At 40.1% G+C, this 72,089-nt stretch overlaps 2 protein-coding genes across 2 annotated transcripts in view; one reads left to right on the plus strand and one right to left on the minus strand.

Moving 5' to 3' along the window:
* Positions 1–18,315: 18,315 nt before the first annotated feature.
* Positions 18,316–55,536, plus strand: TNKS2 (tankyrase 2). The gene is made up of 27 exons (XM_049809589.1): positions 18,316–18,532; positions 24,509–24,733; positions 25,723–25,818; positions 26,102–26,138; positions 27,960–28,035; positions 29,376–29,470; positions 30,669–30,735; positions 32,417–32,603; positions 33,532–33,653; positions 34,167–34,258; positions 34,346–34,424; positions 35,460–35,631; positions 36,348–36,427; positions 36,852–36,997; positions 37,412–37,577; positions 37,874–38,093; positions 38,517–38,626; positions 39,322–39,510; positions 40,236–40,488; positions 41,145–41,227; positions 41,797–41,917; positions 44,420–44,517; positions 45,150–45,224; positions 46,283–46,388; positions 47,966–48,152; positions 49,598–49,754; positions 50,045–55,536. Exons 1-27 carry the CDS (start codon positions 18,331–18,333, stop codon positions 50,105–50,107), a joined length of 3,504 nt encoding a protein of 1,167 aa, XP_049665546.1. The 5' UTR covers positions 18,316–18,330; the 3' UTR covers positions 50,108–55,536.
* Positions 55,537–71,307: 15,771 nt separating this feature from the next.
* FGFBP3 (fibroblast growth factor binding protein 3) overlaps positions 71,308–72,089 on the minus strand; it is a 1,128-nt gene continuing 346 nt past the window's right edge. The window contains exon 2 of the mRNA XM_049809628.1: positions 71,308–71,957. Within this exon, the coding sequence (XP_049665585.1) occupies positions 71,339–71,869 (531 nt within the window). The 5' untranslated portion in view covers positions 71,870–71,957 and the 3' untranslated portion in view covers positions 71,308–71,338. The remainder of the gene's footprint in view (positions 71,958–72,089) is intronic.

Genomic DNA, 72,089 nt, shown 5'->3' on the forward strand with positions numbered 1-72,089 from the left:
AGTGCATTGCTTTCTGAAACAACTGACATAGAAAAAGCAAGAAAATGTATTTCAGGCTGCTTCAATATTTTGTGTAATGTGATCGTATTAAATTCAGGATATTTCGAGCAAGATTCCCTTAAACAGCTTTTATGCAAAATGCAGCCTTTTAAAAGTATAATTGCTTTGGTTGTATGTAGTAAGCAACTGATGAAATAAAGACAATGCCATGTTACTTATAAATTGCTGCTGCTTAAAGTAAAAAGGGAAAGAAAAACTGAAAGACAGAAGAACATGAATGTAGGTATTCATTCTTGGAATAATCTGAACTTCCAGTGAATGATTCACAAGGGTGCAGAAAACAAAACACATGCATATATTTTATACGTGAGTATAAATCTGGCTTATGAATACAGACCAGTTTTTGAGAATGCAAAGGCCCTTCTAGATGTTTGAACGAAATGCGGTATTTCAGTATTTTTTGAAACTACATTTCTTTTCTCATTTTTTGTGGTTTTTTTTTTTTTAACTACACACCCAAGAAGGTTGAACCTTGAGATTCTGTGGCCAAATGTTTCATAAATATAAATCATGATGCTGTGTATAGATAATCAGCGTTTATTCTCCATTCTGTTTCCTAGGCCCAGGTGGAGGAGTTACCTCTGCTGATCAGTAGTCTTTTCCAAAGAAAACAGTAAGTGAAATGCTGCTTTGTGCAATTGGGTTTATGTTTAATTCTGTGTGACCAAGGAAACATTGGTTGAGTAGACACTTCCATCAGCTATGTGGGATGTCTTTGCTATCTTTCAAGCAGAAATGTGATTTCTTTATCCACACATGAACAATTCCTTACAGCCTTGCAGGAGCCACATGATTTTTCAATATGGTTACCATTCCCATAAGACTTATGTTGAATGAAAACCTTCATCCTGAATAAGCATTGCTATATCTGACAGCGGCCCAGCTAACATCTGCAATATGTTCACCCAGAGTGTCTTGAAGATTTTTAACAGTCTGAATAATGCTCCTTTTCTTGTTCTGCCACCCAAGAGACATGATCCATTCCTGTATTTTAGGTTCTCTTACAAGGTTGGTTTTGTCTTGTGTATCACAAGGGAAGAACAGGGCTTGGAAATCAGTACAGTGAAATTCTGTGTCAAGTTTTTCTTGCATTTGCTATGTGGCGGGGAGGGAAGCTCCCCTATGGCATAGGTCTAAGAGACAAATGAACCTTTTTTCTTTCAGATTTAGTCTAATTTCTAATCACTTCAGCTGTAAAATCAGAGTTTCCTAGAATCTGACCTAGTTATCCTTTTTGGATGCACAACATAAATATATATGTATGTATGTATATTTCCCCAGTTTCACAGGGGTCAAATTTCATGCAGAGATTAATCTCATTTTTAGATTTGCTGGAAAGAATGAAGCTCTTAAATCCAAGTGCTGTAACAGCATCAGTCTTGTTTCATCCTGCAATGGGAGGGGAAGTAGTTAGGGGCCTGAGTGTAGAAAGGTCTGTGGGCTAAATAACAGATTTGCAATAAATTGGTTTCTTTGGGTTATTCTTGGATGCTGCTTCCCAGAGCACAGAGAGTTTACTGTCAAAATGTGCTTGCTCCTTATATGCAATAATGCTTACAGTAAGTTTTGCAATCTTTAAAATGGATTTAATCAGTGAGAAAAATCTTGCATGCTTCTCTGGAGAATTACAGTCATAGAATAATGGAGGTTGCAAGAGACTTTCTGAGGTCATCCAATGCAGTCTCCTCCTCAAAACAGGACTAGCTTCAAAGTTAGATCTGACTGCTCATGTTGCTTGTCCAGCTGAGCTTTTAATACCTCCAAGGACAGGGTCCACAGCTTCTCTAGGCAACCTGTGCCAGTGCTTAACCATTCTTATAATTTCTTCCATTTATCTATCTGGAATTCCTTTGCTGCAACACATGACCGCTGACTTTTTTCCTTTTGATGTACATCTCCGGGGGAAAGTCTGGTTCCATCTTCCCTCTACTCCCTCTTTCGGTAGTGGGAGGCTGCACTCTGACCCACTGTTACTTAGCCTTTTCTTCTGCAAGTTAAGCAAACTCAGGTCTCTCAGCCTCACCTTGTGCAGCACGGTCCAGTCCCCTAACTGTCTTCGTGACCCTCCACTGGTTTCACCCCAGTTAGTCCATGAGACTTTCTTATTGAGGGACCCAAAACTGGACACAGTTCTCTAGATGCAAACTCACAAGTGCCCCATGGAGGGGAATAATCACATCCCTTGGCCTTTATTTCAGGATTTTAAACAAGGTCCATGGTGTTCTCTCATACATAGAGCACAAGCAGAACTTCTTTGTTTGCTGTGGCAAAGCCTCTGTACAGGTTGGTACGTAGAGATCTGTGCAATTTCTTCAGGCCTGTTTGGTTTGTTTGGGAAACAGCAGTTATTTCATTGGTATTTTGGCATACATAAGTTACATTTTATTTGTGGGTTGGGGGATGATTTTCATCACTCTTTGTTCCAAATCTGGCAGTTTGGAAATCATTCGCGCTCTCATATATGATTTCAGTCATGTATGGAAGGGATATTGGACTTCTGTAAACAGACTACTGCAATCTTTCTTTCAGGCCTTCAGGCATTTTGATTTAACATCTGCCTCCATTTCCAAATGACACCTGTTCACACTTATCTGTGAAACTCAAAAAAAGTTCTCCTCAAAATGCTGATACAGAAACCATTTGCTTTGCTTGCTGTCATGGATAGGCCAACTTTAAACCTCTTTGGAGGCTTTTTCTTCAACACTACATCTTAAGATCTTCCTCATCTTTATTTCCACACGTGTTGCTGCTTCCATCTTACTATTTCTTCTAATTCATTTTGGTCGTGTGTCTTCTCATGCTGTCAATTTACATTTCACCTTCTCATCCCTTCTGGCTCCAAGTCTACTAAACTGGTTCACCACACTTCCACTTTATCTCCTGTAATCATTTACCCAAGGCTTATTGCCCTGATAGCTTAGCAAAAGCCACTAAGATTTTCATTACTACTTTACCTTATCTCACTTGAGCATTGAGGCTGGCAACCTTTCAGTTTTTCTTTCTGAAGCCCATTAACAAGGCATCTAATGCAAAAAATCACAGCCACTCTTTCACCATGCTGTTCCTACACCACACCAACAAAAATTTGCTTCAGATCACTTAAGGTTCCTCAAATGCTAGTCTAACCCACACACATTCTTCCTGGCTAGTTCTTTTTAGCCACTGTGTTAACCAGGCAAGTGGATGGACTTTGTTCATTGAGGAAAACACAGCTCATGCACTAACTTCATCTAACTTGCATGCTACTATGAAAGCATAGATCTCACCTCGGTGATATTTACTAGTCATAATGTACTATTTAAGGATATGAGGAGTTATCTGAGGACTTCCCTCTGAAGGAGAAAGCACTGAGTGTGTTGGAGAAGAAAATGAATTCTGTTTTTATTCCCACACTAGTAAAAAGGAAAAAGGTTCTCTTAACCAGGGGTAGTTAGAAATTTTTCTTTGTTACAAAATTGGAATGTTTAGAGGAATAAATGTTCATCAGAGTGGTTCTTGGAAACATAACTGGTTTTTTTAAAAAAACCAACCTTCTCTTTGCCTTTAGCAGGGAGTTACCAGGGACCCCTTCCCAGAGAATGAGACAGGACACAAAATAATACATGGCGTGGGTGGCACGGCATTCATGTCCTTCTCCTGGGTTAGGGAAACACCATCCTAAAGTTCCTGATCCTTTTTCATATGCCTGTATATTTCCCTGCTGTATATTTATGTATGCAAAGCTGCATAGCTCTAACAGGAAAGGCTGAGATAAATGGATTCCAGTAAAGGCAGTTTGCAGCCTATTGAGAGGGCAGGAGCAAGCCATCTCCTGAGCCAGTGAATGCCTGGCCATATCAACTGGCTGTTATGGGAGAGGAAGTTGTGATTCTGTCCTTTCGGAATAAGGGAGGAAATGGGAGGAAGTAAAATATTTACAAAATAAATCTTAATAAATCTGTTTCCATCTAACCCAGAATGCTAACTTTTAAACTCTCTGTCTCCCAAGGGAAAGGAAAGTTGCTCCATTTGTAGCTTTTCTTCTCAGGGTAGTCATAAAGACAGTGAGCATGAGAGAAAATAAATTCTAGCCCTGTATAAAAGTGGTAGCATAGAAATGATGTATCAGTTTTATTATTGCCATCATGCATTACACATTGGGCTTCTCCACATAATAGCCATATTCATAATTCATACCATCTGTATTGGAATATCCCATGAAGAAGGTATTTAAGGAGAAACTTCTCAGCTAGTCATAGCACAGCAATGTTGAAAGCGGGATGGGGTGTTGGTCAATGGAATGTCTCTGGTTTAGAAATGACACCTTGTTATCAGGGCTGCTAGCTCCAAAACCATGTTATGAATGCCCTGCAGGTATAATACCAGAAAATAAAATAGTATGCCTGGCCTTTTTATGTAACACAACATAAGAACAGATAGAGGAAGAGAAGTGATGATTCATTATCTGTTCATCCAAAAAACAAGATTGCTGATTCATATGCTACATCCTAAAGCTTCACAAGTCTAAATGTATTCTTGACTATTGTCAAATCTCTACAAAGATTCTATGCACAGGAGAGTGCCCATGCTTTCTGTCATTGATCTTGTTCTAAATCAAAAGTTCTAGATCATCCTTAGACTCATTGGTATGTAATGTCTCTTCTAGCATGCCCTACTTCTAGCATCCATTGTTATAAGTTTTACAGGTAATATAGCATTAGTTTTGTCCTCTGTGTTTTTAAATGGCATGTAGAACTTTAAAAATACATAATATAGTCTATAGCACACTATAGATTTTGTAAATTGCATTTCAGGCTCATGCCTGTGCCCTGGTTTTTTATTACAACCATATATAAAAACAAAAGTAAATCAATCCCCTCTTGCAGGTAAAGGTCATTCTGTCCAAGGTAGCGAGCTTCCTGGACTCAGACATCTTTTTTTTTTTTTTTTTTACTTCAGTTTGTTGAAATTAGCAAAACCTTCTTTCTACCATTTTTATCAAAATAAGGCATTAATCTCTACTTTAACTGTATAAACCTATTAGAATTGGATACAATGTTGATTATAAACAACTGTGCCTAATGAAACAGCAGATTTTCTGAAAAAATGAGAACTACTCCAGTGTAAGCACATCAAACTAGTGTGAAGTGATAACTTGTTACCATGTAAATATAGAAGGTCCCTGCCATGATTCTGCAGCTGACATTTCTAATGACAGGTTCTCAGCTAAGTCAACGGAGAGATTCCTCTTGCTTTTGTGGGTCTTTGAGGTCCTCTGTTCTTGGGATCATTTCCTTTCTTTATCCATATGAATTTGAAAGAGTAATTATACTCCTGAAGATCATTCCCAGAACAATGTTACTACACTCAGTGTGTAATCCTTACAATACAAGTAATAATAAGGGTGGAAACTCCCACTTGAAACTCCTACTACCAGTCTTTACTTGATGGGGCAAGGAGATGCTTAGAAAGCCATTCAGTGAGAGGTGCTCCGAGTTTTAAGACAATTCTACTTTCACTGTGCATCATCAGTCACAATAGTTTGCACAAATTTGATGGAGCACAAGGTTCCTTTGAATATGTGGGTTTCTGTACTTCAGTGCCAGTATCATTCAATCAGCTTGAATGGTGATAACCAACACCAATCTGTTGCAATGCTATAACAGAAACAGTGTAAAAAACCTATGATAGTTTCAAGAAGTGTTGCCTAATATTTATTTCATCTGTCTGTATTTTTTTATTGCAGAAGAAGTGGTTCAGCAGACCAGCTGAGCAAACCTGATACTTTCCCAGCAGATTAATACTGGTATAAATTTCACAGCTGAATGATGATGTTTTCATGCCTTATCAAGAGAGTCATATGGTCAAAGATCATCCTCCTTCTAGCAGGAGGGAAAGGAGACTTACAGATATACCTGTACTATATACACTCCAACAACCTATAGCCAAACTACTGTAGAATTCTTTGAGCCACTGTTATGTTGTACAATATTTTAACTGTTGAGTCAGCATATTTTTAGCAGGATAAGACTACCGAAACATATTATGACTCCATTGCTGATACACAGCATCATATCTAAAGCCAGTTTTCTTCCTTTTTAAGTCTTACGAGTAGATGAGTTCAATTACCCACTGAGACTTCATTCGTGCAGATAATTGACTACTCATCCACCTTAAATTTGTCTTTGGTAGCCTGGCTCAGAAGGCAGGTGATAGGATGGCTGATGCAAAAAGTGTATGCATGGATTTAGAGTGGGTAAGAGAGATACGAGCATGCATTCCAAGAAAATGCTTAGTTTGCTTTTAAAAAAAAAAAAACACCTGAAAAACAGGGCACTGGTTTCCTGCCAGGGGACACTTTTGAATAGGAATGTCTGGAATAATCTATTAAATTGGGTCTAAGTTGGAGTAGGAGGCAGAGAGCAGGAAGAAATAGTGATGGAAAAAATGGATGCCAGGCTAGGAAATAAGTTGAGTTAGAGGCTCCATATCTCAGAGGCTTTGTTCTGTCTCTGAGCAGTGTCCCAGAACGGGTACTGACATGACACTTTGCTATGGAGTCCTATACTTTCCTCAATGGGGAACAAGAAGAGAGCACTGCCAGTGCACGTTGGTCATTTCCTCCCACCACATATGTCATAATTTAAATGTAACATGTGCCAAGAAAGAACTAAGCAAAAAATCTTTTTATTTAGATATATTGCCTAAATGTGAAGGGAAATTTTAAGTCTTCATATATTCTGTATTTTCACTGCAGTTAAGTGTTTTGTAGGCACATTTGATTTTATCTAAACATCACTTCTCTGGCAGAAATTCTGTCTTGAGTTTTATTTAAAAACTTTTCAGTGTCCTTGAGCAGTACTAAGCCCAAGGGCCCTAATTCAGAGGTGATATTGGCCACTGGCCTTCCTTTGCTCTGTTCACTTTGCCTTGTGCTTCAAGCGATGCAACACAAATGTTAGCAAAAGGTGAGAGTTAAAGTGGTGCTTGACATTTTAAGAGGCACTTTTTCCTGCCATTCCATTCCTCCTCCTACTGCTCTTATTTTTTTTGTCCCTGCAGTTAGAGGAGCTGTGCCAGTACCCAGCACGTGTAGCTGCTGTGTGTGCCAGCCTCGGGGCTGGGGTCACACATCCATACAACAAACACTCCACAGTGGAAAACTCATCACCGGACTGAGGCAAGGCAGGTTGATGGAGGGAATATAACAGGGGCCTCAACCTGCCGTTCTTGCCCTGACATGAGGGGAAGGGATCAGATCCATCCTTGCCTCCTCTCACCTGTAGCTAACAGAAGACAGCCAAGAATTGATTCAGTGAGTCTTTCTAATTCATTTTGGGTCATGTCAAAGAGGTTTGCTGAAGCCACAGCAGGATTTCAGATGCTCTTCTTTGCCCTGAAAAATTACTAACAGCAGTCATGTTCTCAGTTACAGCTGAGCAGCAGCTTAAAAAACTAGCAGCCTGTCAGCTCCAAAGTGGTGCCTCACTCTTAAGTGTGCTATTAGACTTACCATATGCTAACATGTCAGATGCAAAAACAAGGTTTGCATGTCACTGGGTCTGCTGCAAACAAGCTCCAATTCAGCAGCTCAAATGCACAACCGTGAATATTTCTTTTAAGGAAAGGGTCTAGATCAAATTCAGAAGCAATTTAAAAATAGGAGTGTGTTAGTTTCATATGGGTAAATGCAGGAGAGTGATAGAAGGTGGTAAAAGGCACATAGCAAAGGAAAAGAATGTACAAGTAAGTCCCTGCAGGTCACTGTGGCCTTGCTTTGAATTCCTTCTGAATTTAGCCTGGAATGTCAATGCCCACATCAAGTTGCTGTTTGAACACAGCACAACACAACATGCCCAAGCTAAGCTGCAAACATAAAAACCAGTTCCCCTATCTCTGTCATATTTTTCCTTGTTAATCACTTGATGATTTAAAACCTTCTGATAGCTGATGGAAAAAATGCTCATTAGTAAGCTGTTTAGAGATCCCTGAATTGAAAGGCAGAATGTAAAATGAACACCAGTCAAGATACCAAGAAATTATGGAAGGTCTTTCTCTTCTCTGTGATCAGTCCCTAGAAAAGGTGTTATTGTTTGGCTTTTTACAAACATACTTTTTCCTGTAAGAGAAGCAAGGTAAATTTTCCTATTAAGCAGCCAGAAAGTGCAGATAATTGTCACACACTGGTGAAAATATTCCCCCCACCTGAAATTCTGAGACTTTTTTTTATATATTCACTGGGTTTTGTTGTTTGGGATTCTTGGTTAGCATTTATGCTAATGTTTCCATCCATTAATTTTAAGTGCCCCAGTGTTTTGCAAAAGATCACGGTAGAAAATAGCCTGTGTGCAGAATTACATGGTAATTTCTTAGCCATATTTCTAAGGCAGGTGTTATCAAAACAAAAGCACCATTTTGGCCTGAAAAATCAAGGTCTTTCACTGATTTTAAATTCTGGTTTGAAACTTTTTGACACTTAACGCACATCGTGTTTGTGTTGGTTTCTCTTCACTCAACTTCTTTTTTCCTGAACACTGGGCAGAAGGCAGGGTTTCTAAATAGTACCGGCTGTGTTCCAAGATATATCAGAGTGCTTGGCATCAGAAGTGAAAAAAGCAGCAGAATTTGCCAGTACTCACAATAACCACATATCTAGCTGCTTTACACAGCTCCTCCCAATATAGATACAGAGGTGCTATATCAAGCTTTTACACAATATAAGTTTGGAAGCTCTGTCCGGGGAATATGAAGTTCACCTAAGCCTTCACATTTGTGCTGGGATCAGCTGCTGCAGAAGCAGAGGTTTAAAAGAGGACACTGGCAGTTTGCCTAAGAAAGAATAACGGCCAATAAATCCTCTGTCTAAAGTATTTGGACAAAGTGTTACTTAGAAATTAAAAAAATCAGTAACCGGGCAATTTCAAAATACAAACATAGACAGTCTTGGATTCCTTGTTTCTTTTTAAAGAAGAAATATATTTCTGAAGTAGTTCAGTAACTAAAGGTCACATCTGGTTCCTTAGTTGTGTCTTTCCTAACAGATGAGTTTCAGTGCTGTCCCAAGCTGACTTCTGTTCATACATACAGATCTCTAGCTTGAAGAACACTACGAGCTTGACCTGTGTGGAAGCATAGCTTGGAGTTCATGCATTTCTAATGCTCAGACCAATAATAATAGCAAGGTTATGACTACTCCATTCTGCCGATACAACTGTTTGGGTGGTTCCAATATCACTTTGCAGCACATCTGCTTTTACTTAACTCCCCTTTCATTCTTGAGTTAACTCTTTTTCCATATCTACAGTGAACTCTTCTACCATCTCTACAGGCGAATTACCTCCATAAAAAAAGACAAAACTGTATATATGCTGCTTTGACCAAGCAGCAATGCTGTACTCCCTGTCCATTTTCCATCCGTCCTGCTGCCTCACAAGTTGCTTGCAGCCTGCAGCCTTGCTGGCCTCAGGTGCTGGACTTTCAGCACTGTGAGGGACCAGCTCACACCATCTCTTAGCCTATGCTTCCAAGCTGGCATCTGACTGACAAGATTGCTACTTTAGAGAGTGGTCTCAGGGCAGCCATTAATGTGTAATTTAGATTTAGCTAGTATAGTTTCCCATAGCTTTTTTCAGCATGAATACTTGTTTAATTTCTTGCTATACTGAAACATAATGTCTCTGATTTTATACAAGAACTGGTTCTTCTCTTCAGGGGCTTATTAAATATTCCTTTTAAGAATTTTATGAGCTCAGCATCAAAGTACATTATAAATCTGTCCATAGATAAATAAAACTGTACTGAGGAATGTTAGCTGAGGGAATCTATAGCAAGATTTATTTCTCTACCCCTTCTGCCCATGCAGAACTTCAGGCCTCCCTCAGCAGAACTGCCTGGCCCAGAAGCAAAGCCTTTGGTTTCCTTTCCTATCCTAAAGGGCCTGGGAGGTTGGCCAGCTTATTTAGCAAAGCACTTAGGTATGTTACTGAACTTCCCCCACGCAGGTCTCTCTATGTAAGCCAACATGACTTCTCAAAATTTTATAATACTTTGCTAGCCAGAGCCAGGCCACTTGGGCAAAAAAATGACTGATTCAGCTCTTAGCTAAGGTGGGCTACACCTACAGGACTCTGTGAGATCTCTACTAAAAGCAAAGCAATTCTCTCCCAGAAGCTGGTGTTGCTGTGCTGTTAGATACAAGGGACAGTTTCTACTTCGTACTCTCTATAAGGTGAATCTAACTTTCCAGAGCTGCCCTCTCTGTGTTACCTGAGCACATACCAAATGAGAATAGGTCAGAAAAAGTATGATTTTATTTGGTTCCAATTTTGTTTTGCTAAAAGCTATTTTGGCTAAATTGGAGGATTCCTAAGACCTTTTGATGTTTCCTTACTGTGATCGTTCCGTCTCGGATAAAATGCTAGTAGCGCGAGGGCAGGCATGTATCTGTTAGTCTGCTAAGAAAAGTCTGCACTTTGGTCACTCAGATCTTTGCTACATCGAATAGACTGCTTTCAGATCACTTGATCTAGCTATAAAATGGGAAACTGATATTCCTAATAAAATTATTAGATACTGTTATAAAGTGTCTAAATAGAGAAGAAAGTCCCTGTGGTGATTGTGTACTCTCCCACATATGCTGTCATAAGTTCTACAGTGCTCTGCTCTGCTCTGAATACCTGGCTGACACTAGGCACTTTGCCGGTTGCATCAAACTAACTCAAATGATAAAAATAATTTGTTTGCCTACAGTTAAAGATCCCTAGTAACTAGCATGCATTTCATATTTTTTTTTTCAAGGAATATCATTTAACTTGGAACAAATACAAACGAGGCCAACTTCTGTCCAGCGTTTATCTGTTGCATAGGATTTTTGTTTACAAGCTAAGAGGGCCACAATAAATGGCTGGGTGCTATGTCCCCATCTACACTGCAGGGGCTATTCTGGTCCACAGTGAAGGGTTTCCATACATGGACAGTATCAACAAAGATAGCAGTAGCTCTGCTGCATGAGCTGTCCAGACAACAAAGAAAGGATCATCAGTGAAATTACTTCTGAAGAAAAACAGTGACTAAACCACCAGGAGAAAGCTATTTCACTGTTACATGCCTATGGGGCATTTATTTTGTATGCACGTATATTGTGTGCAGTGATGGCATTTCAGATGTCTTTCAGGTTTTAAGATCTTAGTCATGCCCACTACCTCCACACCAATCTAATCTTCCATTCCACTGTTCTGTTTCCAGTTTTGAAATTGTTCAGGTTACGAGGTAGATCTGGAAAGTAAAATAGGCTCCCACTGGGCACGTATTGGTGAAGTGAGGTAGGAGACTCCAGCTAAGTACTTTGAGATCCTATCTTGAAGACCAAAGGGCCTGGCCAGATGAGGCGAAGAAGTGAAAAGGAAAGGGAGAAGGATGACCACTAACTCTCCTGGAAGGACTCCAGAGTGATAGAAGCTGAGACATATTTAGTTTTAACCCCAAGTAACCTTGCTCTTGAAATGGCATCCTGTGTAACTTCATCTTAACAGCAATAGTTAGCATTTATGTAACTCTGTAAAGTTAAAAGGGCCTATTTTTTAATTTTATAGAAATGTATTCAGTCACCTCTAAAATACAAAAAGGCTAACTTTTAAATATATTTCCCAGATAGCTAAAAACCCCCATGACATAGGATTACCCCACACACTCAAAAAATGTTGCCATCTAAAGAGGAATTTATCAGGTGTTAGGCACTGGCTGTACTGGCTAAGCACTCAGCGGGTACAAGGCTATGCAAAATAATCACAGTCCCAGGTGAAATACAAGCACTACTCTTTACTATTTTTAGACAGCTGGATTGTATCACTGTGTAACCATGATCTTGAGAGAGACGATAAGGCAACAGTTCAACAATCGAGGTATGTTTGATACAAGAAGAAAAACAGTAATTTTCTGGACTGAATGGAAATATTATTTTCCATGGATCAATAAGGACATAAATTACTGTTATAAGGCTTCCTATAACATGTGCAGAAGAAACACCTCAGTTGCTTATAAAGAATTACAGAAAGAAGTGGATCACAGAAATAATCCTAGAATAAACTGTTTGAATAAAGCACTTAAAATTTTCCCTCTCTTGCTAGAAAATACAAAATCCAGAAAAAGGTTTTGGTATGTACATAAATGAATGGTACATTGCCATTTGTTTACATCACTCAACTGTGATAGAAAGCAACAATACTTAATTTGCTAATATTTTCCCATCCTTTAAATGTATAATATTGGCAATAAACAAAGCCTACCAATATACTAACTCTTCTTTCAGTAAGAAATCAATTTAAAAATTGCTTTACACATGGTTTTTGTGTGACACTGATGTCCAAGACATTTTACTTTTAAAATGTTTTAATAGATGTTTTTAGTAAGCAGTTGAAAAGGAAGCAATTCACTCGCCTATTCAATAATTCTGTGAACCTGCATGTAAAAAGGTAATCCAAGTGAAAATATAAAAATCACAACAGTTACATAGTTTGAACTTTGGTAATGTATCAGCATTTGTAGCTGATAAGGTGTCTTTGAACATAACATTAATAATCTGTCAATGAATGAATGGAAAATAAGGATGAATCTTTTTTGTAGCCTACGTAGAGATAATACAAAAAAAACCCTGCTATAGATAAGGAGTTAAGTCTGCTATTGTGTTTCAGTGCCCATCCTGAATCTTTGTAGCAATATACTCTAGTGTAAAATCCAATAAACCCTTTGTATAGCATCAGTGAAACTGGTGGTATATTTTTTTCTTGCATGCACTTAGCCAGGTAATACGTACAAAAATAGAGACCTACGTGGCAGAGTCTCAAAATCAAGCCAAATTAATGACTTTTAATTCAGTTTTGCAAATTAGTTTTCTCTTAAGACAGTTCAAATATACAATTATTTTAGAACTTTTTGACCACCTAGGGTTTTCCAAGTTTTGTTAGGCCCAATTCTACATTAAATTTAAGGTATAACCAACTGTTGTGTTGCTTTGCTTTGATCTGAGAGGTCTGATAAATAGATTCTGTCTTCAATTTACTCATGGAACAAATAAATGAAATAGAAGATGTGCCTTAAGTTAGGATTAGTCCCTTAAATGCAGTGTGGCTGCCTACTCTGCATTCAGGTAGGAATGCAAATATGTTTACCTGGTAAATGTCCAAGTCTTTTGAGATTTATCCATTACAGGCAAAAATATCTTTGGATGGAGATTTTAAACTTTGCTTGCAGGAACATAAGAATTGTTTTAATGGATCACAAAACTTTTTTTCCCCAAGAATATCCCTCACAAAATGTATAAATACATTATTACTGGTTACAGTGAATTATAAGATGTTGGAAAAATCATCCCAAAAGAAAAGTTTCTAGTTGTCATGTGTTGGTTTAGCTCTGTGGTAACTTATGCTTAGCAGGACATATATATACATAACTGTGTTCACTTCCCACAAGCCTCCTCTTTTAAAAAAAAATATTTATTTTTCTTGGGTTTTACTGACAATTTGTGACCATTAGAGTGTGATCCAAATAACGTTTAGAACCTCCTTCCTACTTTCTGTCACCTAGTTAAAAATCTGCATAAATATATTCTTCACAGCAAGTCTTAGGATTTTTATGTTTTCATACCTGATTTTAATATCACTGTAATGACATTCTTTCTTTTCATCACAATTCTTGTTATGAATCAGTGCCATGGACTACTTTTCAGTAGGAGCCTTCCATTAGAAATATTGAAATTCATTGGATTTGATCATTACTACTTCGTGGTAAAACAATATATACTTCTTGAACCAAGTAACTGTGTTGTTTAGGCTTAAGTCAAGAAAAGCCTCTTTTTTTTTTTTTCGCCCATACTGTGGAACTAGCTGTTCCAAGAAGCCATCACTTGAATTCTTGAGAAATTGCCTCTCAGAGATCTGTCCTGAAATAACATCTTGCCAATATATGTGCAAGTAGTTGGAGTAGTACACTACCACTTTGTAAAAAAACATTGCATTTAGTTGCTGCTCTGCTTTCCTTCACCCTGCATACTCTGTATGGTTGCTACATTACATACTATAGGCAACCAATTTAGGTATCCCAATCAAAAGTATAGGCTTCTTATACCATCAATGGAAAGAGGTAAAGTGCTTCAGAGGGCAATTAAGAGTACAGCAGTGAGAAACCCACCTGCTTTGTTAATTACTTGGGGGACCTGGACACTTCTGTTAAATGCCCAGGATAGATTGTCAAGATGCCTGAACCTCCCCAAAGCCCGTTTTTTTTTTTTTTCAATTGGGACAGAAAACTAATATTGAAATTTGTTAAAATAATATCACTTGAACTGCAATTTAACTGTATGGAGCGTCTCTCACTAGTTCTTGCTCCTCTGAAATTTTCTCCCTCTAAGATGATTTTTCCAAGATAACTACTATTTCCTATCTCTGTCAGTTCTAGGCAAATTATAACATAAGTAGCCCACTGTTTTTGTTCCTTCAGTCAGCTTCAGTAAATTTGAATATGTCATGGTTGAACAGACATTCTAGCTTGCCTTTATCTGCTTTTAGCTTTTTATCATTGTACCTATTTGAGATACAAATGAATCTGTTTTGCTGGCATCCCTAGTCAATGCCCATCTTTGGCCCTACTGCTCCTCTGTTGCTTGTGGCTTTCTTCCTAATAACAAATAACAATTTCCCAGGTCTCTGCCATATTCCCATGCTGGCAGCCCATGTAATGCTGCTTTGCATGTGTGGAGTCTATGCTTTTAAAAAAGCTCTCTGTCCTCTCAGGCATGTTCCAGGCACTACAGAAAAACAAACAAAAGCTCCCTTTAAGCCTTCTAGGCATGTTTCTGTCTAGCAGTCTTTGACAGCAAAACTGGAATCATTTTAAAGAAATCACAAGGGTCCTGGACTAAAGGCTTTTTTTCTCTGTAATCTAGTTTCCATGAACTCTCATGCACTTATCTGTGCTTCTGGTGTCAGGATCACAAGCTTCTCCCTACCACAAAAAGAATCTTCTCTAAATGTATTACGTGAACTGCCATCTCCACAGCTAGTCACGAAGCTGCTGAACAGTTCTCTTGGTTGCTGCACACATGCATGCAGTATTTTGATAACTAGATTGCCTACCATTACAGCTTGCCAACAACTCGGTGTATCCCCATCTCCTAGAGGGACCACTTGGCTCCACGTCTGCTCCTCCCTGCAACGCTCAGTCTCTTAGTTGTTTCACTGCCTCCAAGTCTCCTTTCATCTATTTTTTTTAAATCCCTTTATTATTCCAGAACAACATGTTATATTTATTCCACTTTACCCCCATCTGCTGGTAAAACAAAGCTGGCACATATAATACACCACTAACTACAGATCGAAGGACTGGCAGAGAAAAGGAACTAGCTCCTGCTTGTTTAAGATGATAGCTTGATAGATGGGATGAGAAGGGGAAGGGAGGGAGAAAGTAAGTTCCTTTAAAGATCCAGTTGTACATTCAGTGTTGCACAACCTGTACTGCTTTGATTTTGCAGTGAGCTCTTATTGCTTAATGTGATCAGCCTCTCTTTTCATTTAGAAAAAGTAGCTTGCACTGAGAAAGTTTCTATTTACAGTTTTAAAATTTTAGCAACAAAACAACAGACCACTTCTGTTTCTCTCCAAAATTAACTCTTTCCTTGATAGGCATGTTTTATTATTTCCTGATGTACAGCATTAAGTATTGTTGGTTGGGGGTTTTTTCCCCAAGTCTTATCTGGAAATACTTCAAATGGAATAAATTTTAAATCATTCTCCTTTTGGAATAAGCTAAATTTCTGAACACTTGAAATGTCCTATTAATTCTAGCATTTTACTTTTCTTCCAAGAGCAAGGCAAACCACTGCAGGGACCACTTAGAAAAAGCTGAGAAATCCTCACGAAATGAAGGGCTGACAGCTGAAAATTCACATCTGATGGACTGCCTTGTAGATTGGCATGAATGATACCTCTGCCCATAAGAAAACTTTAATCTCCTATGCAGAAAGAAGAAGGGATTATTTTTAAGGCTGCCTTAGTCTGTCCATATCAAACATTTTCTTTTGAATCCTACTCTTACAGTATAATAATTTTAAAAATTGTTTTCCATTCACAGAGACCTGCCGTAGTTTTACACTCAAGCTACCAGGAAGCCATACCGGAAGTCAGGCTATAGGTAATTAGAATAATAGTATGTTTTCAGTATAATGATGTGGAAAGAATGGGGAGTTTGTTTATTTTAGATCATGCTTTATATAATCCTCCTCTTTCTCTGTTGTTTTTTTTTTTTTCCATTACCATTTGATAGTTGCTTTTGCCAAAGAAAGAAACATAGATAGAGTTTATAGCGAACTAGTGAAAAATTGTTCTAGTTTTAAACTTTAGAAGACCTGGGGACCAGGATGTGTTTGCATTTACACAGGTATTTAGGCTTCCACAGACTTTTAGATACACAGTCCCTTTTTCAGTTTTGAAATGGAAACAGCCAAGTTAATGCACTTGCTACTTCTGCTGTAGGCCTGAAGAAGGGTTTATGAACTCAAAAGCTTGTGTATTTTTTCCAGCTATGCTAATGGGGCTAATAAAAGATACAAATGGCAGCACTGCAGGTCTCGTTTTCAGTCTGTGGAGCCTGCATGTAGAAAGGGCAGTTTTCATCATACATACTTCGGAAAAGTTGGGAAGGTCTGAGATGGCTGCAGGCCTAAGAGCCATATTTGATGTCAGTTGATGCCAGAACATTATGGCCACATGTAAACCAGTGGATGGATTATGTATGTGTGACAAAAGCTGACAGAGGGACTCTGGTCATACCCTGACTCTTCCCTGCCTGCTGAGCGCAGCTTGTAATTTAAGTGCTGATGAGGAGAAAAGCCAGTGGGATTACAGAAAATACACACGACCAAGGCATCGTGTGTTTGTCAAAGCACATGGTTTCTGTCCCTGTGCTGGCTGCATTCTTCTGTCACACTTCTACTGTGGCTATGCGTAAATTAGTAAACTGAACAGTGCCAAGACAAAGACAAAGGCTTGGACCATCACGACCTGCTACTGTAGCATGGTTTTGGCCTGGTACAGCTAGTAGTCTCCCCCCAAAAATTCCTGGGCACAGTTTAGGCATTAGCATGGACCGGGACAGGCAGCTTGGATGTAACTGGCTTGCCTCAGAGATAAGGGTGTTTAACAGAAAGGAAGTGACTAAACTGTACAAATTAGCAGCTGGGTCTCTTTCCTGGTTCTTAGGCTGCTTAATTTACTAGGGTAACAATAGCCTGCAAGTTCAATTGAGTTTGGAGACACTTCTCTTCCCTGCCTTTGGAACAGGAAGCTACTGAACCTATTCAATTAACTTTTCCAAACTCAGTCTTTTATTATGGCAAGAGTGGAAAAATACATTTCAAATTACCACACGAATCCTCTTCTAGTTAGTTCCATCTAGGCTCAAGCTTCCCCATCAAGCTTGTTAGGCTTACAAGAGGGAAAGATGCCTTCTGTGCCATTCCGAAACCTTGAACTGGCAAAGTCAACTAACAGTCTTTTCTAGTGTCTGTTTTCCAGGATTAAGAAAGAAAACGATGTTATTATGCAAGCACTTAGCACTTAACTTCCTTTTGAACAACGTATTTTGCTATATAACTGACTATGCAAGGATCATTTAGCGCCAAAACGCGGTCTTGCACATTTTACAGGGGAAAAAAAAAATAATCCCTCAGTAGTCGTCACCCCCTAATCTACATGTAATTACTGTAAGCAATTACCGCCCCCCCCCCCGGTTCAAGCACACTTTCCGCGGCCCGTTCCCGGTTCTAGGCCCCAGCGATGAGCGTCCGCCCCCGGCAGCGCCTCCCAGAGCGCAATGGCAACGGCAACGCCGGCCGCCCAGCTCAGGGCCGAGCAGGGCCGTGCGACCCTCGGCCCCCAGACCGCGCTCGGAGCCGCCCGCAGGCCGCGGCGCAGCCACCGGAGCGCCGTCGCCCCCCGAGGCAGCGGCCCGCCGCCACGCTGCGCACGCTCGCCGCCACCTCCCACGCGTGCGCGCTTCGCGCGTGCCCAGCCCGGCCGGGGGAGCGCGCCTGCGCAGGGAGGGCAGCCGGCCGTGGCGGTGACTCCGCTGCCGCCGCCTCCGCTCTGCCCGGATCCCTCCGCCGCGATGCGCCGGGCTCACCGCCCCGCCCAGCGGCGCGTGTGGAGGGCTGCCGCCGCCGCCGCCGCCGCCGCGGAGGGCCGCGGCCTGTGAGCGGGGCGGCGGGGGCTGCTCGGCCGCCTCCGGCGGGGCCGGCCCGGCATGGCCGGGCGGCGGTGCGCGGGCGGCGCGGCCGCCTTGGCGGAGGCGCCGGGCTGCGGCGCGGCGGCGGAGCCGGCTCGGGAGCTCTTCGAGGCCTGCAGGAATGGGGACGTGGAGCGGGTCAAGCGGCTGGTGCGGCCCGAGAACGTGAACAGCCGGGACACGGCGGGCAGGAAGTCCAGCCCGCTGCACTTCGCCGCAGGTACCGGCCTGAGGCCGCCGTTGCCGCCTCTGCGGGGACGGCGGAGCGCGGGGGGGGGGGGCAGCCCCGCCGGGCGCCAGGCCCGCTGCCGCGCACCTCCGCTTCCCTCCCGGCGCGGGGCCTGGGCAGGGCCGGCCTGGCCGGGGCGCGGAGGAGCACGGGGCGCCCTGCTTCCCCGCAGGCCCCGCCGCAGGGGGTGGGCCGGGGCGCGGCGGGGCGGGGGGGGGGTCGGAGCCCTTCGGCGGCCCCCGTGTGCATCCGGCGCCCGTGCCGTGGCCGTGGCCGTCTCTAGGTGCCACGCCGGCTCTCGGGTGGCTGGTGAGGTGTCACCACGCGGTGGTGGTGGCTGGGTGGTACAGGTGGCGACTTGTTTCTGGCTTTTCTTTCTTTTTTTCTTAATATAAACCTCAGCTGGCGTTGAGGACATCTGGACTGAGGTTTAGACTGTTCGTGTTGTGGCATGTGAGCTCTGACGGGTGACATGTGTCCCAGGTACTGTTGCCATTGATTTCAGCAGCCCTGCTCGTTTTTTAGAATTTTGCCCAGGAAGGCTGCTTGTCAGGTAATGCTGCTTCTAAGCTTTTTGCATTCTTATCTTCAGCAAGTAGACTTTGTCAATTCGGGACTTGCATACGCAAACAACTGACATCACAGAACGACTGCTTTCGCTGGCAGCGGGCCAGAAGATTCTATCCCACCTTTTCAGACAAAGACCTGACTGTGACTGTTGTTTTCATGTTGTTTGTTTTGATTTGATTACAGTGTTAGATGTAGGACCCAAGGCTGGCAGGCTGCAGAAGAGACAGCAGCTTCTTTTCAGCTAAACAATATGGATAGTAATAAAGATATTTGTGTCTTTGCTGAATTGTTTTGGAAGAGGTTTCTACTTAAGGTGTCCTTTCCTCGTATTCCGTACACAACAGGTCTAAGTTCTTGAAAGCCTTTTCAGGACAGCTGCATTTCACAGATTTAAGAAACTTGATTGACAAGAGATCCCAGGAGACAACTTAAAATATCCAGTTGGGGTAAAACAATTTTGCAGCTATCTCTTCATATGCAGCACTCCTGTCTGTTCACTAATAAACTCTGAACTTCTAAACAAATTAGTATGTTTTACAGCATTTTGGAGAAGTGAGGTTTTTTCCTTTTTCCCCCTTTTCCTCCTAAGGAGTTCCTCATGCAATATAATAATCTAGTTTATCTCTCTGGACAGGAGTGATCCGTCTTGACTTTAAAAAAACAGAACTCCTGATCTATAGAAAGCTTTTTCTTTAAAAAAAAAAAAAAATGCATAGCAATGAGTTCATATAGTTATTAGACCTCTAATGTTAAACAGGTTGGCGTGTAAATGGGAGAGGCCATTGCCACGCTTATGTCTACTTCAGACGTGTAGAGAGAAATCAATTGCTCCTCTCACAAGACTGTAGGAGATGCCAAAAGTTTCTGGTTAACACGTGGCATAAAATACTTGTGTAACTTCTTAATTTAACCCTCTTCTACTGCTTCAGGTAGAACTCTGCTGTTGTCAGCCTATCTGCGAATAGACTCAGTGTGAAAGATGGACATAAGTAACTTCGGGATTTTGGGGTTATTGTTTTTGTTGTGTTTTGCTTTTCCCCTGTTATTCACAGTTGAAGTATTATTAGCTTCTTCTGTCTTCTGTCTCTAAAGGAGTTACATTCCAGGAAGTAAAAGCAAAAGTCAGTTGCATTCTTGCTTTGTTTAGCCTAGGTGTTCTTAGAAAATACATTACAAAACATCTCTGACTATTTTAATTCAGTTTCAAGACTTGTTTTATGGAAGAGGTGGAGCTGAAATATGAAGATAGGTTTTGTATTGCCCTTTTTTCTTTTTTTAGTGTCATTCTGGGTTCTGAACTTGGTTCCGTTTTTAAGATTTTCCCAGATCTTACCTAGCAATTTAAATAAACCAAATTCCTCTTTCTATTTGTCATTTTGTAAAGGTGGATTTTAAAATATATTAAAATGTATTTTAAAAAAAAAAAGACCACAAGCTCTCCCTGGGCATGTGTCATTATTAGAAATAATACATATTGGGATCTTGGCAAAGACCGCTCTTTGGACTTTGTAGTACACAATTGTGTGTGTGGTAGATAAGTTGTACTGAAACTTAAGTCAAGAGCCCACCACCCTTCACAACATAATAGGCTCAGTCCTCTCTCACCATAAGCTGCATATACTTCCTGAAGTCAGTCCTTTTTAATCACAGTGTGTGTCAAAGTTGAAAGATCACAAGGTTTTAGGGACTTGGCAGGAACCAAAATGCCCTTCCTGCAAACTAAAATTCATTGAAAAAATGAACACCTGGGGCAGGGGGGAAGAATCAGAGCTCAGTTGTTTCTGGTAGCTTTTCATCCTGTCAAATCAGGTGAATATAAAATATGACACAACAGTGACAGTAAATAAATACTTTTTTAAAAAATTATATACAGTTACAAGTTTCTGTTGTGATTAATATTCAGGATTTATCAGCTAAAAGTTTGTAACTTTTTGGGGAACAAGTGCAGTGAACTACTCAGCTGTCATAAATGGTAGAAGAGTGTCAGCTGGAGGCCCTGAGTAGCCCTTCTACTTTGCAATAAGAAATAACGTGTTCATGATGATGACACAGTTATCTTGCATAGTTGCAAGCTGTGATACCATTTAGTTGGTCTTCTGATGGAAGCCTAAGAGCCAAAAAAAAAAAACAAACCCCACTCCTTAAAAATGATAATTTATTTATTTTTTTTTTTAAAGTGTTGAAATAGTTTTTGCAGCAGTGGCAAAGAGGAACTGTTACAGTAGGTAGTGGCTCCCTTCCCTGTGTCAGCAAAGGCTGTCCCCTCTTTGCACTCTCAGTGAAAACAAGAGAGAGGACGGAGAGACCATTGTACAGAGTTTGGCTGCCTCCTCTGTACACGTACATCCTTTAGAAAATAATGAAAAAATACTGCTCTTTCCATATATGGTGCCCTCTTGTACAGATGCTTCCATGAGGACGTAAGGAATCCCTGCTGTGCACTCAGTGCTGAAGAGAAGTTACAGAAATTGGTGTGATGCAAATAAGCCTGTCTCAGCATTAAAATAACTACAGGTAGTTTAGGGGTGTTGCTATACTTAGGGCATTTTCCAAATGGATGCAGGCTTTGTGCAGAGAGAAGCTATGGGTTGCTCCTGATCTGTATCTGATTGAACCTATATACTAAATAGAGTTAGGTTAGCATTTTATGTTCAAAAACATGGCTATACATCAAAGCTTTGAGGGACAGGGGACTGTACAAGAAAGAGTGGTTTAGCACCAGATGTAACTTCTGGACAGAGAAGTTGATCAGAGGCTTTTCTAACATAACTAAAGCGGTTCTGGAAAACATGTTTTGGTGCAGAAAGAAGATACCAAGCAGTCTGTCATCAAATAACAGCTTTGATGATGTGTTTGCAGGACTGGCACTTGTGAAAAGTCTCATCTGAGTAGATCCTTGAAGACTTTAGTGAATTTTGAGTACGCATTCAAACTAGAAACACAATTTTTTGAAATTTTGAAGACGTAAGTAAAAATCAGGAGGACACACGTAAGAAAAATAACTATTTGTAGTATCTGGTTACAAAAGCTAAGTTTATTTAAGAATGAGAAATATGCTGCATATAATTTATTTACTGTGTAGACAATATGGCTGTATGGGTATACTTCGTATAGGTACTGATTATTTTTTTGGCAGCAGAAATATGCATGTATGTGCAGTGAATGTGGCTTACTGTGCCTGTGCAGATAACTTCTTTTTGCATGGACCATATGTCTGATCCAGATCTCATCTCAAGCGTGCTGAACTCCTGTTCTCTGTTAGGACAGGCAAGGTGCCTTCTGTTAGTTATAAGATGGGTAACTAGAATGTTGAGACTCAAAAATGAATTTGCTGTACAGTGTGTGGTTCTATCAAAATCAAGGTGCTAGCAAGCTAAGATTTGTATAATTAGTAATGTATTTTGAAGAATTGAAGCACATCAGTAGTATAGTCTTGTAACTGTTATTAGAAAATACCTTAGAGTTCATTCTGGGATTAAAATGTGTCACATAAAATTATTTTTATAACAGTCAGAAATCTGTGGGGAATGTGGTTCCTTACCAGACTTTTGAGGGACGAGGAGAAAAGATAGAACTTAACAAAGGCTTTTCTGAATACCTTTCCTGGCTTCTTTACCGTTGGTATAAACAGCTGTATATGAGAGGTCCTCCCAGCAAGTATGATCCAGAAATTGCTTAATAATGGTAGTGTTTGCTTTTTGAGCTCTGAATTGCAAAGGTGAAGGTGTTTCTTGCTGCAGGGTTTTAGTTGCTGTCAGTCTGGGAGAAGGATTTATGGAATAGTCAGGTTTAGTGAAAAGCATGCTATGAAAAAGTTTAGTTGCAACTAAACTAAAACTAAAGTTCAGTTGTAACTACAATGCTGACACTTCTCATAGTTTCTGTGACTTTGTGTCGTGGTTTAATGCTGTGTAGTTAGCGGGAATAAACATAATTTCTAGGTTATGGTTGCAGTGACTTATACCTACCTACTGTCCTGGGGTGGATGATTTGTAACAAAGTTTAAATTTGCTACTATCTGAGTATCACTGGTGTTGGCAACTGTGTGGTGATTCAGACTGAGGGAAAAGCTCAAGACTTCATCCCCACCCAGTTCTTGATCTCTTCAGGAAAACGGTTTGCAATTCAGATATTTAAAGCAAGCAGGGCCAAGTCCTGCACGCATGGGTTATTTCCCAGAAGGTACCTGGCACAAGGCTGATACATACCAAAATATGGCTTTTACTTGCCCTAATAATCCCCAAGACCCAAAGACACCTTCATGAAACCTTTGGGGGATTTCTGTAGGCAGTGGCCTTTGGAACGTAACAAGATGGGCATAATGGCTACAAGCAGAAGTCCTAAGTCATTCTGGCCTCTTGTGAAAATGGAGAAAACATAGATACAGTTTGATGTCCTGGTTTATTTCATGTTATATAAATGTGCAAAATATAGCTGAAATTAAACAATAGTAGCTATAGAATTGGCTTATGAGAGCAATTACCTTATTTGTGATATGTTTCTAGCCCCAAATGTACAAGTGGGCATATTTTTTTGCTGTCTACTAACTTGAATGACAGGTTTGTAAAAAAAGTGCCTCAGAATGTGTAAGAGCATTTTTGTGCTTCAGTCATGATCAAATATTTATAATCATTTTAGGCATCACTGAAAATAGGCATTATGAGTATCTTTAAATTATGGTTGTGCATACTCACATAATAAATTTCTTCAACAGAGAGTGGTCCCAGATAAAATTCTCGTGTCCCTGGGGGTTTTCTTAAGTGATCATTTCAAAGATGGAAACTCTGTGCAGGTTATGTTAATTATTCCTTAGAAAGCAAATAACTATGCTTCTGTTTTAACCTGAGAGCAGTGCTTCTTACCTGCTTTTTTTAAAAAAAAACAAGCAGCATGTTTCTGTAAAATACTTTTCATGTTATATGAATCTTTTTTTTTTTTAAAGCTTAGAATATGAATTGTACATGCATTGGCTTGTAGCCAGTCCCATCCTTACTGCTCCCAGGGCTCATCTATTGGTCCATCCACAAAATAGCTGTGGGCCGGCAGAGTATCATACAAAATAGTTTAATAGCCATGTAAAATGACTAAAGAAGAGGTTGTGTTGTCAGTATTTTGTTCTTTTTGTTGTTTTCAAGAAGCTGCTGACTCGTGGGAGGCCTATCAAGATATTTATTGCTCCAGTAATCTTGAATATTATTTTTCTACTGATTTTAATCTAATTTTTAGGGCTTTTAAAAATAGCCTTAGTGTGTAAATGCTTCTTTAGTAAAGAATGCCAGTTGTGATTGTTATTCAGAGTGGTTACAGTTATTTAAGTTTGTTGGTTTAATCTGTGTATGTGGGACAGGGAATTTTCTTACCCCACCCTGACGCCTTTCTTCCCTTTATCTCTTCCAGGTTTTGGTCGGAAGGATGTAGTTGAATATTTACTTCAAAGTGGTGCCAATGTCCATGCACGAGATGATGGAGGCCTTATTCCTCTTCACAATGCTTGCTCTTTTGGTCATGCTGAAGTTGTCAATCTTCTCTTGCGGCATGGTGCAGATCCTAATGCTCGGGATAATTGGAATTACACTCCCCTTCATGAAGCTGCCATTAAGGGCAAGACAGATGTCTGCATTGGTAATTTTCTCCCACTCTTCCTGTGACTGACTCATTTCTTTTCACTGTGAAAAATCAAGAACCTTTTAAAGACCACTTTTACTCCGTGAAGCTGTGGCTAGTATGAGGATTAAAACTAAAGATCTTTCATAAACTTAAATTAATATGCCAGTTTTATAAGAAACAAATATTTAGATCCGTTTTTGGTAATTGCCTAAGTATAAAGGTATACATCGACATAATGGGGAAAGAGCTTTAGAATGATGTGATGGAGCTAGATTCTCTTCTACTTCAGCGCAGACTCTTATGCTGCCTTCTGCTGCTGGTCACAGTGCAGTAGAAAGAAGACTGGTTTTAATAATGGATTCGTTCTGTTTCTATGTGTAGCAGCCATGTTAAATTAGTTAAGGATAGGAGCTAATCTCCATTTATATTGACCACTTGTATTGCGTACACGGTTCTTAAGGGTTAGGAAGAGGTGGAAGGTTAGATATGTGGTCAAGAAACTGATTTTTTTTTTTTTTTTTTTTTTATTGTGTGATTTGCTGTCATTTACTTTATTGAGAAGCACATCTGGAGAGTTGTATATACAATATGGCCTGTTTGGCCCCAATATGAGTGCAAGGTACATGGCCTGCTACTGCTGTGCACAGTTTAGGACATAGTCATTTGTGGATTTGAGGCAGCATGCTCTGGACCTGATGGGAGGTAGTTACTGTTTTTTCTGGTGTGTCACAACTGCGTGTCTTTCAACTGAGACTGCCTCCTACCAGTCTGTGATTATTCCATTTCTGCTCTGCTTTTTTCCTCATAAAATGTGTCTAGTCATGTTTCACTAGTTAAACTGTTCACAGATGACATTAAGGAATTCTGTAATTAAAAATTTGAGAGGGAAGTTGGGATCAGTAACTGGATGTTTCTTTTGTTGCTTGCGACTTGCAGTAATGATGTACCTCATAAGTCCTGTCTTATAGAATTGTTTTCTCATGGAAAACTTTGGCATTTTGTAGTACTGCTGCAGCATGGTGCTGAACCAACCATCCGGAACACAGATGGAAGAACAGCTTTGGATTTAGCAGACCCATCTGCAAAAGCAGTGCTGACTGGTAAGTGATAATCTTTAGATTACTTTATGACTAATAACAGTCAAATGAATTTCTGATATTACTTTAAATTCTCTGTGTTTTATAATTCTAAATAGAAATTCCCACATTGCTTTCATCATCTTAGTCATGGGATGTGTTCTAGTTTATTGTGCTAGTTCAGTAATGGACTGTCAAATTTTTAGTACTTATGCTCTCCAGAATTTTGGAAGAGGAGGAGAAGTAGTGAACTTCACATATATAGATATTTATTTATCAACTAAAGAAACTACCTTTTGTCTTCCAGGTGAATACAAGAAAGATGAACTCTTAGAAAGTGCCAGGTATGCATGTTTGGAAGATATCTGGAATTTAGTGATATTTTCAGAATTGTATGTATTGAATATATATATTGGCTTTTGAGCTGGCATTGCATCTAGATGCTAAGCTTTGGCTGTTATCATAGCATTGTTTAGGTTGGACAGGATCTTTAAGATCATCTAGTCCAACCGTCAAGCATGCCCACTAAACCATGTCCTGAAGTGCCTTGTCTATGCGTTTTTTGAATACCTCCAGGGATGGTGACTCAACCACTTCCCTGGGCAGCCTGTTCCAATGCCTGACAACCCTTTCAGTAAAGAAATTTTTCCTAATGTCCAATCTAAACCTCCCTTGGTGCAACTTGAGGCCATTTCCTCTCGTCCTATCTCCAGCCACCTGACAGAAGAGACCAGCACCCACCTCACTACAACCCCCCTTCAGGTAGTTGTAGAGAGCGATAAGGTCTCCCCTCAGCCTCCTCTTCTCCAGACTAAACAACCCCAGTTCCCTCAGCTGTTCCTCACAAGACTTGTGCTCCAGGCCCCTCACCAGCTTTGTTGCCCTTCTCTGGACACACTCCAGCACCTCAAATGTCTTTCCTGTAGTGAGGGGCCCAAAACTGAACACAGCACTCAAGGTGTGGCCTCACCAGCGCCAAATACAGGGGGACAATCGCCTCCCTGCTCCTGCTGGCCATGCTATTTCTGATGCAGGCCAGGATGGCGTTTGCCTTCGTGGCCACCTGGGCACACTGCCGGCTCACGTTCAGCCGGCTGTCCACCAGCACGCCCAGGTCTTTCTGTGCCGGGCAGCTTTCCAGCCACTCTTCCCCAAGCCCGTAGCGGCTGCATGGGGTTGTTGTGACCCAAGTGCAGGACCTGGCACTTGGCCTTGTTGAACCTCATACAATTGGCCTCAGCCCATCAATCCAGCGTGTCCCGATCTTTCTGTAGAGCCTTCCTACCCTCGAGCAGATCAACCCTCCCTCCCAACTTGTTGTCATCCAGAAACTTGCTGAGGGTGCACTCGATCCCCTCGTCCAGGTCATTGATAAAGACATTAAACAGAACTGGCCCCAGTACTGAGCTCTGGGGAACACCACTTGTGACCTGCCGCCAGCTGGGTTTAACTCCATTCACCACAACCCTCTGGGCTTGTCCATCCAGCCAGTTTTTTACCCAGTGAAGAGTACACTTGTGTAAGCCAGGAGCCGCAAGCTTCTCAAGGAGTATGCCATGAGAGACAGCATCAAAGGCCTTGCTGAAGGTAGACAACATCCACAGCCTTCCCCTGATCCACTAGGTGGGTCACCTGGTCATAGAAGGAGATCAGGTTAGTCAAGCAGGACCTGCCTTTCATGAACCCATGTTGACTGGGCCTGATCCCCTGGTTGTCCTACACGTGCCATTTGAGTGCACTCAAGATGAACTGCTCCATAACCTTCCCTGGCACTGAGGTCAGGCTGGCAGGCCTGTCATTCCCCGGATCCTCCCTCTGATCCTTCTTGTAACTGGGCATCACGTTGGCAAGCCTCCAGTCATCTGTGACCTCCCCTGTTGACCAGGATTGGTGATAGATGATGGAGGGTGGCTTGGCAAGCTCCTCTGCCAGCTCCCTCAGTACTCTTGGATGAATCCCATCTAGTCCCATATTTTCTGTGAATAAAACTACAAAAATAGTTATATAAGTGTATTTTTGCTTTCAGTTTAATGCTGGCAATACAGAAGTGAATGTATTACTTCAGATCTGCTGAACATTATAGCAAGGAAAAAATATAAAAACATAATAAGCTACTAAAAACTGGAATAAAAATATTTCTGCCCATTTCATATCTTCTTTTTCAGGAGTGGAAATGAAGAAAAGATGATGTCTCTTCTTACACCATTAAATGTTAACTGTCATGCAAGTGATGGCAGAAAGGTATTTTTGTTTAAAACCTGATTTAAAATTAGTTCACTCTTACATGTCTCACAGTTATTGTTTGACCAGATTTTAAGAATGTTAAATACAGAATCTGTTTTCTTTAATATATGTGAGAAAGGAAGATTGTATCTCTCTAGCAGCTAGTGGATTTTTTTTGTTTGTTTTTTAACCTTAAAAGGACTATGTAGGTATTTCCATCTAGGAGCAACAAAACACCTTTTCAATTGGAACTTCTGCTTGACCTTCATATCTGCAGTGATAAAGAAGGGAGGCCTTTTCATAGATTCTTGTCACTATCACAAGTTGATACACACAGGCTCTTTATTTGCCATACACCCTAGGCAAGTTACCGCTTCTGTTTCAGGAAGAAGCTAGTCATTGCCATAAGTATTGGTAAAGAACTACGTGAAAAATGTTCAAGATCTCCATTCTAAAAAATTCTGGTGGTCTCCTGGGTTCAGCCCCTAGCCTACCAAAGGCTGAAGTTATTGAGTATCAATTTCTGGCATCCTCGTTGTTCTCATTACGTATGTGTAGTCATCCACTTAAGTTTTGTTCAAATGAGTTTCCCTGTTTAAGGCTTTGTGGTGAGTTACTGGGATCTCCAAAACACCTATGCATCTCTATTTTCTCAGCTTCTAGTTATGAGACTCATTCTCTAGGAACTGTACAAAGCCAGTTCAGTTGATGGGTTGGTAAATGAAGAGGATAAGATTTCACTAATTTGTAGCTCTGCCCTTGCTGCTGCTGCTAGGTATGTGTGAGTGGGTTTACTAGAAAAGGTCATAGAGCAGTTATCTGACTGCTTTGTGGAGGGTGAGAATTTAAAAGAGAATATTAAGTTTCCCTCTCACCCAGCTAACTTACTGCATTCACAGATATGGATAACAATCTCTGTTGATAATTTCTAAACTTAAACTATTGATTGGCAGGGCGACCTCTTTATAATTTAGCAGTCACTGTTTCTAATGGCCATCATATTTCCCCTTTCACAAGGGACGTAGTTTGTCCCAGCAAAGTATTTATAGTTATGGTAGGCTAAAAGACAAAAGTGGACTGCAGGACTCAAAAATCCTTTAAGAGGGCCTTTGTTGCCAGAATGTATTTATTAGTGATAGAGTAAATTCAGGATTTGTGTTTATGATGGCTGTGAGAGTAGCCAGTAAACAATGAACATAGTTATCAAATGTCTGATCCAAGCACTCTGTTTTTTTTAATGTTGCAAGTGTTTTAAGGACTTCAGTGGTTAGTATTGTTAACAAGTTTTGAAAAAAAATAAATATAAAATCAACCCTTGATTTTCTGTTACTGATTACTTCTACATTCTGTCATTTCAGTCTACTCCTTTACATTTAGCAGCTGGGTATAACCGTGTAAAAATAGTACAGCTCTTACTGCAGCATGGGGCTGACGTACATGCTAAGGATAAAGGGTAGGTTCATTTTTCATTTTTTCAGAATAGACAGAATTTGTTTAAAATTGAGATGAAGTAAAGAATAGTAATACTGTTTTAACCATGGAGAATTTCTAACTTGAGACCGTTAAGCCATGTTTAACCTTTCTGTTATGACAAAAATGCAAAGTGTACAGGCTTAAGACTTGTGAATCAGTAGAATCCAAATTGAGCTGACCATAGAACACGTTGCTTTTAGGTATCACTAGCCAAGTTATTATCTCTTTTAATGAAATACATTTATACACCACTGTGAAATCAGCAAATATTTTGATGATTGAATCAATCTTAATTTTCTTTCTACTTTCAATTTTCTGCACTTCTTTTTGCAAAGAATCTGATAAAAATTGAAGATCTGTTTCTTAGAGGTTTTATTTGGACTATATTTTCAAGTATGTGGTTGTTAATGTCAGGAAATGTAATGAAATATAGATATGCTGAGTTTATTCATTTACATAAAATGTAATGAAAAAACTATTTTTAAAATATGTGTTTATGTACATTAAAGATTATGGAAAGCAAACTCTTATTCCTCCTTTTCCTAGGATCACTTCACAGCTACATAAATAACTGCCTGATCAGACAGCTTTAATTGTCCCCTTGGGGTTGGAATTCATATTTGTAATTTCTCCCTTACTAGCCCACAATGAAAGAATTCATTTGGGGTGATTTCTCACCTGCTTCTAAGACCACTGGGTTTAAGAGAGTATGAAGCTGGCTTTAAAACCTCTGTAGTTCTGCTGTTACTGTAGAATATTGTACAGTTACTTAAACATTAGCCAGTAAGACTTCTTGAGTTTCCAGGGGAGAAGATAATCTTACAGCAATGTTCTTGTGAAAAAGGAAATAATTATTGTCACTCCTGAAAATCCCCTGCAGAGAATTCTTCCTGCTTAGGGTTCCGAATCTGAGCGGAACTATTTCATTTGCAGTAAAAACGATGCAATTAATTCCTCATCTTCTGTTATTTTCAATGTTTATTTTTCTGAAAAATGCTGAGGGGATTTTCTGGGTGGTTCTCCAGCTTATTTCCCCTCAACTTCATTTGAACATCTCTGATACTATTTTTGTAACATGTTCAAGGTGCAACATAGTACCATTTGCAATGTTATAGATGCGTTTGGAATTGAGATATGTGTACTAAGATAATCATCCTCCCCCTTTCTCTCCTATATAGAGATTTGGTGCCACTTCACAATGCCTGTTCCTATGGTCATTATGAAGTAACAGAGCTTCTAGTAAAGGTTGGTCTTTGAAGAGATGGAATTGCATATTGTTAAATAAAAACAGTTTATGATAGACTAATGCAAGTTGCATTTTTTTGTTGTTGTTTTGTGCTTAGATTTACAAAACTGAAAGAATGATAGATTGCTTTTGCTCTACATGTTAGTTAGTGATTATTAAACTGGAGCTACAGAATCTTCTGCTTGCAAGGAAGCTTTTTCCTTATAAATGTGCTTTCTGTTTTTAACTCTGTCTGCTCCAACATTGAATGGTTTTGTACCATCACGTACGTACTACTTACCTCAACCTTCCCACCCTCACCCAAAAAAACACCACAAAAAAAACCCCAAAACTGAGCAATATTGTGAGTTTGACAATAGAAAAATATTTCAGAAGACAGAGTATTAAGAGGTTTTTGAAAAGAATACTGGTAAAGATCATAAATGTTTTAAAATTAAAGAGTAATCACTGTCTTGAGGGAATGACCTTTACAACATCAATTCTTGGCCCTGAATTGTAGCTTTTACCCCAAAGAAAGAAAAATGTGTCAGTTTTCCTAACGTAAGTGAACTCTCAGACTGAAGTGGCTTATCTGAATTATGTTAATCTTGAAGATAAAATATGATGTGCATTAAACTTCTGGCTCAAAGGTATGGCCTGCAAAAATCTGTGAGTGTTGTACACCAAGGGACTTTCTCAGCTGCTACAGCAAGTCATGATCATTATAACAGCTGGGGGTGTTCCGTTAGATAACTCTAGATGTTTGGATGCTCAGGCAATAGCTGCTGTTGTGCTGTCCTGTATGTCTCAGTCCCCACTAATTCCATGTGTCTATTTGTTTAGCAAAAGTTAAGAAAAAATTATTGAAGTAAGCATATATTGTAAGTATAAATAGTCCAGGGGTTGTTTTTACTTCAGAGGCCAATTGTAAAGTGAATCTTTACAGTTGTAGTACTAGACCAAAAAAAACCCCTCTTGCCTAGACACTACTGTGTGTCTTAACTGTTAAGCTAGACTTCTATTCCCTGTTGGATTTCTGCTCCAGTGAATCTTGAACTATTTTTTGCAAAGCACTACAGCTTTAACAGGAGCAATGGTAAAGAGCATGTCTTATCAGACTTGCTTACAGATAGAACTCAAGGTGCATACAGAATGTTACTGGAGAAGAATTACACAGATACTAATAATCCAGGAGTATTACTTGCAGAACCTTGTACTTAAATGTTTTGGATTGAAGTCAACTTTGAGTGCCTGTATCCTTCTAGATATCTTGGCATTCATATCTGGGGGGATATTCTGTTCACAGAAAATGTATTTATCTTAGTGCAACTGTTCACTCTAGACTTTTTCTAGAGCAACAAGAAACAGGAGCTTGTTCAAAGGTGATTTAGAGTGTATTAATTAGGCTCTTTCTCTGATTTGACATGTAGCAGAGCTACTCTCCTTTGATGGAGAACGCCTGAAGAGCCTGCCTATGGGTGCTTTGAATGTACCTGTGAGACACTAGAGGATTAAAAACTGCAATGTGCTGAAATGTTGTGTTATATTGAAAATTAATGTCTGGAGAATGTCTTGGATACAGTTTGCATACAAGCATTGATTTTTATTTTAACAGTCTACTGCATTGAAACTAATGACAGAAGTCTTTTTCTAATCATCTAGTTTTGATATTGCATCTTTTTTACCCCTTTCCCTTTCAAGCATGGAGCATGTGTGAATGCAATGGATCTGTGGCAATTCACCCCTCTGCATGAAGCAGCTTCTAAGAACAGGGTGGAAGTATGTTCTCTTTTGTTAAGTTATGGTGCTGACCCAACACTGTTGAACTGTCACAACAAAAGCACCATTGATTTGGCTCCAACACCCCAATTAAAAGAACGATTAGCATGTGAGTATAAAGTGAGATCAGTTCTACAGTTATAGATTGTAATGTGTACGTTAGTTCCCTAGTCAGTGACCTGCCAGAAATCAATTTGGAAAATGCTTACACTTTTCAAGCAATTAATTGTGCAATGTTGGACAGTACATTTCACTGTTTATAATTTGAGATTGCTAGATTATCTGAATGTAGGCATTTAAAATAATTTTATTGTCAGTTTTGTAGTCATGTGGTTGTGATGGGTTTTGTAGCTTTTCTTCCCTGAATACACGCTTTCCCTCACAACCTTGCCAGTACACTTTCCATACTTGCTCCTGTCATGGCATCAAGACTGTTGAAATACTCATTTTTATTCCCCTGTATTTTGTTTGAAGAAAAGAAAAGGAAAAAACATAACTGTTTAGAATGCTGAATATGTTTGAGTATGCCACAGTCGCTGAAAGTTCAAAGAAATTGATGAAAGGCATTGATTTTTGTCCAGCAAACTTAAGGAGTTGAAAAGAATGCCCTCAAATTCTGTCCTTGAGTGGTCAAACAATAACTTCCTGGCATATATACAAAAATTATCAGTAAATACTACATTAGACTTCATGTTAGCATCTATAAATGGTTTTCCAAAGACAAGTCAGAAATAGAGATTTATATATGCTGGAATTGGTACTTAATGCAAAGAGTGGAACCTAGAACGGTGGTGAGCGAAATATATCTTGTTCAGCCAGTTTGGATATCTCTGGCTTTGAGTTAGAAACAAAGCACATTCCTGCAGTGTTTTGACTTAGCTAACAAGTTCCGTCAAGTGATGTAAAAGCTTAAGTCTGAGTTGGAAATGTCTGCTGAATAAAATGAGTATTTTTATCTAACTGAAAGAAACAATCCTCTTGATCCTTCTTGAGTTAAGGAGTGTAACCTTCTGGTATGTATTTATTTCTTTTTAAAGATGAATTCAAAGGTCACTCACTGCTACAGGCTGCAAGAGAATCAGATGTAGCTCGTATAAAGAAACATCTTTCTTTGGAGACAGTGAACTTCAAGCATCCTCAAACACATGAGACAGCATTGGTAATATCTCAGGATTTATTAATTATTTTGCATATATTGTGGCTGACCTAAACATGCTAGGTAATAGTTTAGAACTAAAAATTTCAGTGTCAAACAATGAATTCAGACCGATCTGGAATATCCAGTGTCTAGTTAAACAAATAACATTGATTAATATTTCGTTCTTAAGGTTAATGTTAAGACTAATCTAAATTGCCTGTTTAATTTAGGTTGTCTAAATGACTTTTTCTGTAGAATAGCCTAGTTTTAAGCAACAGCAAGCTGTGTATGTTAGCTTTGTTTGTAAAGCATGAAGATTTCCAGCAATTACTGGAGAGGGAGCTCTGGAAAATACCAGAGTAAATCCGAAGGCCCATGTGGAATCTCCCAAATTAGTAAACTTCTACATGTTTGGGGGGTTTTTTTCTGTTGACTTTGCACACAATCAGCTCTTTAACTGCCAGCTGATCAGCAAGCAGTAAAACTTGTATATTGCTAGCTAGTTGTTAATGCTACAATTTTTAATGTTCTCAGCACTGTGCTGCTGCGTCTCCGTATCCTAAGAGAAAACAAGTATGTGAATTGCTGCTAAGGAAAGGAGCCAACATCAATGAGAAAACAAAAGAGTGAGTGGTTACAAATGAATACTCCTAAGTGTTTGTTTAGAAGATTTTGAAAAATACATTTTTAATTCTCCCTTTTTTTTTTTAAAGCTTCTTGACTCCTCTGCATGTGGCATCAGAAAAGGCTCATAATGATGTTGTCGAAGTAGTTGTGAAACATGAAGCTAAGGTATGAGTTACTGTTCATATTTCTTTTTGTTAAGTTTTGCCTGCTGTATAGGTTTTCATACCATGAGAATCGACAGCTGAGTAGACAGACTTTTCTAAAATAATTCATTTTGGAAGGTTCTAGATTTATGGACTTAAGACATAGGCCGTCAATCCATCAGTACAGTCCTATACATTGAGGCATCATCATTGTCTTGTTCCTATTTTATAAGAAGTGCAGATGTAGTTCTCACTGTTAACTGAAAGCTTGTAGAGTGTCTTGTTCAGTGCTTCGTTGTCCAGCAGTAGTAATGAAATGCTTAAGGAAAAAAAAAAAGTAGGGGATATATATGAATGACAAGCTAGACTGGTATACCAGGTAGTCTTTATGTGATGTTGTACGCAGTGAAAATTACAGTGAAGGCAAAATGTTAAATCATAACACAGTGTTTAGTTCAAATTTCCACAAAAAGAAAAAGTGGAAAGGAGATACTCTCTGTAATGCTTGAATCCTCCAAAACTAGGAGTTGACTCTCTCTCTCATGGAAATTTGATTCCAGCCTGACTGCTGTGAAGTTTCTAAAGCAATGATCAAAACCAGAGGAACAGTAAGGAACACAAGTAACCTTTGGGTGCAGAGTTTTAAATTGTTAAATACACCTTGACTGAAACATGTAGAAAGTCCTCAATCTGAAAAACCACAATAAGCCAATGCAGGTAGAAGCTGTTCTACATGTTGGCACTGAGGACTTTTGCTGCCATGAGCAAAGTAATGCCTACTTATTTATGTGGTAAAATAGCCATAACTTTATTTACGCTGGATTATTCACATGCCTCTAAAAGGGGACTGTTCTTCCTCAGTAAATGTAATTATAACTTCCTGAACTGCTTTTTTTTTTAATTTTATCTTTTGAAATGTCATGACCTTTGGAAATATGCTGAATATATTCCTTTAATTAAAGTAAGAAGAATACTTGTGAAACTCTCCCAGTCAGCAATGAAAACAGCTTTAATATTAAGTCTTGGTGGTGGTATTTCTTGTCTGTGTTATTTTTAGGTTAATGCATTAGATAATCTCGGCCAGACCTCTCTTCATAGAGCAGCACATTGTGGTCATCTTCAGACGTGCAGGTTGCTGTTGAGTTCTGGATGTGATCCTTCCATTGTGTCTCTGCAGGGCTTTACAGCCTTACAAATGGGGACTGAAAGTGTGCAACAGCTACTACAAGGTACAACTGATGTATTCACAATCCATTTCTGAACTAATGTCGTGCTTCATTCTACTTGCAGTTTCAAGTGCTGTCAAGAAATAACAGTGAACACAAGTCCAAAAAAAAAAAAAAAAAGGTACTTTCTACAAAAGGCAGTAGAGTTGTACAGTTCTTATTCCATAACCACATGCACAGGGAGAGTGCCAGCTCTAGGTGTAATTAACAATATAATTTACTCTCTAGTATTCAGCTACCCAGATTGTGAGAGATGCTCAGAATGTTTCATGGTGTAGCCACCTGGAATAATTTTGGAAAAATCCTGATGTAGGGAGGGGGAAGTCTTGCAAGTAGAAAATGAGTTTCAAAGGCAAAAAATGGCTGCTTTGCATTTGTGAGCAGAGGCAACAGGGTACATGGATTATAAAGAGTATGGTTTGGGCATTATACATATAGGTAAGCTTCTTGATATAGTCCAATTCTGAAACTGAAATAAGAATGTTTAGTTGGTTCCACAGTACTTCAGAATGGATAGGAAGCACGTTGCTACAGGCAACTTTGCAAACACTGTTAGAGCTAATAGCTACAGTTGCAGATAGTAAGAAAAGACAAAACTTGTGTATAATTGGTTAACTTTTTTTAAGGGAAATCCTTGAAATACTCAAATGATTTCCTGTCTTAACAAATTCCTTCAACTACATATACTTACCTGTCATGCAACCTCATTTCTTTTGCAGAAGGTATCCCATTAGGTAATTCTGATGCAGATCGACAGTTGCTGGAGGCTGCAAAGGCTGGAGATGTGGATACTGTAAAAGTAAGCTTAAACCTGTCCTAAAAATAAGAGGGAGTTATATCCTGAACTGTAATTTCTCAAAACAAGCAAACAGCCCTTCACTGACTGCTTTAGAGTTGTGATCCCTGTCCTAAAACCTTTGTGTTGCACAAATATCGCAAATGACAAAAATGTAATGTTCACCACCTCCAGTAGCTTGTCTTATATAAAAAAGCATAAAGAATTCACAGGTGTGGATTTGGGAGGAGAGAGTATTTAAATTATTTTTTTCTTGGGACACAATCTTTGAAAAGTAAAGGGTTTATATAAAAATAAATGAAGAAATAAACTTTTTAATGAAAAAAATTTTTCAAAGTTAGATGTGTATAACAACTTTTTATGACTAAATTAAAAGTTTGCCAGCACTATATGTAGTGATGTATGTTTTGTTTTGGGGATTTCACAGAAACTATGTACAGTTCAAAGTGTGAACTGCAGAGATATTGAAGGACGTCAGTCTACACCACTTCATTTTGCAGCTGGATATAATAGGGTATCCGTTGTTGAATATCTTCTTCAGCATGGAGCTGATGTGCATGCAAAAGATAAGGGGTAAATACGTATATACTTTCTTGGCAATTGTAATTGCTGATACCTGTTAGTTCTTGAATGTTGCTAGCTGATAAGCATCCTGTCTTTCTTCAGACATTGATTTTTTTTTTATTTTCATGGAAAATTCTGTTAGAATTAAGGTGTTCAGAATATCCACAAAAGCGTTTTGCAGTACTTGAGACTAGAGCGTGAAGAATTTATCTGGCCCTGTGTTTTTACTTCTCTTAAGTGCCACTGCTGATTGCATTTTTACTACTTTGGCGGTAGATAATCCTACTGTATTAGACTGTTGTGGAAAATTAAAAATAAACATAGTTTGATTGTTTAAGGTGCATTAAGTTTTAAGTTTATATCACTTTGTGAAAAAAGACTCAAGTTTTTAAGACAATTTTTCTGTTTTTTAATTGTTTCCAGAGGACTTGTCCCTTTACATAATGCTTGCTCATATGGTCACTATGAAGTTGCAGAACTGCTGGTTAAACATGGTGCAGTTGTCAATGTAGCTGACTTGTGGAAATTCACTCCCTTGCATGAAGCTGCAGCAAAAGGAAAATATGAGATTTGCAAACTCCTGTTACAGGTACTACGTATGCTGGATAGAGGTTACTTTCTTTTCTCTCTTGTTCAGTCTGAAATGTGATTGGACTTCTTTGAGAAATTGATTTGTTTTGTGGTTTCTAAATGATTGCAGTTAAATGTATATTTTCAGTAGAAGGGATACTATTAGCAACTACATTGTCCTTTCTCACACAGTAAATGGAAGTCTCTCTGAAGGATTCGAGTTCATGTCAGAATATTTGCTCAATGAGGTGTAAGATGCCTAAGATGCAACGTGTTTATTCTGTTTACCTACTTACCACCTGTTTTTGTGCACAGCATGGAGCTGACCCTACAAAGAAAAACAGAGATGGAAATACTCCTCTAGACCTCGTTAAAGATGGTGATACTGATATTCAAGACCTACTTAGAGGAGATGCAGCTCTACTAGATGCTGCAAAGAAGGGTTGTTTGGCCCGAGTAAAAAAGCTGTGTTCACCTGACAATGTCAACTGTCGGGACACGCAAGGACGGCATTCAACACCACTACATTTAGCAGGTCAGTGTTTTAATTAACTGGTTTGATCAGAGTTACTAGTTACTGTGGCTGAACTTTCTATGTCTAAGCAACTTCAAAGTGTAGCCTCAAGCTACAGGATTCCATGTTTTCTCTTAAAAAAAAAATAAAAATTTATGCGTATTAATCTTATGTTCCTCTTCTAAACTGTTTAACTCTAGTGAATTTAATTTCCTATTCTCTGTAGCCAAGGGGGTCTTTTATTGTTTATTGACAGAGGGTTTAAAACCGAATACTCTTAAATAGGGTGAAGCTGTCCTCACTAATAGGTCATATGCTGTCTTCACTGGGATTGACATCCTAACTTTCAAGTAATTTAAGTTAATTACTACTTCTCTACAGCCTGTTGAGGATGGGGTTTTTTTAATATGTTCTATTTATTCTGTCCCTTTTGCGACCTTCCAGCTGGTTACAACAATTTAGAGGTTGCAGAGTACCTGTTACAGCACGGAGCAGATGTGAATGCACAGGATAAAGGAGGTTTGATTCCTCTGCATAATGCAGCATCTTATGGGGTAAATAGCTTAAATTTTTGGAGGCTTTATTTATTTTTTAAAAAATAAATAAAAGTGATACATTTCATTGACAGCATTGTGAACCCATAGTCCTAGAAAGCTTTTGCCATTGAGTTGTAATGTAACCTTACTTGTAAAAGACAAAAAAATAATTTGATCATAGTCAGCTCATTGTATAGGTGAAGACTCTTTTGAATTTGTAAAATCATGGTTGGAGTTCTGAACATGAATGCTTAGAAAGCCAGCAGCCTGAAAGGTGTTGCATAAAATGCATTTCCTTACCTGTGCCAGTCAAACTTTATCAGCAAGATCTCATTTTCTTTTATTTGGCTGGTGTTGAGACACTAATTGTTTTTGTGGACTTCCTGGATCAAGTCTTTAATCAAATCAGTTGGAGTACTTTCCAAACTGGAAGTTCAAATTTGGGCTCTTTTCCTTCAGATTCCCCTGGATTTGGCATTCTGTTGTAGTCTGTCCTTTTTTCTCACAAGAGAAGAAATCTTAACTTTTTACTGATATGTTATAGGTGAGGAAGAAAACACCTTGTTTTAATACTTTTTTTTAAACCATAATTAAAAAGTAAATGTATTCTAAGAAAATTCATAATGAGGATTACAGAGAAATATCAGTAATAGTTCTGAGTTAGTTTAATACACTGTGGTACCTTGGAATTTAATAGATGTTTTATTTTCCAGCATGTTGATGTAGCAGCTTTACTTATAAAGTATAATGCATGTGTGAATGCTACGGATAAATGGGCTTTCACACCTCTGCATGAAGCAGCCCAGAAAGGAAGGACACAGCTTTGTGCCTTGTTGCTGGCACATGGAGCTGATCCTACTCTGAAAAATCAAGAAGGACAAACTCCATTGGACCTGGTCACTGTAAGTGATGGGGCTCTTCTTGGGAAGTCTGTGCCATTTGTGGCAGCTCATCTAAAAACTATACTTAAAAAAAGAAATAGTAATATGGCAACTTCTGCAAAATTTAAGGTACTGTGGTTTCTCTGGTGTTTATACGTGCCTGGTAAGGAAAGTCAGTAGAGCCTTTATAAACATTTAAATATTTTCTTGATCAAGACTTCTTATTTCAAGAAGGGGGGGGCGGAATAAAAGGAATTCATTTTAATTAGGTACTTATAGCTTGACTAATACAAAAATTGTGGCAATAAAATGTAAGCAAACTTTGTAGCAACATAAATTTAGGAAACTACCTGGCTGTTAAGTTTTTGGGTGTTTCTTTGCTAAGTTTTATAATACAATTCAAAGTTACACTCAGAGTAACTGTTTTGTTGCATAAATTCCGGTTGTCAGTAGAAGCTTTTGTTCATTTTTCATAGAAAATGAATTCTGTTTAATTGTCCCTAAAGTTTTTTAGAAATATGAAGTCTACTTTTTATCTTAGTACAGTTTTTATTTATAAACATTTTTCAGTTTCATGCATGCTGTTGGCACAAAAGGCCATTTGTAAACTGCATTGTAAAATGCATATTTTTCCAATATGCATTTATTTGTTTTTCAGTATACTTTAGGGGTCTCAAATAATGATAATGCATTCTAGGAAAAGTAAAAGTGTTCTGCCGTTTTAATAAGTTGTTTTCTGCTTTTAGGCAGATGATGTCAGTGCATTATTGACAGCAGCAATGCCTCCTTCTGCCTTACCGACTTGCTACAAACCTCAGGTTATAAGTGTGTCTCAGACTACAGGTTCTACAGCTGATTCCCTGTCTTCTGTTCCATCCAGTCCATCCAGTCTGTCTGCTGCAAGTAGTCTTGACAATTTGTCTGGTAGTTTTTCTGAACTTCCTTCTGTTGTTGGTACAAACAGTGCAGAGGGAACTACTGTTCTGGAGAAAAAAGAAGGTGAGGCTTTCTCAGTTAGGAATGAATAACATTTTCTACCATATGGTAAAAAGAATACCCAAGTGTGAAGTTTCCCACACATGCACAGTTACTATGACATATGCAGTATCCCTATTCTTTATGACGTTGTTAATGAGGAACAGAAGTCTAAAAGTCTCGCTGTACGAGATTTTAGTACTTTCCCCTTACAGAACCTTTAAAATGTTGTACATTTTTGTTGTACAGAACCAAAATGGTGGATTGTGTTTTAAAAGAGAAGTCGAATGAAATTTGGCTCCATACCAAGCAATATTTTACTACAAACTTTATCTAGTTTGTAAGAGGCTATTCTTAGATCAGATATCTGGAAAAGGTTACTTCTATAATGTTTGAGTTCTCAAAATATTTTCTGTTTGAACATGCATTTCTGGTAGCTAGTTAGTTGCTTATCTCGTGGAAGCACAAAGACTGCTCTTGGGAGGGGTAGAAATCTTAGAGTACTAGTATAGATTAAGTAATAGTTACCACTGGTTAGTGATACAGATATTTATTCCCCATCTTCAGAAGACCAGGAATTTCTGTCTCTCTCGTTATTGCCACAGACAGTGTAGAGATGTGTATACTTTATTTTACAATAAGTGTATGAATGTTCATTGTGAGTTTTTCTTTTTACCCAGTTTCAGGTGTAGATTTTAGCATAAATCAGTTTGTGCGGAACCTTGGCCTTGAACATCTAATTGACGTATTTGAGAGAGAACAGGTAAGTAGCTATATTTATTTCCAGACACTCAGCTAGAAAGCAAGGGAATAAATACTGACTGGTTAGAATAATGTAATAGACAGATGTGAATGTTAAAAGGAGTGGAATAAAGGAAAGGATTTTTTTTAATTGATACATGATATATATTAAAATATGTTTGTGTATATAAAAAAAAGGGGGGGCAATAATATCTATATCAGTTTGAGAATGTAGGCATGTTTCCTTTCAGTGGTGTAAATAATTAGTGTTGATTAGTAATTTCTGGGTTTGTATCTATTGGCTTGAATACATCTAGAAAATTGTATTTCTCAATCAGAAACATGATCCTTGCAAGCAATATGAGTTACATAATTGTAGTTTGTAGCATATTTATTTAAAGACAAAAGTTTGGAGAAAACAATTGAGTAAAAGTAAAGTACGAGAATAGTACACTAAAGTCTCTAATGTTCATGTTCTTTTCATACTTGCTTTTTATCTCAACAATTGTGAGGTGTATTTTCACTGTCATTGGCAGCTGTTGCAGTCTGTTTATGCTGTTGTACAAAAAAATGATGTTGTTTTCATTATAGATAACACTGGATGTATTGGTTGAAATGGGACACAAAGAATTGAAGGAAATTGGAATTAATGCTTATGGCCATAGGCATAAAATCATTAAAGGAGTTGAAAGACTCATTTCTGGACAGCAAGGTATATACGTGTTTCAAATTAGTATGTAACACTGCCTTTATAGAAACCATTTTTGTAGATGCTTTAGATTATTCCAAATTGTGTCTCATTAAAAAGAATCGATAATAAAACTTGTCCTAGAAAATGACACTTCAGATGATAAGAACATCTTCTGACTTGAAACATTAATTTGTTCTGTGAATTACTGTGAATCTTGCCTTTCGGTTCTGTAATTTATTATTTTTTCCTTCGTGATCACTGTTTTGTGTTTCCTTAGGTAAAGTTTTGATCTAGCGCAAAATGATTGTAAGCTTTTTGAGGTAGGGAGTATTTATCTTCATTGGAGCACTCTGGAGAGCAGACCATGCTGTCTGTTGATGGGTTAGGGCCTGTTATGTACTGTTCCATTGGGTTCTGCAAAAGAATACTGTGTTTGCTGTCTCAGAAAGCCAACTGAAATTCTTATATATACTTTTCTTTAAAAATAGAGTTGGTGTGCTTCCAGTGAACCAAAATTAACATAATTTCTTTGTTTAACAGCTTCAGCTTATAATGAAGTTTATGCTAAAGCCTCCTTATTTGTGCAGCACTGTTGATACTAGCACAGTCCTGGGAATGGTATGCTTCATTTAACTATGGCTGCATAAGAGAGAAAAAAACACTGAAACATCACTTACTATTGTTTTGCTGTGTTTCACAGAAATTGAATAAATTATTTAGAATTGGTAGGATTTTTTCCCCTTTTGAGATACCACCTGTGAGTTCTTATTCTAAAATCTGCACTCCATAGTAATGAGAGTCTCTATCCTAAGCTTTAAATTATTTTTGCTCCTTAAAACAGTGTTAACCAACCCTTAAGATAATCCTTTTCCTAGTAATGAAGTATTTAAGCAAATCTTCATAATTTTCTCTTAATTGTCAGATGTTTTTTGACAGATTCATTGAGTATTTTGGATAGAAGTTATTTCTAAGGTGTCATTTCAGCCTCACATCCTGTTTGAGTTCTAATTTTACACAACCAATAATGATATACTGGTTTTGCCTTCCAAGTAGGACTGATGTATTTTTGAACATACATATATTTGTACATATTTTAATATGTCTGTATATAGACAGAATGTCAAGCATCTAAATCCTTCACCACTCCCACCCCCCCTTCTTTCTAGACTTTTGCTGTCTTGCCATAAGAGGCCTGACATCTTCATTTGTAACATTAACCACAGCCATAAGTACTTCAACTGAATATTTGAACAGCTTTTTGGTTTTTTTCTAGGCTGTGTTTTTGGAGCAAAGAGTATTGTTGTCATTCAGTTGTTTTGTCAATTTTCTGTATCTTGCCATTGTGCTCTTGCACTCAAGTATGTTTGCATTGGTATTTTAACATCTCTTCCTGAACACATTATAGCCATTATTTTGAGGTTAGTAGGACTTTCATGGAAGAGCTTTATTTTGGTGCTTTCTTGCCAGAGTTTCTTGCTCCTGAACACTATTCCAGTTGCACACTGCTAACGTGATACTCCTGACTGTGGATGAATCAGTAATTTCCCTTTTCCCCACATTATTCCTTTCTAGAGAGGTTATAACAGACCCAGCATCTAACTCTGGTCACCTGCTGTTTGTCTGGGAAGGCCATGGGCAAAAGGACACCTGATACACACTGTCTTTGTATTCTTGTGTCCAGTAATTACATTCCCATTAATTACCAGTTGTGATTGAAGTCTGTATGCAAATTGACAATGGATTCTGTGTAAAATTCCGATTTATTTTTTTTTTTTTTAATTTGGAATGATAGAGAAGTTTCCTATAAGCATTCAATATCAGGCTCAGGCCTTTTAGGTTCACAGACTCTCTGAGTTCTTTTGTCAGCTCTTTCTGCACGATCCATGGGAAAAATATTCCTACTGAATTAGCACTTCAAGTCAATTCTCTTGTTCATGATGCCATTGCCATCAGTAGTCATGGACTCTGTATAGGGACAGGTTGCTCACTGTTTTCACTGCCTAGGATTGAAATGAACTCTTAAGTAAGCAACTGCTTACATATGGTTTCCCTGTCATGTACATTAACATACTGAGCTAAGCACTGACAAATGGGTTAGTGTGTTTGAAATGTTTATTCTTGTTGAGAGAATGATTGATCAGTATCCACAGATCAATGAATATGATTGCTGTTGATCTGCATCCAGATGCAGCTGCTGTGCTTGTCATGCCATTTCTAGTGTATGCATACTAACGTATGGGTAGAGGTTATAGACAGAGATGCTGAAAAAGTTTGTTTAAAGCTAATGAAATTATTTGAGGGATCACACTTTGACATCCACGAAAATGTATGTGGCTGATGGAATGCAGTTGAAGTCACTGGTAATCTCTGCTGCCTTTAGCAGCTAACCTCTTCATCTTGCAAACTGAGTTCTGAGAAAATGGTCCCTTTAAAAAGAAAAATCTCTTACTGGTTATCATCGTTCCATATCAGCAGTCTTAAACCCGTTTCTGAAACTGTTGTTGTCTTTTGTTATATTCACAGGACTTAACCCGTACCTGACTCTAAATACTTCTGGTAGTGGAACTATTCTCATAGATCTTTCCACTGAAGATAAGGAATTTCAATCAGTAGAAGAAGAGGTATGCTTTCTTTGTAGTCTCTCAGTATTTTTGTTATTTCTGGTAAAGAAGTAGATAAAGAAGTATTGCTAGGCAATTTAACAGTGCAACAAACATCTCTAAGCCTAAGAAAAACTTGCATAAGGATACCTCAGATTTCCAGCTTTGCACCACTAATAATCTGCTCATGATGTCCATAATTTTTTTCTTACTTGCGTTATTACTGCTTGTAGCATTTTTAAAACCTCTCCTATATAGAAAAGCTCTTTGATATAACTTATAAATTCTGTTACCGATTGCCTGTTATACACAGTTTTAAGTCACTACCTTCCAAAGTGTCGTAATCACATGTGACAAAATTCTGAAGAAACAATATTCTAAATAGATTAGTGACAATCTTTTTCAACTTGAAAACTAGACCATGGACTATTCAAGATACGTTTGTTGGGGTTTTTTTTCAAAGAAATCATTAAACTTGTTCATGTGCATCCACAAATTCTGGCACTACTTAACATATAGTCATTACCTAAAAATTTGTTGTATGATTATCTTTTTAAGACAGAATTAGTTCTGTTGTTTATTTGACTGTGTGAAGGGTATGTGTTTTGAATGTGTTCTGACACAAAGTGATCTTTAAAATTCACAATCTTCAGATGCAGAGTACTGTCCGAGAGCATAGAGATGGAGGACATGCTGGTGGAGTCTTCAATAGATACAACATCTTAAAGGTAGCTATTGCATTTTTATGGTAGATGGTTACACCTTTAGAGTTTTGGCTGAAAATAAAATGTCCATAAAATGTTCTACATTTGTTTGTTGAGTTCCATAATGTGGTAAGATGTGTCGTTTTGAGGCATGCACAAGAAAAAGACCATCTTCTAGGGGAATTCAAAGAATAAGATTATATAGAAAAACTGCTTATGGGTTAACAGTCATTAAGAAATTTCATAAGAAATTGACATAGAAGGACCTCACAGAAAACTGGAATGTTTGAAGAAAAAGATAGAAGGTTTTGTAGGAAACAAAAGGTTTCTTTTGAAGGAGTAGCAGGGGAAAAAACAGAAGTGAAAGCAAAACTCTTGATTGAAGCATGGAAGTAAGGCCACCTATTTTGGCTTGATTTAATGCCAAAGAAGCTTAAAACACCAGGCAGTAGACAATCTTGCTTTAAGTAATTTAGTGGAATTTTGGTTTGCATTTTTTTTCCCCTCAAGAAATGGTCATTTTCATTAAAATGATAGAGATTTTGATTTGCAAGTAAGTACTACTAAGTTTTATTCTAAACTGATGTTACAGTTTTCCCAGTAGAATTTATATGCTGTATCTACATGCATAAGGCTTTGCCAATGTCCAGCATACCTCTGCAGAGAGTACATAATTTACTTTCTTCTGAAAGTGTTGTAGAAGTCTTTGTGGAAGATTCTTCTTAATTTACTGGATGATCTTTCTACCGGTGGTTTGGCATCAAGCTACCTTTGGAGTGATACTCAAGGGGAATTGTAACTAAGCCTGCTAAATTAAATTAAGAAGTATTGCTTAACAGATGTTTAAAATTAATTTATTCTTATTTAAGTATATAATTATGATTTACTTAAGTTATGCTACAACAATCAACTTCTTCAGGGTAAGTTAGAGAATTTGTGTTTCATTGAGTTCTAAGGAAAGTATTCTTGTTTAAGTGGCAGCGTAAGTGTACTGTGGTATAGCTGCTGTAGGTTAAACATCTGTCAAGTATAGCAAACAAGTTTTCAGGTTCAGAGTGGAACTTACATTTTGACTGTTTCAGATTCAGAAAGTGTGCAACAAAAAACTATGGGAAAGATACACTCACAGGAGGAAAGAGGTCTCTGAAGAGAATCATAACCATGCTAATGAAAGGATGCTGTTTCATGGTGAGACATTGAAATGCACTTTATGAACTCGTTTCACCATCAACACTCTTTATTGGAGGGTTTCCACTGACTCAAAGTAAATTTTCTCAATGGAAATAGGCTCTAGGTTTTGCATGAGTTTTATATGAACAAGTGTTTGTATATGTCACAATGGGGACATATAATGCACTGCATCTTTCTTCTGAAATTTGCATTTCCTTGTCTCTCCCTAAAGGAGACTTCAAAGTTCTAAAACATTTTAGCAATTATGAATGGAGATTAAAGGGTGTGCCTCCTTCTTGGTTAAATTACTAATTCTGTTTCATCAACTGTATGACCAAAATGATTAAGGGTCAAACTCTATTCTGCTATGGGTTGTTTGGTGTGGGATTTTTTTGTTTTCTTGTTTTTATAATTTGATAAGTTAGTTCTTGTTCATCATTCCAGAAAAGATAGCTTATATTCAGCAAATTAAAGCCAATTGAAAGCTCTCCTGTGCACAAATGCTTAATTTGCTTGTCAGGACAAACTATGTAAGTTCACAGTACATCCTTACAATGAAAGCTACATAGTTCCCAACATAATACATTACTGTTGGAAGCAGCAATTACACCATAATTAACTGCTTGCCCAAACTTGCAGATATCTAAATCCTGTCTTTTGACTTTCCCTGTAAGAGGAAATGGCCTCTTAATGGAATGACCTGTCTTTAAAGGAAAGTCTTTTAAATTAGTTAGATAATAAGAAAATTATCCCTGGAACAAAGCAGTTAATGCCTTATGAGTGTTGTAGTTTGGGGGTGGGGGGTTTTTGGTTTTGTTTTTAAGTCTTTAGTTTATATATTTTTTTTAAGCATTAACATATGTCTTTAACCATGTATGCCACTTACAGAAAATTATGAGTAATTTTCATAGGTTTTTCTCATTCTCATCTGGAATGTTCTGCTTCATATAAGGTTTTATCATCTTTAGGTTGGAGAATAAGGCTTTGGATTATTTTCACTATAATTCCCAACATAACTCTGAAATGCCATGTCCTCTTAGAACAGCTTTTCTCTAAAGGTGCTTTCATATTTATATATACTGTCATAAAAATCCTTACTAAAAAAAAACCCTGCACTTTTTGTGAAAATTAATGGGTATCAGGTGTCTTGAGGTGCAGAAATTGAATGGGTTATTCTTTAAGGCTAAATTTTATGACCATTACAAGTAAACAAAGATTTGTTTACATTTATTGCTTTTTTAAATACAGTCTACTTAGTGTTAGGAAGAAGACAGGATATGTGTAGCAGTTCATCAGTGAATCTTGGTTAGAATGAAGCTCTGCCAAAGGGAGTGCAGATTCATAGAGCCTTCTCTTGCAGCAAGAGTTGTCTCAGATACTGTCTTTTGTAAATCCTTTTTGAAAATGTACGTTTAGCAGCTGCTGTCATTTGTAGCAAATTGGCTGTGTAAATCTGAGGTCAGAATTTCTGGAGATTGATTTCCTTGTAAGTGTAGAAAAACTGTACAAAAAAAAGTTGGGAATGGATGATTGAATTGTGATACCTACAAAAATCTGTATACTGTACTTTCAATATTTTACTTCCTTTCTCTTAGGCTCCCCATTTGTGAATGCAATCATTCACAAAGGCTTTGATGAGAGACATGCCTATATAGGTGGCATGTTTGGAGCTGGGATTTATTTTGCTGAAAATTCTTCCAAAAGCAATCAATATGTGTATGGAATTGGAGGTGGCACTGGATGTCCAATTCACAAAGATAGATCTTGTTATGTTTGCCACAGGTGAGTCCTTCAGAAGAATCTGATTTTGCCTTTGTGTATTGTGTCATAGATCATCAAGTCAGCAGATTCTCTCTGAAGAAATATTTACTTGGTAACTAAACCTTCTCAGCACACTTTATAGGCTGGACTTAGTAAAGACTTTCGGAAAACTTTGATATTTAAGTCTTAAAGAACCTTTAACCATCTTCAGTGCATTTAACCAAACCTTTGCCCTTAACTTGTAAAAAATCAGATTTATGTAGCCAGCGAGTGAAGAGGATCTGCTAGGTGCTTGTGTGAAAGATGCAGCAATATGAGGGTTTAGCCCATGGCCTGTTACAGAGAAAGAAGAAATTCAGTGATAATTCAGATGTTGTATTTCTTTGAGGTGGATGTACTTTATAACAGTCAGCCCCCATGTCACTGCTGCTTCACGCACTAAAATACACTTATCATATGCACTATTTGTGGACTCTATACCACTGAGTTCTTAATACCGCTTTTCTGCAGAACACCTGTTATGTCTGATTGACACCATCAGTTCAGAATGAAGTTACTCTTAAGTCATGGAGTTAATTGTGTTAGTGGCCATCATTTCAACCAGGAGAATATTTAGCATGTTTGTGTGCATACTGTTTTGCATTGGTATCACAGGGATAAGGTCATCTTCCAGTTTCCTTCCTTGAGTCTTTACCCCTTTCCATATTGCTTACTCTTTTCTGGCACTCAGATGAAGAGAATAATCTAGAGTTATAGGGGTTGTCAGAGTCTTTTCATGCATTCTGAAGTTTTGAATAAGAAGGTTTTTTAATTTGTCTTGCGTGAAGAGTTAGAAAAGCAAAGGTTTTGGCTGTGCAACATAGTACATAACATTGGTCTACAAAAATGCTGAGATTCCATTGCCATTGCAGTAGTACATATGTAAAGAAATAAGTACCCTTGTTCTGTCTTTTTATAAAGAAAACGTAACATACTGACAAATGCTAGTATGAGGTGTTTCATGTTGACCTAGAGTTTGCACTTGGCCTTGATGTTGATTTGGCTGTTAGATACAAATCTAGTGTTAGAACACAAGTGAATTTTGTTGTTAGTAAGAGTGATGGGAAGGTGGGTACCCTCAGAAAACTTTTTTTTTTAAAAAAAAAAAAAAAAGTCCAAAAAGGTAGTGACAATCTTTGAGACAGTCTTTGAGTATGTTGTTAAGCATACTGTTACCAGTAATTAAGATAAACATTTTTCAATGTTATTACCAACACTTTCCTCAGGCAAAAGAGCTTTTCCAAAGGGAGTGTAACTTTAGTCCTTCAAAACAGAACTTCAGAATTTTGTAAACTACAAAGAGTGACTAAAGTGGCTTTAATGTTCCACTATTCTCCTCAAGTAAAAGTTTCAAATTATAAAGATAAGTCTTTCTGGAGCTTCACAAGCATTTTGTATTCATGGTCCTTTTTCCCCTTTTAATACAGGCAATTGCTATTTTGTCGTGTAACACTGGGCAAGTCTTTCCTGCAGTTCAGTGCTATGAAAATGGCTCATTCTCCCCCAGGACATCACTCAGTTACTGGGCGACCCAGTGTAAATGGATTAGCATTGGCAGAATATGTCATCTACAGAGGGGAGCAGGTAAATAGCATTTTGGTTTAGTTTTTCAGACTTTTTTTTTTTTAAGGTGGGTGATGTGTTTGGTGTTTTTCTTACTTTCAAGGTGCTAGGACTTGCTTTTGTCTTAAAACAAAGTCCAACTGTAGTTGCAGGTGAAAGGATTGGTGTTTCCTGAATGCCCGAGGCATTTTACCTTTGACATTTTGCCCTTTTTTCTTTGGCATAAATACTTTTTTCCCCTCTCTAGCAAACATTCTGAATTTAACCAGAAAATGAAGTAATAATAAAGAATGTGTGTGTCGCTCTTCCAGGCTTATCCAGAATACTTGATTACTTACCAGATTATGAAACCTGAAGCCACCACTGAAGCTTAAAACAAATTACTTGTGGGAAATCATCAGACTTTGGATGTGAAGATACCAATGGCTGCCATCTGCTTAATTACAATGAGTTGAAAAAATTTCATCCACAGGTGGTGTGGTAGCAAATGTGAACAAAATATACCATTTTTGACTTGATAAAGCTTTAATAATGTACAGTATGTTTTTCTAAAATTTCAGAAATGTCCTCTTTTTCAGCACTTTAACAGATACCATTCCAGGCATAAACTGGGGTTTGGCTGTGCTAAATTATAAACAAAAATTAACTTGAAACAGTGGTTTTATACAATACTGCATTGAAATTTAAGAGAAATTGTAATGCTCTATACAGGAACTCATTTTACTAATATTGTGTTCTTTAAAACACTGCATTTACACTGAAAATGTTTTCATTTGTAAAACTGTAAATAAGAGCTTTTGTACTAGCCTGGTATTTATTTACATTGCTTTGTAATATAAGTGTTTTAGAACTGCAACCTTGTACAAAATGTTTTTTCCAGATGTTGGTTTGTTCATCTGTGTTTTCTCATGCACGATAGATTTGAAAAGCCAATTTTTTTTTCTGGGTTTATCACTTATTTGTGAGGGAGAAAGCAAATTTTATCTGAAGAGGTTTAGAAATATCCAACTTTGGATTGAATATGCAAAATTTTGTTCTGTATTTTTATTTATGAAATATACATTCCTGAGAATGATGGGCTATGAAAACAGAATGTTCCAGCTGAATACTAAAGTGTTTTTCCACCTACTTCCTAGAGTTGCATATTTTATTTCTGTAAAATGTCTTCTGAAGTTTTTTATTTAACTATAGGTATAGTTAACCTGTATCCTCACTTCAAGGCTAGTAGACCTTGCAAGTTACAGTTTTAGTAAATTATTTTCTTTGAATGTAGTAGGAAAATTAACCTCAAGGAGGTCTTTCTTGAGTTCCTCTTGCTTACATTTAAGCCGGGAAGTTAAATAGTTTATTCCTAATATGAGGGCAAACAACTTGGCCTTTTTTGTATGCTTATTTTGGTAAATTAATCTCCGTGTTGATGCCCTCAGGATATGAGTGTTGTGACGTGGAAATGTTAAAAACCATACTGTCATCTCCTGTGTTTCTTCCATGTTAACGTTCAAGCTGTAGTTGAAGCAGGTGTGTAGAAGTGTGTTTTATCTGCAGTGCTTTTGGCTGAGTGGAACTAGTTGGGATGCAAGGTTCTGCTCCCTGTGGCTAGCCAGCTGGGTGAGGAGTGTATAAGCAGGATGAGCAGCTCTTCCACGGCAGCGGCTGCCTTCAGTAGCCCTGATAAGACCACTTGGGCAGAGGACGAGTACAAAAGGTACAAACCCCTGTTCAAGTCTCATTCAGGGTTATTGAATGCAGCAATCAGCTCAGTCAGCCCTATCGTAGCTCTCTTGTGTATTCTGCTTCTCTTCCATCTGCAGTTTTTACCTACATATTTCAAAAATATGTAAATACAAATTATAGTTCATTTGGGGTTAAAGTGGTTAGGAATATATTTTAGTTGTTTTATATTTCTACATACAGGACGCTATCCCAGAAGACAATTTGTTTGCAGGGCATGTTATCATACCATGGTTTTAAATGTAGTAAGTGGTCAAGATAATGAAATCGTCTTGCTGATGTGGTGGTTATGTGATTATGCTCTATGTAAAAATGTATTGAACTTTACCCAGTTATGTGGGAAATCTGAATAATAAGATTGCATAACTCTTGCAGAAAGTAATATTGGCTATGAATAAAAAAGGCTTTGATTTTTAGGTACTTTCTCCCAGCATGTTGCCTGTTTCTTAGGTATAGTAATGCTGGAATTGGTGTTCATGCAAAATCTGTTAAGTATGTTTAAAACTTTTTTGTTATTGCTAAAATGCTTCATTCTCTATGAATGATCACTTCATGTCTTGTAAAATATTGTGGTATGATAGCATCTTAAGTGGTACCACAATGTTGTTTTTGTCTGTTTGGGGATTTTTTGAGCTGTTTTTTTGCATGACATACCTTGCACTCTGAAGATGGAAGCTGTAATGATTTGATAATACTGACTATTGAGGTGAATCTTTAATCTCTTGTGCAATTAGTCCTGCTTTACTCATCCTGAAGTGTCTTTACATGTACTGTATAACATTCCATATCCATTTAACACTAAATAAATTTAATTCACTGGTTTTCTGGTAGCGTGGGAGTAATTACAGATGCAGTATGTCAACCCATTGTTCTAAATGTAAGCATGCACAAAGCTATAGCAAACTACATCATTAGAGGGGGGAAATTAATTGCATTAAATAGAAAAGCTTTTAATGTGGATGAAAAACTGTAAACACTGTGGAAACTTGTAGTTTGGTATATAGCTAACAGCTTTAGTTACCAGTGAAAATGTTTTAATAATAAATCTAGAAGTAATCTTCAATTTATGCATTTAAAACTCCATTATGTGGTCCAAAACTGAAAAAGAAAACTGCTTTATGTTGGTTTTGTAAAATGAAAAGTAACCTGAAAATTCTTACCTTTCAGATAGCTGCATAGGTAGCAGGATGATGCATACATGAGCAACAGCATAAGTGCTGCTTAGATCACGTGTAGGATTGCCAATAAGTAAATAGTTTTATTTCAGTAGGACCACTTATATGGTAGGAGATTTCCAAAACCAGACTTGTATAGAAGATTTAAATAGATATGAGCACTAGAGGGCAGAAAAGCAAATGTTTGGTAAGATTGGGGGTGATGAAAATCTTTAAAGTATCTTAGGAGTACAACTTCTAATATAATTGCTTCTGAAAATTCCACAAATCCAGGTTGTAAAAAAATTAAATTTAACTTTCCATTCTGCAATAGTTTTTTAAAAACTAAGTAGTTAGTATAAAAACAACTGCTGCAACTAAGCAAATTGAAAATGCGAGGGATTTTTTCTTTAAAACTTTACTCGTAACTTAGTTCTTAAAAATTAAAAAATAATATAGCTAGGTTCTTCTGTCATATAAAACTGAAAAACTTGAGATTATCCATACAGTGCATGTTCAAGAGGTACGTTGGCACTAATTTTGAATGGAAATAACTGCATAAAAGGAGTTGCCCCTGTCTTTTCTACCCTGAACTTGCTTATTAAACACCATGATGTGTGTGTATACATATGTGTGTGTATGTATGAGTACACATACACACACTTGTTCACTCTCCCTTACTTTATTCACCAGGAAGCTGAGAAAAAGTTAAAGAAGTTACTTTTCCCAGCAGACCACCATTGTTAGTGAGTGTGCTGCAGCCTAGGAGCTGTTTCCCCTTCTGCTGCCCGTCTACTGAACTTGAAGTGATAAAACAGTTTTCTCTTCTGCTGAAAACAACTACAGAATCCCATGGGTGGCTTGCCTTCTGCCTTCCAGTAAAAAAGCATAACGGTTTGGTTTGTACTCATCTAATGCAACAATACAGCAAAGACTGCCTTCTCACCTTCAGTGAACTGGAAAATCAGACTGACTGAGGTCTGCGCTTCTGTGGTTCTTGGAGTTGTGCTTTTCCTGCACCCACTGAAGTTGCAGTAGGAGGTGGAGATAGTGGCAGCAAGGGAAGTGCTGTAGTGGAGGGTGTAGAGGGAGGTGCGTGCCTCTTCTTGCCCCTCTCCAGCAAGCATAAGCAAGGGTACTTCTGAGAGTATCAAGGGGTTTCTTCCCTCTGCCTGTGGCTCACTAGATCAGAAAAAGCTGCAGGCACCCAGGACAGAAGCAAGATAGAAAAAGCATGTAGATAACTGGTTTGAAGTTAACATGTTCTGCCCTAAAAAGGGGCAAGGTTGGTAACTGAGAGAAGACAAGACAGGAGGGGAGAGGTAATAAAAGAACTAATAACCTGTAAAGAAAAAAAGGCAAGTTCTACAAACACTGAAAAGTTATGGTAGGAATAACTAATATAATTATTAGGAATGGCCAAGATAATTGTGGTACATCAACTTCCCAACTTATGTTTGAGTTAAATAGCAAGACATTACAGGCATTTCAAAATATCTCTTCTTGAGAATAACACACATTTAGGAGGAGAAAGTTGCAGCAAATTCAAAACAGTAACATTAGACCTGGGAAATAATGTGCGCAAGAGGAAGAAACAGGGTTTAAAAACTGAAGGCAAATGTCCTATACAATAGTTCTTAAAAACATTGGTTTTGAAGCATTGATTATCAGAGTCAAGCTGAAAAACCACAATAGGTAGCATACCAGTAAATTAAAGTATGTCACATTAAATTATCTGCCTGGATTCTGTCCAGTGGTGGGGTGTATATGAGGAGGTGGGAGTATGGATTTTAATGTAGCCAGAAAATTTGAAAAAGGAAGTGGATGTCAGATCCATCTCTCCATCTGTAATCTTGATAAAACCGCTAAATTTATTCAGCTGCAACCCAAGTATGTTTTAGCTGGGGTCTTAATGGGTGGCAGCGAAGGGGATTGTGGTGTTTTCTTACATGGTACAATTGCAGCATACCCAATGCTACTGCATAACACACGTGCAGTGACACAGCTATGGGAACGCTTGCAGTTTTTAAGTTAGGACCATTAAGAGTTTTCAAAAGGTCATAGTAGTAGTATTTGCAAACCTTATTTAAAATAGATGTAAATTGTTTAAGGAGCAAAAGAAAATGCACTAGTGCCTAAGAACATATAACTGAGATTTTTTTTTATAGTTGGGAAAGCAGCCTCATGTCAGCTAATAATACTGTTTACAGATCTAGGTTGGTACATGTGGGAAAGGTTTAACTTTGAATAATGAAGCTAATAGAAATAACCTGAGAAATAGACTTGAAAGTAGTCATTTCTGGGCTAGTGGTGTATACTTTTATGTTGTCTAGCTGCTCTTCAGAAAAGTAACATTTTCCAGCAATATATTTGGAAGCTTATTTCACGACAAGAAATTTATTCAGTTTTGTGAGGCAGTGGGCATCATAGGTCAATAGACAGGTATAGAAGTAGAAATTCTTACTAGCCTGATAAAGAAGCAGGTAAATAAATTATACAGGTAAATAGGATTGACATGTAAGTAGAACTGAGGTTACATGAACAAAGAAAAAGGATTTTCTTGCAGAAATGAGTAACAGTAAATCAACTAGTGTGTATAATATTTATGACCCAACTGAGGAGGATATTGTATCTAATAGTTTTTAATTATTGAAGTAGTCAAAGTGGAAGCTGACAGCAGTTACATTAGGTATTGTTTTAATTAATTATAGAATCAACTACCAAGCAATCCAAAAGTGTCATCTTTAAATAAATAAATCTGTATATGATGAGTAATGCCTGATAGATAATGGTTCCCTATGTGGGAGTATTTTACTGAAGCACTGCAAACATGCAATGGAATAAATTAGATTTGGGTTGCTATTAAAGGGCTTCATTTTGAATAATAAATACTCATTAGAGCAAAAGTCTGATTTAGGGAAAAAACTGGGAGAACTTAGGAGTAGGTTACTAAAATGCAAAAATTTACAAATAATCAAAAAACTATATAAGGACAGTTTCAGAGATAGCATCGTCCCACTAATAACGTGGGGCCCCTGAAGCACATAGTATAGAAAGTGTTATTTAATGCAAGCATTCTAAAACCAGGAATCAGACAAAGAAAGAAATCTGACTTCAAAATGAAGGGACTAATGGTAAAGCTAATTCCAAAAGAGGAATGTGAAAATGCACTAGAAGCTGCAAAACATGGGTTTTAAGGGAAGAAAAATTCCTCCTATTGGGACTAGAGGTCTATGAATGGAGAACAGGTTAGTGCATTACTAGTAAGATGGATTTCTAAATGTGCAGAACAGAGAGACCATGAAGAAAAAAATGGTGTTAAAAAAAAAAGCAGGGGAGGGGGGCAGGCATTGATTGAGCATCTCTGAGAGTGGTGGCAGATATGTTAACAGAGAAAATCTGGTCAGTGGTATACCAGAAGATCTGAAATTGCCTACCCAAAATTAGAATGAAAGGCACTAAGCGTCTTGGTAAGGAGATAAAAATAGAGAAGAGTGCTGCTCTCAACTGTGGTGAAGAATAAGTCAGGTTGCTGGATTTCTGAAAAAAAAAACCCAACCAACTTTAAAGTGAACCTTCTATCCAACATCCTATTTATATATGCCATGTAAGCATTTTAAACATCTTTAAGAGCCCCTGAGCATTTGTATAATCACTCAAAATGAGATGGAGTGGCAGAATGATGAGCTGGTTCTAGCACATTTCAAGCAATCCTCAATAGCAGCACAGAGCAGACTAGTCCCAGGAAAATTCTAATGGAAGTAACCTGTTATGGATAGGATTGGACAAAAATTACGGAAACCTGCTTTTTTTTAATGTAATTATCTATTAGACCATATTCCAAGGCATTTCTGAAATACCACCTGCTATTACAAGTGTGCTGAATCAATTATAATTTGGGAAACACCTAACAAAAAGAACAGATATTTGTAAAATACAAGAAAGAAATGATAGTCATTTCAGACCTGGACCAATTAAAAGGAATATTTCACACTTACTGTAAACAGAAAGATTTTTCAGTGGCATACTTTTAAAACCAGTCTTGGATTATTTTATATATATAAGTACCATGTATCTGCTGTAGGGAAGTAGTCAAGCAGAAATACTGAAATCATGACAATAATTTGCAAGAGATATGAGAACCTTGTACATGTGGCAACTTTTAATAGCCAAGGACTTGTACAAAATGGTCCGTAAACAAATGGTTAGGGATTTAGGTGTGCCTGCTTTCTGTCTTCTGAGAATCCCCTCCCCGTTCCCAGAAAATGCCAGCTTTTCAGTAAAGGAGTTTAACAAAATATACGAGTTAAATATTTCATATATCAAGTTTTGTTTGTGTTTATTTTTTTGAAAAGAAGAAAGAATAATGATGCGATGTGGTACAATTAATAGCTTAAATATTATTAATTGTGTAATGGGGTGCATTGTTATGTATTGCAGATGTTTAATTGCAATATCAATAAATAATGTATTTTCCTTAAGAAAAAAAACAACCTTTAAAAAATAATGCTTAATATGTCTCCTTCACTGGACAGATTTTACAGTATGGATTTTGGGGAGTTTGTGGTTCAGCATCTTTAACCTGCTTGAAATACTGTTAAAGTAGTGGATTTAGACTTGCTGACTGACTAGTTTTAGCATAATGAATTTTGTCATTATCTGTAAACACTGTGAAATTGCATATATTTGCCTCAGAATTCTGTTATTTTCAGAAAAATTAAGCACAGCCGTATTTACACATACCTTGATTTAGGAATAGGGGTATTTTAAGGTTATTAACGACAACAGTGGCTTCTCAAACGCAGACACAATTCATCCTCCCCCGTTGTATCTAATTCTGGAGGTAAAATGTACCCAGGATTTCAGCAAACTCATGAAGTATGTCCTTTAGTTTTAAAACTTGCTTCATTCTGTTTTCTTCTTTATCCTAGCATTTTGTCTCTTTTGACCCAGTGGAATTACTTTATTTATCTAGCTGTGGCTACCTAAAAAAAGCCTTCCTTCATTATCACTAGTTCCCCCTTATACCGAGATCAGAACAGGGTTTGGCATGTCATACTGGAGGGAAAAGGCTGCACGCGCATTTTGTCTCTCAGATTTACTTCCTGAACTGAGCTTTCGCTTGCTCGCATCAGGAGGGGCTTGTGGGTAGTTCAGGAAGATTCTGGCGGCCAGAGGACCCGCTGCTTTTCCCTGAGCGATACTGAGGGGTCTCTGTCGCGTTCTGCATCATCGCTGCCGGAGGTGGCTCCAGAGACCCCCGCTGTCGGAGACGTCACTAAACAAATAGCGTTGCAGCCTGCATTCACCTGAAAGACTCGGGCTCTCACCGGTGGCCTCGTGCACCTTCCCCCTTGTCACAGGCCACAGGGACTTGCTGGCATTAAGGATCTCAGCTTCTTGGGTCAGAGTCCGCCCTGCTATGGACTCTGGGCCTCATCTGACGAAGCACTAGAAGTCTGTTCTGTGTGGCCGGAGCTTCGTGATCTGAAGTGTTTGAGTGATGGGGATGGCGTGTGACAGGAATACACATATCCTAAATGAACAGCAGTTTCCACGGGGATCTCTACCTATAGACAGCTGACAGCCCTGTATCATTTTTGTTGCTGGAAAATCCTGTTTCTCTACAGATGTTTCTCTACAGCAGTCTCTATGATTTTGCCTGATTTCTTTTCTCAGCCCAACTCTGTAATAAGGCAATTCAGCCTAGAGTTCTGTGATAGTCACAGTATCTACTGAGAAGCTGAAAGGCATTTCAGTTTAGATTAAAGTGAGGTTTATCCAGCTTGCTCCCAGGTAACTTCACACAAAAATATCTGCTGTGGAGCTTTAATGTACGCCCTGTAAAAGCAAATTATCATAGAATCGTAGACTTATTGAATGGTTTGGTTTGGAAGGGACCTTTAAAGTCCACCCTCCCTGCAGTGAGCAGGGACAACTTCTACTAGATCAGGTCGCTCAGAGCCCCGTCCAACCTGACCTTGAATGTTTCCGGGGATGGAGTATCTACCGCCTCTCTATGCAGTCTGTTCCAGTGTTTCACCACCCTCATCATAAAAATTAGGATGCTGCTTTATACTAAAGAACCTAAATTGCAACTGGTAATTTTAAACTTTGTATTTGAGAAGGATAAATTGAGTATCTATTTCTAGAGGTCTTTGATTTAGAGAACTTTGCTTGCTTTGAAATAGGGTATTTCTGTTATCAATGTTAAATCATAGGAGTGAGATCACATCATAATAAAAGCTGTTTGCCATTTTAAGTAGTTTCAAGTAAGTAAGGACTATTTGCCTGAGAGAAAAGGAACTTGTATTTATAGTTTCAGATTCAAGAAATTAAGTTGAGGAACACATACCACTAATTGTTAAGAACAAGATAGATTAATCTGCATACTAACGATGTAAACCGCATGTGAAATCTAGCTCCATATGTGGAAAGCAGCGCAAGGGAGACCACCAGTTCTGACAATCAGTCATTCACATTTCCCACTGTTTTCCTCTATTGTAGCAAAATGTGAGAAGCTGCTCTCAGGCCACACAAACAATGCTCTTTATTGGTCTTTACTGAGGCATGATCAGGCATCTATGCTGAGACTGCCAGCCTCAAAGAAGTGCTACTGCATGACATCTGGCAGCCTGGTTGTGCTACAGATAGATTTATGAGCTGTGAAGGATGGTCAAATTAACATCTTCTGCATTCTTGATAGGATTAGGGTTTCTGGGGCATGCAGCCATTTGCATATTGCCCTGACTTACCACATTAGTATTGTGTTCATGGCTCATTTTAATAGATTTTTGTGGAGGGCTTTCTCCCTTTCCATCCTACCACTTTTCATTCACAATTGGCAGTGACACAGCTGTGTTGGTTTAACAGACCTAGCAGAAATCACACTTCTCGCTCTGACTTCTAGTTAGAATCTTAATGCAAATCAAGAGCAGCAGCAGTTGTAATAAGCTCTTTCACACAGGGAAGGATGCCTTTCCCTAGGGATGAGCTCGCGCGCGCACACACGCACACACACACACACACACAAAGTTGAATGACTAATGCTTTTCTATGAGAGCCCATGAAAGTTGTCCCCGGGAGCCCATGAAAGTTGTCCCCAGGAGTCAAAGAGAGAAGATCTGACCCAAGCTATCTTTCTACAGCCTCAAGCAGTTATTGAAGGTCTTGCAAAGCTGAATTTCATCAATAAAAACTTAACTGAAAACGCTGTTAGCATTAAATGCCTGTTACTTTCCCTCAACCCCTCCCCACGCAAGACTTAAGACTGCATGATTATTTTTTTTTTCCAATGCCGATCATCCAGTGTTGCTAAAATATAGCTTGTGCTTGTCACTAGACTGGAGGTGGCTTCAGTTTGGTCTGTGTGTGTGCTGACAATGGCCACGCACCCCTCGGCAGCTCCCCGATGGCCCGGTGCCTGCCAGGGTGGTGGCACAGGACAAAGCCTCTTCCTGGGGGATGGGAAAGGGTCTGGGCTGGAGAAGGTTTGGGGTGCAGTCAGCACCAGGGCAAGGCTGACAGCAGGGCTGGCAGAGGGGGCTCGTGGGGCCCCCCTGGGATAGCAAAGCAGGCGAGGGCTGGTGAGGCGCGAGCGTGGCCAGTGCCAGAAGATGCTGTAGGAGAGCACCCATGGGTGGCCATCGTTCCTGCAAGCCCCTAGGGTGGCTCTTAGCCTTCAGGTGTGGGTAGGAGAGATAGCAGAGGATGTAAAATGCAGCTTAGATGCACCGTTAGAGCCCCATTAAATGCAAGGCCAAGGACTGTGTTTAATTCAGCTTCTGATCAAGATACTAGCAGAGAAGCTGTTGGCTCACGTCAGTGAAGCCATGATTTTCGTCAGAACAGAAAAAAAAATCCCATTTTCTTCAACAGTCTTAATGGGTTGAACTTCTCTGAGAGATCAACCTCTTTAAACAGCTATTTTGTCTGCCGTCCGGCTTTGTTTTCCAGCTAGAAGTAAGCGGTGTAAGTGAGACACGCTGTGGCAGGATGCTGGAAGGGTGGTTTCGGCTGCACAGAGCTCACTGGCTGGTGGGCTGGGAAACAGCAGCGTGCAGCCAGCCCAAACCCAAAAATCCAGCTCCAAGCATTTACAGATAGAAGGCAAACAGAAGTGCAGTTAATTCTGTGTAACGGGATAGATTTCAAGTTTTCGGTGATCTTTAGAGCCAGAGATCCATGGCCTTTCCATGCTGCAGCCGGGACAGCCTGGCAGCCTCTAGATGCTCTGGCGAACGTGTGTGAGGAGTTTGGTGGTTACTCTGGGTCATCTTAACTCTGCTGTGTAATTCACTGTATGTGATGTTAAGTGAAACCCTGCTGGTAGCTAGTTTGAAATCACGCTTTCTTCAGACCAGACAGGAAAACAAATAAACGGATCTTTGTGGAGCCCTAATTCCATTCAGTGGCAAGAAACAAACAGCTTATGCTGCAGATTTACAGCCATTTCAAATGAGATTTCAGCAGTCCTGTCACTGAGAGAGCCAGGCTCGCCTGCCCTTGGACACTCACTTCAGCTCCTGTGCCATCCCTTCCCCGATGCTGATATGACCATCTGGGGGATCTGATCCAGCCGAAACCTCGCCTACCCCAGAATGCTTCAACCCAGATGGGTTCCCTCATCTCATTTCCAATGTGGCTGCATAAATACTTGCACTGACATAAAAACATGGGCAATAGCAAAAAAGCAGAAGGACAAGGCTGCGTCTTCCAGCTGCAAGGCCAGCTTCTGCTGTCTGAAGTTGATGGCGTAAGCAATGTTCCCCAGCCTTGGGGTGCTGGTGCGAGATAACCAGGTTAATTGCACAAGCATGCCATGAATAGGATTTCCAAGGTGCATGGAAAAAAAGAGAGTATCCAACAAGTCACTATTTAGACTTTACAAATAGCACTTATATGTACTTAGTCCTTACCTAGAGTATGTAATACTAAAAAATAAATGAGCTATTCTTCTTCAGGAAATAATGACTTTTCCAGCCTTATCTTCTAATCTCCCCACTCCAATTTTTCACACTCACTTCCACTCTGATTTAAAGTTAGCTGGTGCCTTCTCTCTAGAGCCAATTACTTTTGCTGCAAGTGATGCATGAGGGACCTACTGTCATAAACCTGGTTCAGGAGTTAGCGCCAAATTTCCAACAAGTCTACTCTGCTCTGGCATCTTAGTTCAAATAACTTGAAAGGATTTAGCATCTCTGAGAGTCCCGTCGTGCCTTCAAGTTGTGGGCAGAGGAACTACATAGGCAGAAACGTACACCATCATCTGAGTCTAATTTCCCTGGGCCACAAAGAGCATGGAGAGGGCAACGAAATGTCTGCATGACCGTGGCAGCTGAGGACCCACATAAAAGGCAGAGCAGGCTGTGACAGATTGTATTCCGGTGGCACTGGGTGCGTACTCCTAATTTTGTGATGTGATTTTGTTCCTAAGCCACGTTTGCTATGTGGGCACATTAAAAGAAAGAAGGCAGCCAGCACCAGGCGATTTGGGCTCTCCCCGCCATCCTGGCGCTGGCAGAAAGGGTCAGCTGGAGCGTCTTGGTGGCCCAGTGATGTGTTGTCCCCACAGGTGCTCCCTCCACATGGCTGGCCCTGGCCCCGGCCCCAGGGCTGCCTTGTCTCCCAGAGACAAAAATAGGAGCCTTTATCTCCCTTAGACCTATAATAACTTCTTAAACCAAACTATTTATTTTCTCTCCCGGGACTGTTTTCCTACACAACTATGGCACCATAAAGTTCCTGGCTCAGGGACGTCCATTGAAAGAAACTGTCACATTACTGCTGCTGTTTACCGTGGACTAATAAAGCTTTAAAAAGCCCCCAGAAGCTATTGTGATGCTGTTGATGTGTACGTGTGTGGCGGAGCCGGGCGCAGGAGGACGTTCATTGGCCCCGCGCGGGGTGGGATGACATCAGGCCCCGCTTTCCATAGGGCGTCCAGCTTGCCCCGCCGTCTGCTGAGGGCTGCAAAAGAATAGAGTCGAGGGGAGAAAACCTTCACACTACACCCTCTCGGCTCCAATGAGAATACAGGCAGCTTCAGCTAGGGATAAAAGAACTTTAAAGAAAGAGAGAAAGAGAGAGACTGTAGTCTTGGAGCTGCTATTAACAGGAGATGAATCGCAAGAGACCATTTCATGCCGAGGGACTTTAGAGAGCAGCATCCCCAAGAGCCATTAGCTCTCAGCAAGAGTCGTGCTGAAGCCCTTTGCTGTCAGGACAGAAGCATGCATATAAATTTTATACCGTTTGTCTTTGAGTAGAGACAAAAGATCAGCTTTAAATCCTTAACATCTTGTCTTCACTAACACATAGTAATACTCTCGTGTGGCTGTCTTGTTACTCTTTTCCCATCAAAAGAGTACTAGTGATAAATTTATTCATAATTTTGAAATGTTTTGCTCTTAAAATTAAAAAAGAGGCAGCAAACGCATGGGGTCGAGGCTGTATTTGTTCCTGTTAGTGCAAATCATGCGACTGATGATGATGTCAACTTGGGGAAGTACGCAGTACTTTTTTTAATTGAAAAAACCCACAGCCTTAAAAAGTCAGCCACTATGTTTTCTTCTCCTGCTTTTCACTAAACTAGCTCTGAGGATGATATATCTCATGTATTTTCTAGTTACAAGTGCAGTCTGAAAAAAATAAGAAATTACTGTCAGATTTTTTGCTCTTTTTCAACCAAGAATTCAAACCCTATAGATATTTTGGGAGCTAAGACCTCCACTTACTCATGAGAGAAAAACTGTGGAATCCAGTAGTCACACTAAATAGGGGCTCTGGATATAATTTGCAGAATAAAATGCTTTAAGATCTTTTTTATTAAATTAACAATGTGTGCCAAAGTGGACATTACATACAATTTTACGTTTTAGGATTTGGATCTCTTCTATTGCACCAGGTTATGTTCTGTGTATTTCCTTTGTTAAATAGGTATTTTAACTTTGGTACTTTGTGAATGTGTACTAAGAAATTATTTAATTCTGTGTTCACCGTGACACTTTCATCAAACATTTTCTCATTTTATGACAGTTTAAATAGAAAATAATGTCATGTCAGAGTCTGAAACTAATTACAACTTAATCTTAAAAAGCCTTATTTTACAAGGAGCAGTTATTCCTAGATTTCCTCTGAAAGACAAACATAAAACTTCTCCAGCTGATCCAGCAGCTCCACAGTGGGTGTAAAATGGGTGACTGAATTGCACGACACAGGTGCAAGCGTGGCGATGGTGCTGTGTGTCTGGGGCACTACCCCAGCAGGCAGCAGAGCCCTCTGCCCAGGGCACGCGCCCACAGCAACCCATTATTGAAGACATGTACTGTCCAGGGTGCAAGGGCCAGCAGCAAAGACAGAGCTCTGAAATGTGTGTGTGTGTGTGTGTGTGTGTGTGTGTGTGTGTAAAAATAATGTGTATATACAAATATATATATAGTTTATATAGATAATTTTTTTTTTATTATTATTTTTTTTCACATCAGTGAAGCATCCCTGTGTTTCCCTGCTGTGCTGAGACCCCACGAGCTGACCCTCAGTGTTTGTCCCTGCTGGCCGGGGCTGTGTGGGAGCCCGGGGGAGGCCGGGGCAGGGTGTGGGGGGGGGGGGTCTCTCCCGTGGGAAGGCTGGATCCGACAGTAAAATCAGAGCCCGGCGGTCAGGCCATGCCACTATTCAAACAGCAGGAATGTGGGCTGAGCTCAGGCTGCGCCTTGCAGCCCCTCTCACGCCCTCTCCCCCCTCGGAGAACACATGCATCATTAACCTTCTGAGTGTTTGAAATAAATTGGGGAAAATATTTGCCTTCCAAGAGGCCAGCACAGACTGTACACACTTCACAAAGCGCGGCACATACCGAACAAGGTTAAGCCCTAAAATGCTGAATTATTTCTAAAGCCATAGATATTTCATACATGCTTGTACCTAAGAGATCCCTTCCACATAAGGAAGGAGTGTGAGGGCTGGGACAGTTAATCTAAACTCTGTAATACTGTATGGTTAAAAGCCTCTTTCATGTAACTGCGTTCATGAACTGAGCTTGGAATTCTTAAAAATCCAAATTATTACAAAGGAAGGGGTTTGGTGTTTGGCAAAATGACAAAGCCTGCCATTCACTCGCCTCTTGTGTTGCTCGGGTTTACAGGGAATCTCTGACAGGGCTCACAGCACAAGGGAGAGCCTTGAATATGTCGGAGGCATTTAAAGATAAATTCCCAAACATTTCAGGTTCTGTTATCTAACCAGCTTCCACTTGAATGGTTCCTTTTTTTTTTCTTTTTTTTTTTTTTTGTGCCTCCGCCTTATTCTTATTTGTTGATAGCCTGATGGCTTTGAAGTTGCACCACAAATCCCGAAAACATAGCATCCCTCTGTAGGCTCCCCCGGAACAGGTTGGTCATAAACTCAGGTAGAAAACACCAATGTCAAACGATCAGCTGTGGAAACATTAAATATGCAAACATGGGCACATATAGCCGGTAGAGCTGATAGTTGAACTGAGACTGTCTGACCAGATTTCACCTGTTGAAACCGTGAAGTGTTCAGAGGAACCGTGAAGGCATGAATGAGATGGAAATTCAGCTCTCCTCTTCCTACAGCAGTGCAGGAAAGCGGGTTAAATCCCAGTTTGTGTCAAATACCTGACAATTAAGCTTAGTTTGTGCCGGACTCAGTTTAGCTCTCGTTATCTCATAGGAAATTGAACTTTCTCATTCAGCCTGTGTGACATTCAGCCTCAAGGAGGGTGGGGACCCAGACTGAGAGTAAATCTCAGTAGCCCAAAACACTAGCCACATCCCCTTTTCCAAAAAACAATTTCTCATAAAAATCTGTAATAATTAAAGGACTTCTCCAGCCTAGCTGAGGCCTCGGTTTAACCAGCTTTTGGAATACGCAAGATTTACACGCGTGTCCTCGCTAATTGCATAGGGCCTCGAGCACTGGTGCTCGGAGGCAGCACTAAGGGCTCCCACAGAGAGATGGGGGCATGCGGGTGCCAAAGCCCGGGCCTGGGAACCCCGCAGCACCCACCCCTTGGCCAGGGCGTTGGGGTGCTGGGGGCAGTCTGCGGGCTGGCTGGGACCAAGTACATTGCAATATATAGCACTAAGTACATTTTTGCACTGCTGCACATGTAAATAATGACATCTTTGCTCAAGTATCTCTCTCCCCATTCCATCCTCCTGCTTTTTTCCTAATATCGGGCATTTTTCACATGGAAGTGCCTAGCGCAGAACCCAGGAAAGAGTAATTCCTGTTGTGCGCTGGGACAAAAGACTGAAGAGCTCAAGTTTGGGGTCTGCAACCCCAGAGCCGTCCTGGGAGCAGCCACCTCGGGTCTGGCAGCTGTGAGGGGATGTGTGTGCTGCCGGTCCCCACAGCACGTCTCCTGGCAACCTCCTCTGGCAGTCCCCCACTTTGTTTTAGGTTTCATGGCCACCAACGTTTCAGGGTGAAACTCTCTGTGGCTTAGCCATTTCAAGGTTGTTGGTTTTTTTTAAATCGACCTCGATAGACTGCTTCCCACAGTACCATGCTGCTTGTGCTGGCAGCGGCCCAGTGCCACTCGTGGGAGCATCGTTCTTTACTCATCTGCACTGAGATAGCACAATCTCACTGCCTTTCGAAACTGTGTCTAACTCTGCACGTTTTGAAATGGGTTGGGAAGAAGTGAGCGAGAGCAGGAGCAAAGCTGGGCGCTGTTCCTGCAGGTCCTGAGTATGTAACAAATGAAAACAGGACAGAGAAAGTAATTTGCAGAGTCAGTATTAGTAATGTAGGTGTGTGTGAGAGTACTTGTGTGCTCTGCTGCAGTAACTGGTGCACTGAGGACGTACAACAGCCAGTGCCCGCTAAGCCAAAGCTGTAAGTATTTAAAATATGCTTATGACAACTCAGTAACACTATGCACTTTAAATTGCAATAGGTATACTATATGTGGTGGTATACTGGCAGGCATTGGCTTATTGTAGTTTCAGTTTCCCTTCACAAACCAAGAATAAATGGATGGATGGTCCTTCCAAGGACAAAAGCTAGTCCTGTTGTCCAGACAGGGCTGAGCAGAGTAGCCTTTTGTGGATACTGGACTTTTCTCCCACCTCAGTCCAGCATAACTCACAGGCGTTAAGCTGACTTACAGAAATGGAAATGCTCTCAAGTAAGACACAGCCACGTCTGCCTAAAGCTGCCATCACTGTATCACTCCTACGCTGAACCTTCGGAGATTCCTGTTCTTAGTTCAGCTCTGCTCAGCTAGTGAAGAAAGATTTATTTCATTTATTAATTTTGTGATGTCACTTTAGGAAGGGATTGTTGCAAACAGCAAGACAGCTTGCTGCCTGCTTTAACCTCGCAAATTAGAGTAACATCTTGTAATTTTCCCTTCAAAATCAGAAAGTGGTGAAAGCGAGATTATTACTTTGCTGTTTAATAAGATCAAGGGTTTTCTATGTATAAAAAGAGTAATTAAAGCCAGCTGCACTACAAACATACCCAGATTCAGCATCACTGATTTCTCTCCAAAGGAAAATCAAGTAATGGTATTGCCAGCTCTTGAGATTCTGTTGGAACCTCCAGACACTGAGATATGTCTCTGTATGGTCTCATGAATACATGAAGAGCTGTGAATTCAAACTGGCTACCATCTCTACTGAGCAGCCAAAGGAAAGAAAACAATGCTGTGTGTGCAATATGGCACAAAAATTATATTGGGGTTTTTTTCAGTCCTGAAAACTTCCAAAGAGTTAGAGCTCCCAGCATTCAAAATGCAGAAGCTAAAAAGCCAATTGCTTTTTTCTTTTTTTTTTTTTTTTTTTTTTAAGGCAGCTCATGCTTTTCCTTGAAAGACAGAATCCTGATATATTTAGCTGGCAGCACCCTTGTGATGATAACCTAACCTGCAGCTGCATGTGGGAAAGGTGCCCTCTCATTAATTATGCCCAGGACCACCTGCCTCTGGGATGGGAGAGCTTATCAGGCCTGCGGGGCAGGCAGCTAGGGTTTGCTCCTGGCAGGTTAGCTATGCTGGATTTTCTTGCTGAGAATATTGGGTGGTCAGGAGGAGCTGAGGAGGGAAGGATGAGATGACAGGAGCCAGCCAAGCCAGGAATCAGAGAAGTGATGAAGGACCACCACAGCTGCAGTGGGAGAGCAGAGCTAAGGCTGGCTGCAGAGTGGATGTGTGGGTGGATTTGGGTGGCTGAACTAAACCTGGAGGGGTGACAAGTACTTGTTGTGGTGGAACTGTCATAGGGCTGGAAAGGAACAGATTCTGTTGGAGGTGAAGGTCTTGGCTACAAAGCCTCCCAGTGTTTGGTTAGCTTAGCTGGTGGTGTCAGCTGTCACCTAACCACAGGAGAGGATGAAAATGTTGAGTTAGGAAGCAAAAAGCCATAGTCTTCCCCCTTAGAAACAAATCTGAGGATCTGACTGTGGTTTTCCAGTGTTTGGGATCTGCGATACCCAACGTACAAAAACTGAGTATTTGTTGCCTTTTAGCTCTAGGTGTTGGTGTTATTAACCACAGTAGATGCAGTGAATACCATCTGTTGGGTTGTTGTGTTTCGTTACATGGTGATGCTACAGGAAAGACTTCTAGCTCTTTTGGAGAGTCAGGCGAATAATGTGGTAAAACACAGAGCAAGGGATCCTCCTCTTTCTTCTCCCTGTTGGGTAGAACAATGAATTTGTTCAAAGTTCCTAGTTGGGCTTTTAAACACAGGGTAATGTGGGTAATCAGGTCAGTTGCCATGGTGTTCCACCTTTGCATATGATGGTGTGAAATGCAAGCTCTAACAGCACTGCGCAGAGCTGCTGTGCCAGTGCCGTGGAAGTAAAACAAAGCTGCATATTATTGCACAGTACCGTTCAATGCTATGGCCAGCAGCCTGCTGTACGGCCGTTTGTACGACACTCACATGAAGGAAACTGAGCTGTAATTTAAAAAAAGATTGTGTATAAAAAAACTGTATAAAGAAAGGTTATGTACATTGATGAGGAAGCTTTTGCACAGTGCTGCTGAGGATTGTCCAAGCTACCTGCTGTGAAGGAAAATGCCTTGGCACTAAGAGCTGTATGCAACAGTCCAGATCCTCTTGAGAGCCACTGGGCAGCTCCTTATTGCCTCTTTGTGTCCTCCTCACAGCCATCCTTAAAAACATACAGAAAGAGTCTGCAAGTGCTCCCAGTCGCGGGCAGGCGCCTGGGGCTGTGTAGGACCACAGGCACCTAAATGTGCCTGGGGCAGCCGAGGAGGGCTGGTCTGCAGAGCAGGGCATGTTCGTGGCTGCCCTCCTACCACCCCTCACCTGCGCTGTGACCGGGCTCAGGTGTATCTGGGGCACTTGGTATTTGAACCAGGTCTGGGGACTGCAAGCAAAGGGTTCAACTCAGATACTCCTTCTCTATTAAACATGGAGATTAATGGTGCAAAAGAAGGGCTAAAGGACAGATTGTGAAGGTACACATGCACTTGCAGAGCTACGTAAGCAGCGGTTCTGTTTTCGTGCTCTTGTTGGCTTTTTCCCTTTTCACGTGGCTTTCTTCAAGCATGTTATGTTGCAGGCTGGGTGCATTTAGAGGTTGCCTGAAGGGGCCGCACTTAGTATTAGCAATAAGCAGCTCTCACTGCATAACCTTTCTGAACACTCTGTAGTTCAGCTTTTAAAAAATAATTTCAAAACTAAGACCGAATTTGTCCCTGGGCAGTAATTCATCAGTCTCAAATTCTCTGACTGAACAATTATGTTACGAACCTCCATTAAGGAAAGTGAACACTACTTGTTATCATGTTGCCAGACTTCGAGCATCCAGGTTGCAAGGGCTGTAAGCCAGAAGCTTGCTCTCTTGTATGGGTTAAGTTCAATTTAAAACAGTTAGCTGATTTAGCTCAGTTGCACCATGTCTGCAGGCTGCTGTGCTTGCCTGCGAGGCTAAATAACACTATGTCCTGGAAGCTTGCCAACAGCTTAGCTTTGAAATTCAAACTTTTGCAACACACTGTTACCATTTCCATTGTATGAAGAGGTGAAATTCTGTAATGCAGCAAGGTAAATAATGCTGTCATAAGAATATATATGACATGGCTAAAGGCTCACTCATCTGTAATGCTAGAGCTTTGACACAGCTATATTTTCTCTGAGGCAGAGAGCTGGTTAGGCAGGGACTGCTAACCTTATGCTAGCTTCCTCTTGTAACCCATCTGCTTTCCCAAATGATTCTTCAGGTTAAAAAGAAAATACTGATGTGACTGCTCCTTTGAACCCTCTTGTTTGAGGGAGACTGGGGTTTGGCTTTGAACCCTCTTGTTTGAGGGAGACTGGGGTTTGGCTTTGGCATTGCCCTGTCTGCTTTATCCACGGCTTATGTGGTTGTTTTACTGCACCTATAGGAGATTTGATGTTTCATCACTGATGCTGTCTCATGTGAGGAGACCATGACGGGTCCTCTGCTGCCACTGAAATACTGTTCCTCTGTGGTTGGTCTGCTGGTGCACCGAAGTGTTCTGGTTCAGGAATAATGTATGAGAAGCAGCCCTCTGAGTGACTGCAGGGGTAATTTTGAGGTATCTCTGCGGAACAATTAAATTAATGTAAGCCTTAATCAAAGACCTCTCTGCAGACAGGTATTGTTCCAGTTTCTGCACAAGTGACTCCCCAGGAGCTTCTTTTTTATGAACAAAGGGGCTAGGTCCTTCCCACGTTTACCTCAAGTGCAGCCCTGCTTTCCGCACAGCTGTACTGGGCAGCGGGCAGAGAAGTTTTGACATGCAGTCAGGTATGGGCTGTAAGAAATCACAACCCCCTCTTTTAGAATCCGAGTCGGATGTGTCTAAGAGAGAAATCGGGACTGAGGAAAACCTGAGCTTTCCTTACCAAACTGTACCATGGAATTGTGCTTCAGTAAGCAGATAAAGTAGTTAACATCCTAAACCCCTCTTCCCCCTTGGTAAAACAACTTGCCTACTCCAACACTACGTCCCTCTAAATGCGACTGCTGCTTTGGCCTTAGCTCATTAGCTAGGTGAAACACCATCAACCTCCCAAATCCAGTTTGTGTACCCTGAGTTTCTCAAGTCTTTTCACAGCTGGTGTCTCACCCAACTCCGTTCATGTTCCTGTTTGAAGTCAGTCAGTGATCATCTGCTCTGTGGAAACAGGACTGGACTGGCTCGTTTAGCTTGTGTGATCTTTGTAAGCAAGAAGGTAAGTATTTTCTGGGGCTTAGTGTTTAGCGAAGTCTCAGTTGTTCCTTATTTTGGTACAAATGTCTGGTTTTCTGGTTGGGCAATTTCAGCGCAACTTCAACCCCTAGGCTTACAGAAATTGCTCTGGTTTGGGGGAGGGAATAGCTGCCTCTCGGTCGTTATGTCCTCTGAAAAACCCGAATGTACTCGGAGGGGTGAACTGTCCCTAGGTGCTCCCATCTCGGTTCGCCGACAGGCGCCAGGCACGCGGTTCAGCGCTGCGGCGGTGCTGCAGGCGTTAGAGGGCTTTGACGAGAAAAGAGTTACGGGAGCTTCTTCTCATAAAATAGTTACCACTTTATTGGAGAGGAAAAGAGGAGAGCTGGCGCTCGAGGGGCAACGGGGGCGGGCGGGCGGGCGGGCGAGGGCAGGCCAGGGCAGGCCAGGCCGGGCGGGCGGCGGCGGCGGCCGGGCAGCGCGAAGCCCCGGCCCGGAGGACGGGCGGCCGCGCTCCCACCCGGCGGGCCGGGGGCGGCTCAGCCCTCCCAGAAGCCGACGAAGAAGCTGCAGAGCGAGTGCCACCGCTCGGCGCAGTAGGTCTCCGCCGGGTCCTCGGTGGCGGCGGGCGGCGAGGGGCCGGGGCCGGGGCCCGGGGCCGGGCCCGGCAGCAGGCGGAGCTGCGCCTCGGGCGGCGCCCGGCCCGGCCCGCAGAGGCGGGCGCTGAGCGGGCCGCCCTGGGCGCAGGGGTGCCGCCGCCGGCGCAGCCTGCCCAGGATCTGCCGCCAGTACTGGCGGCTGCGGCGGCCGTAGGCGGGGCAGCGCCGCGGCTCCCCGCGGTAGGCGCAGCTCCGCGCCGCCCCGCCGCCCGCCGGCGGCCGGCAGCTCAGCCGCAGCTCGCTGGCCCCCGCCGCCGAGCGCAGCTCCCAGCTGCAGCGGTGCCGCTCCGGCGTGGAGAACCGCCCCGCCCGCGCCGCCGCCTCCCGGCCCGCCCCGCCGCCGCCGCCGCCGCCGCCGCTGCCGGCGGCCCCCAGGGCGGCCAGGGCCAGCAGCGCCAGGGGCAGCCTCATCTCCTCGGCGCCGCGGGAGCCTGCTCCGGTGCCTCAGCGACGGCGCGTCCCGGCGCGGGGCCCGCCGGCCCGCCGCATCCTCCGCGCCCTGCGGAGACACGCACGCTGGCGGGCGGGCGCCCCCGCTGCTCCCGCCCGCGGCCCGCCCCGGCGGGAGCGCGGCCCCCGGGGTCGCGCCAAGGCTGAGCCGGGCGGGGTTTGCTTCGGCAGAGCGGGCTCG

The sequence above is a fragment of the Accipiter gentilis genome, chromosome 9 (assembly GCF_929443795.1).
Source record: "Accipiter gentilis chromosome 9, bAccGen1.1, whole genome shotgun sequence".
Classification (NCBI taxonomy): domain Eukaryota; kingdom Metazoa; phylum Chordata; class Aves; order Accipitriformes; family Accipitridae; genus Astur; species Astur gentilis.

What these genes read in the sequence shown, in the direction of transcription:
- TNKS2 (XM_049809589.1), top strand. Translation starts at nt 18,331, where the DNA reads ATGGCCGGGCGGCGGTGCGCGGGCGGCGCGGCCGCCTTGGCGGAGGCG. An exon ending in TGTGCAACAGCTACTACAAG is followed by an intron (nt 35,632 to 36,347) that starts GTACAACTGATG and finishes TTTCTTTTGCAG; the next exon opens with AAGGTATCCCATTAGGTAAT. An exon ending in TCATCTACAGAGGGGAGCAG is followed by an intron (nt 49,755 to 50,044) that starts GTAAATAGCATT and finishes TCGCTCTTCCAG; the next exon opens with GCTTATCCAGAATACTTGAT.